Source organism: Ursus maritimus, unplaced genomic scaffold, assembly GCF_017311325.1.
Source record: "Ursus maritimus isolate PB19 unplaced genomic scaffold, ASM1731132v1 scaffold_4, whole genome shotgun sequence".
NCBI classification, from domain to species: domain Eukaryota; kingdom Metazoa; phylum Chordata; class Mammalia; order Carnivora; family Ursidae; genus Ursus; species Ursus maritimus.
Window position 1 is genome coordinate 57,642,604 of NW_024426552.1, and position 72,089 is coordinate 57,714,692.

A 72,089-nucleotide genomic window follows, 5' to 3' on the forward strand; every position below is an offset into this window, starting at 1 on the left:
TTACTTTGTTTCTTCAGACAATACTTTTTTCTTGCCTTCTAGTATACTTTGTATTTTTTTGTTGTTGTTGTTGTTGTTGAAATCCAGAAATGATGTATCAGATAATAAGAACTCAGGTAAATTGACCTTTAGTGTGAGGCTTTATGTGAATCTGGCTAGGAGTTGGGCTGTGTTTAATGTTTGTTATAGCTGTAGGTGTTGAAAACTTCAAATTCTTTCGGTGTCCTTGTTTTTTCCCACTGTTGTTTTGAGTTTCCTTAAGAACTCCTTCTTAGATAGAGCCTGTGACTTGCAGCTCTTTCAGTTATAATCCAGTTCTTACATTGGGGCCCTGTTGAAATGGCAGTAAGGTGTGAGGGAGGGGAAACATTCTAATCTTATCACTAAATCTCAGTTTTTTTAGTGGGGCTGTGTCCCTGAGGTGACTTTCAGAATGTTTTTTGGTTTTTTTACTCCCTGCCTCCCTGCCTCCCTGCCTCCCTGCTCCCTGCGGGGTTGGTGAGACAGAAAGGCTAGAGAAGGATTTGGGTAATGACCCTTCCCACGAGGTGATGTAAGACTCCGGTAAAAAGTCTTTCCTCTGTAATATAGGCCTTTGCTATGAAGAACACTCTGGGCATATTTCAAAATGGTTGTACTTACCTTCTGCTGCAAGAGACATGAAGAGATTTTTCTTGGTTCTTCATCATGAGAAGCTGGTGTGGGTTCTCCCAATACCACGGCCCCTTGGAGTCTCCTATTCTCACACTAGTTCATACTCAGCCTCCAGCAATCTGTTAAAATGACCGTTTAAGAGTTCCTCCCGGGGCGCCTGGGTGGCACAGCGGTTAAGCGTCTGCCTTCGGCTCAGGGTGTGATCCCGGCGTTACGGGATCGAGCCCCACATCAGGCTTCTCTGCTATGAGCCTACTTCTTCCTCTCCCACTCCTCCTGCTTGTGTTCCCTCTCTCGCTGGCTGTCTCTATCTCTGTCGAATAAATAAATAAAATCTTTAAAAAAAAAAAAAAAGAGTTCCTCTCAGCTTATGGCTCCAGAAGCTTCTGCCCCAGGTGAGCTGGTTTCAGAAAAGCTGTGCTTTTCTGGATTTGCTTATATTGCCAGGTTTCTATGTAGTGTTGTCCAGAGGCCTCAATTCTCTAATGGGTCCAAGAAAAGTTGTTGGTTTTCAGTTTGTTTAGATTTTTTCTTGTTGTAAGTATGGGAGTAATGTCTACCAGCTTTTTACATGTTGGAGCTAAAATTATAAGTCCTTACACATTTATTTTAATATGTTTGGGATCATTCTTTGTCCTGGCTTGTATACTGATACAAAAAAATCCTTGAACTTTCATTTATCATAAGAATGTTCCCATGTTATGAAAATCGCATATAAATATTATTTAAAGTATTTTCTAAATCCCTACATCTGCTCTGGATCAATGCTGTCCAATAGAACTTTCTGTGTTAATGGAAATGTTCTAATATGTGCTGTTTCTAGAGTGACCGCTAGCCACATGTGGTTACCAAGCACTGAAAATGTGTCTAGTGCAACTGAGGATCTGGAGTTTTAATTTTACTTAATTTAAATTTAAATAGCCATATATGGCCAGTGGCTACTGGATTGAATAGCACAATTCTTGACACACTAGCTTTCCTTCAGAGCTTCTTTTTTTTTTTTTTAAGGTTTTATTTATTCGACAGAGATAGAGACAGCCAGCGAGAGAGGGAACACAAGCAGGGGGAGTGGGAGAGGAAGAAGCAGGCACATAGCGGAGGAGCCTGATGTGGGGCTCGATCCCACAACGCCGGGACCACGCCCTGAGCCAAAGGCAGACGCTTAACCTCTGCGCCACCCAGGCGCCCCCAGAGCTTCTTTTAAAGCTTGAACTCACAAGTGTTTTTTTCCCTTCTGGGACCCTCACGTATGTTCTTTGGTTTGCGTGGAACAAGCTTCCCCAGACTCATTTCATGGAAAAGTTATTTCTATCCTAGAAGCTTCTCTATGTATTGCTTCCTCAGAAAGGCCTTCCCTGGCCCTTCAATCTATAGAAGGTTAGTTTCCCTTAGTATTCTTGCTCATAAAAGCCTCCTTGCCTCTTCCATAATATTTACCCAACCGATAATTATACACTCATATGTATGCATCTTTATGTAATGTCTGTTTCTCCCACCAAGTTATCTGCTCCATGAAGACAGACATCACACTTGTATCGTTCATCATTAGGTCTCTGGGGCCCAGCACAACTCTTGGCACATATTAGAATTTCAGCAATCAAAGGCGAAACAGTGAGTGGGTTCTGTTCGTGCAACTTCCAAGGCAACACAACAAAAACCAACTATTTATTTGGTCTCCTTATTTTTTGTTTTCTTTGACAGGAATTAGAACACACATTCTGATCTCAACTGCCATAATATTGCTTATGGTTAGACAAAATTAAACAAATAATTTAAGAACTTTAGAATTTCTCCTATGTTATCCCAGGGTGGAACCTGGTAAAGGTTTGAAGGAGATGGTGATAGGTGTGAGTGGAGAGGTAGGTGGGATGGAGTTAGCAGTCACGCTTTCGCTTTCTTCTTCATTGAAAGGATTTACTCCTCCCAATATTCCAGCTTTGTTCTAGAATTGTCACTGAATTCTTTCTTTCTTACTAACATATCTCATGACTGGTCTTTCTTGTTTCTAAACCATCATTTAATTTATTTTCTCTTGATAAAGCTATTTTCCTCCTTCCTTTCTATTTCTACTCTATTAGAACAACTTCCTTTATCTCACAGGAACTTGGCTCCTTCACTTCACCTCCCTTTGCAAATCCTGAGCAAGCCTTGCCCTTCTCTCCATTCCCCTCTCTCTATATCAGTCTTCTAGACAGCTTTGTCTTTATAATATTTTCAAAAGTGAAATAAATCATCTAGGAGGATCGTCACTTTGTTATCTCATGAAACACTCCTACTTCTTCAGCCTTTTCTCAATCCCCATATATGTGGGGACAGGGCAATTCTTGATTTAAAAAACTCAGTACTCCTTGTTATGATGAACACCGGGAGTTGTATGTAAGTGATGAACCACTGAATTCTCCTCCTGAAACCAATATTGCACTGTATGTTCACTAACTAGAATTTAAGCAAAAATTTGAAAAAAGAGAAAAAAAAGCCTCTGTGCTCTCTATGCTCAATGTTCCTTGCTCAAAATCCTCCCTCAAGACAGTTCATTTCTACTCAGTTTCACACTCAAAAATCTCATCCTTGACATTTTCAGACAACATACCTATGATTAAGCACAAGTCACAGATATTCGTTTATAGCTAGATCACACTTCCCGATCTAAATGTTCTCACACGTGATTTCCCCCTTCCCCCAACGACCCATAAAGTAGACAGGACAGAGATCATTGCCCTCATTTTACACCTCAAGAAGCTGACGCATAGAAAGATTTACTCTTTAGAGTTTGTCAGCAGAAGAAGGTGGACTTTGATTGAAGTTTATAGAAGCAGGTCAGTGAGGAAATGGAAATCCCCAGTTGTCAGGGGTTACAGAGATAGCCACTTCCTTCTAGAAGGGCTTTCTTCCCTTGGCTCCACTCATGAACTTCTCCGGAGGCAATGGCAGGTGAGTTTGCCTGGTACCAACAAAAGCTTGCTCCAGTATATGAAACGGAAAGTATTAAAGCCCAGGGGGCTTACGAGCATCCTGGAAGGAAGTAGGAAAACAACCAGAGGGGAAAAGGACAAGAGGACAGTGGGAGGGGGAAGGAGAATAAGTGACAGAGGAGGAGAAAGGTGCTAAATAATTTGCTCCTAATTGGTCCTTATGAAAATTTGATATATGAAAATTCCTACTTGAAAACGAGATAAATAAAGAGGTAATTATTTGCATTACAAATTAACTCTTCACTTCAAAAGAGTATTTACCACAGGTGTGATTCTGTGATGTGAGAATTTAGAAAGGAATATGACTTGGGGGAGGGAGGAGATTTAAACAATAAAATGCTGATTATATAATATAATAGGAAGTAATCCACAGAAAAAGGGGGAGACATCTAAAGAAAGAGGTGGTTGTACAGGGAGCTCTCTGCAGAGCTCAGGTTTTTTAAAAGGTACATGAACAAAAGACAGAGAGAGGGGATTATAGATAAGCTTGAACACAAAAGGCTATCATGCACCTTCAAGAACAAAATAAAGGAGGCTAAAGTCAGGAATAAACCAAGCTTTACAAAAAGTGCTAAAGACTGCCATAGGATGTAAAAGCTTTGCTTAGAGTCGAGAGAACAAACGTGGGGCAACTTGCTCTTTGAGTAAGTGAGGTGGTGCAGTGTTAACAGAAGTTAGGTAGTTCTTATGTTTTTCTATTATTTATTTTGCTTCTGTCTTTTCCAAGGTGCAAAAAAGAGAGGAAATTGGATTTTTCTTAGAGAGATAGCGTGGAAGGAGTGTATTGATATTAGCCCACCTGGGCAAGGAATGGAGATTCGCAGGGTCTGGGCATCAAGGACAGGAGAAGATGTGGGGCCCCAAGGCCAGATTTGGGAGAAAGGTGGTGAGAAGGCATAGGAGAGGGATAAAGCCAGGAGAACGGTGATCTGCCCCTTCCCTCTTCCACAGTCTGCTCAGATCTTGAGTAAATTCCACTAAAACTTAATTGCTTAGTGTAAGTCAATTTGTTATGGAAATAGAAGATGAAACTCAGCTTGGCTCCCAAGGGGACCTGGGGAAAATGAAAACCAACTTTCAGATACTGGGGCCAGAGGAAAGGGACGGCGGGATATACCACCTTCGATTTTGAAAGGAAGGTGCAGTGAGAATTGAAGTCCCACATGGGTGAGAAAGTAAGAAAACAGGGAACCTCTCTGAATGGATTTAAGTTTCTAGCGCTGGAGGAATTAAATGCCAGGAAATTGAAGTCACGTGCAGCACAGAGGGATTCTCAGAGCCTTTATCAGTAATCTATTGGTGATTACAGCTAATGGAAGAAGTGCCTTAAGGCTGAAGGCTTTTCACAAAGGGGAACAGGTTAGATTCTACCAACTGTGGATGGGTAAGCCCTGACATCCACTCCACTGCAGGTGATTAATGTAAATTTAAGCCAATTGTGGTATTCCATTCCCTTTGCCAGGATGGATTTTAGAGCGCAACAGTGACTTACTCCTTGTTCATGATTCATAAGCAGAAGTCTGCAAGGGGTAACAGGCAAAGAAATGACGCGAAGAGGAGGGGAGTGGGTCTGCTGCTGGTGGACATCGTTGGGTGGGATAGGACTCCTGGAACCACCCCATCATGACCTCGCACTATTGGAGGTGGGGGTGAGGAGCCAGCTTGAGCTCAAAGCCAATACAAGATTCCCCCAGGATCTGAAAGTGGACTATTCCTAAGAAGTCTTTTATAAGCCGACGTGGAGTAATTACCATTAATTTATATAAAAACATTTTGAGCGTTCCCTAACCCCCAAAATAATCTCCCGGGGGGCCCTTTCTGATACCTTAGGACACATCTTGCTAACAGATGCACGAAAGAGATCAAGATAAAACACAGACGCTCACAGGCACCATTCAAAGCTCTGCCGGCTGGATGCTGAGATGCGGTGCAGAGTTCCTGGGGAAGGGGCTTGGCGGGGCCATTCCGGCGGCCCTGAGGGCGTGCAGCCTCTGTAATGGCTGGCTGCAATGCTGTTTCCACTTTTCACCTTTTTTTGTATAAGAGAAAATCTTCTTTGGGTTTTTTTGATTAGCAAAAATATGTACTAACGTAGGTCTTTGTGAAAGCAAAGTGGTGTAACTTGAAGTTTCAAAAAGAGGGGGATACCTGCACTCTGAGGTGAGCAGAGAGGTGAGCTAGAAAGAGCCTAGATCCATGACAACATTGATAAGCCTCTGAATCTGCCAACCTGAAGCTCATACTATTTATAGTGTTCTTCGTAAGTGATAATAGTAAACTTTCTCCTTAAGGCAATTTGTGATAGAGTTTTCTGCCATCTGCGGCAAAGAAATCCCAACTGGTACAATGGTATATATTGAATTCAAGAAAACATTTTACAGATATTTTCACAGCATCCTTGACAGAAAACTAACTTGGGGCTAGACAACAACGGCAGGTGTATTTGTGGATGGCCGTAAGAGTGGTGATAACCTGTGCATATCCTACAAATATTGTTTGAGTCTGAGCATTTGAGCCTCGATGTTTTATCAATAACTTGACCACATTCCCTCTGATATCTTCTTCCATTTGGAGATAATTCAAATTTCAAATCCAGTCTAAGGCAGATGATAGAGTTACAATTCCAAGTGACTTTGCAAGCTGGAATGCTAGGATACAACCAACAAGTTGAATAGATGACAAATACAAGATCCAGCACAGGCTCTAAAAACCTAGGACACATCTTAGGACACAGGAGTTCAAGATGAGGGAGACTTGGTTTAGTAGAACTTTAATGGAAGACATCTAGGAACTTTAGGTGAGTACGGATCGTGGATGTTATTGTCTGCTGTCTAGATTTCTCTTTTAAAACTAAGGCAACAATTCCCGCAGCTGTGGATGTATTGGTGGCTAATGGCCAGTGGCTCTCAGCTGAGTGTCTTTCCGGGCACAGTCCTCAGCTGAGGAGAGCCATGCTCCACAGTCCCCAAGTTGGGCCTCCTCCTTGGAGATAGCTCCTTTTCATACTTGATCAATATGGGTGTATAAAGGCCTGGTCCATGTACTTAAGTGTGGGAGAAGTCTGAAGGGCCGTCTCAGATCCAGAGAACTCTGTATGTGATCTGCTAAAGTCCTTGTTACAATTGAATCGGAGTGACTTGGTTCATATGACCTGGGGAACTCTATGATATAGGAAATATCACTGATACGAAAAATGCCCTATAGATTTTATGGTAAGCCTCAACAGGAAAACCCAAATAGACCTCTAGGATTCAGAAGTGAGGCCAGCTACCTGTAGCAGGGAACTATATACCTTTTGAAAAATAGCTCCTGGGACCCTACTGGTTCTTGACAGAATCAGAGAAACTGACCATGTGATACCAAGCGTTCATGCAGCCAGAACTGCCCACCATAAGTTCTCAGATCCCCAGCAACAATCAAAAGGAAAGAAAGTCGTACGTCTGGGGTCAGGTATGAGCAGAGCCAGAGAGCGATAACAAGCTGCATGGTAGGTGGCCCGGACTTCCATGTCATTCACCACTCTTCACTAATGCTTCATGCTTAGCTCATACTTACGGCTACCTGGGGTGAGGGGAAAAGCTGCATTCGGTTTATGAGTAGGTAAGCTCAGTATGTGGTTGAAACCAAAAGTAGCCTATTGCTGTCCTTCACAGGTGCAGCTCTACTCAGGGATGTCTCTGAAAGATGGGGATGAGGGGGATTCTTTCTAATGGACAAAGCCTGTCAAGAGAGATATTTGAAGTAAGAATGTATACCACTTGTGGGCAGTAGTGAATGACTTGTCCAGTTAACTCTACACAACCTAGGAAACGGAATGTCTTAGCTAGTTGATACCAGCCAACTTCTATCGGTGCTGACATAGTAGGGACATTAAGGGAGAAATGGAGTCACCATCCTAGCAAGGTTAATTGACCTGGATCATCAAGAGAAGGTAGTTCTGCTCTTACATAACAGAGACAGAAAAGAATACTCTCTTGCCCAATTTTGATGGTAAGGGACAAATACAACAAAAATGGCCTGAGAAATGGTGACAAGGATGGAGGCTATGTGTGGCCCAAAAATATGGGCTCCTGCTTGCTAAGGCTGATCTAATTACTACTACTGTTGAATATCCAGCCTCCTAGCAACAGACACTTGCACTGGGCTCCCAGTATGGCTCCCGCTCTTGAAAGATCAACCAGCTTCTTAATGGCAAGTTAATTACAACGGGTGCTTCCATATTGTGATTCATCTTGATAAGAATTGACTGGAACTGGCTAATATTCCAATATGGACTTGCCCTTCCTACTCATACAATCTCAGCCAGACAGTGCTTATGTAACATTTGATCCACTGGAATAGAATCCTGCCAGCCATTGCATCAGACCAAGGTAATTGCTTATGTCAATGGAGGTATGGCCATGAGCACATGACCATGAGCTCTACTGCTTCTATTACATGTTACACCTCCCAGAAGCTGCTAGCCTGATGGAATGTGCATCAGCTTTTTGGATGCACAATGGAGGCATCAACTTGGAGATGATACTCTGATGATGCAGCACCAGCCTTTAGACACAGGATACACTCTAAATCAAAGACCATTAATGGTGCTTACGCCATCAGTAGAGCACATGGATCTAGGAAACAAGAAATGGAAGTAGAAGTGCCCCTGCTTAACATTATTTTCCCTGACCCACTTGAGGAATTTTGAACTTCTTGTCTCTGTGCTTTTGGACTCTGCAGATTTAGAGGTCCTTGCTTTTTTTATTTTTTAAATAACTTCATTGAGGCATATTTTACATAGCATATAATTCACCAACTTGAAGTATGTAATTCAACGATTTTTAGCTAAGTTTACCAAGTTGTGCAACCAGTTTTTAAAATGTTTGTATTATCCCAATAATATCCTCATGCCCATTCACTGTTAATCCCCATTCCCACACTCTGCCCTAGGCAACCACTAATCTACTCTCTGTATAAATTTGCCTTTTCTGGACATTTCACATAAATGGCATAATGCAATATATAGTCTCTGGTAGCTTGCTTCTTTCACTTAGTAAAAGTTTCTGAGATTTATCTATGTCATAGTATGTATCATTAATTTGTTACTTTTCATTGTTGAATAGTTTGTTATATGAATACACCACATTTTGTCTATCTGTTCACCAACTGATGGACGTTTGGGCTGCTTCCAACTTTTGGCTATTGTGAATAATGCTATAAAGAATATTAACGTACAAGTCTTTGGGTGGATATTTGTTTTCACTTCTTTTGGGTAGATGCCCAGGATCAGAATCACTGGATGATATGGTAAATCTATTTTTAACTTTCCAAGAGACTGTCAAACCATTTTCCAAAGTGACTGCACCATTTTGCGTTCTTACCAGCAATGTGTGAGGATTCCCATTTCTCTACCCACTTTCTAACATTTGTTATTCTCTGTCTTAAAAAAGAATTTTTTTTAGCCATTCTTGGATTACTAATGATGTTGATCATGTTTTTTATGTGTTTATAAGTGATTTTTATATCTTCTTTACTAAAATGTCCATTAAAATATTTTGCCTTTTTTCGGATTGGGTGATTGGGTTGTTTTGTTATTATTGAATTGTAAATGTTATTTGTATATTCTGTTCTATCTTTTCTTTTTTAAAGATTTTTTATTTATTCATTTGACAGAGAGAGAGACAGCCAGAGAGAGAGGGAACACAAGCAGGGGGAGTGGGAGAGGAAGAAGCAGGCTCCCCGCAGAGCAGGGACCCCAATGTAGTACTCGATCCCAGGGCTCCAGGATCGCGCCCTGAGCCGAAGGGAGACACTTAATGACTGAGCCACCCAGGCGCCCCCCCCCTTTCTTAAGTAAGCTCTATGCCCCAGCATGGGGCTTGAATTCATGACTCTGAGATCAAGAATTGCATGTTCTACCGATTGAGCCAGCTAGGCACCCCCTATATATTCTGGATGCAGTCTTTTATCAGATATGTGTTTTGCAAATATTTTACAAGCTAGTCTTTTGTTTCTAAATGGTGTCTTTTGACATGCAAAATTTTGAGTTTTCATAAGGTCCAATTTATCTTTTCTTTCTTTTTTTATGGTGCTTGTAGTGTCATATCTAAGAAATCTTTGCCTATGTTAAGGTCTCAAAGATTTTCACTTAAGTTTTCTTTTAAAAGTTTTATTGTTTAGCTCTTGTATTTAATTCTATGTTCCATTTTGAGTTAATTTTGGGGTATGGCATGAGGTGGGGTCTAAATTTGTGTTTCTGCATACGAATATTTAATTGTCCTAGCATCATTTATTTAAAAAGCTTTCCTTTCCTCGATTGATTGCCTTTGTTGAAAATCAATTGACTATAGATACAAGGATTTGTTTCTAGACTTTCAGTTCTGTTCCATTGATCTATATATCTATCCTATGCCAATACCATACTCTTGATAACTGTAGCTTTATAGTAAGTTTTGAAATTGGGAAGTAAACGTTCTCCAACTTTGTTCTTCTTTTAAAAACTTATTTTGGCTATTCTGGATTGTTTTCATTTCCATATAAATTTCACAATCTGCCTGTAAGTTTCTGGATGAGGGAGGATCTGTTGGAATTTTGAAAAGGATTTCATTACATATACAGATCAATTTCAAGAGATTTACCATCTTAACAATATTGAGTCTTCCGATTAGAAAACATGGAACCTCTAGGTCCTATTCTTTTTTATTTCTTTTTAAAGTTAAAAAAAATATTAAGGCAAAATTCATATAACATAAAATTAACCATTTTAAAGTGAGCAATTCAGTGGCATTTAGTATCTCTATTATGAGACCACTACCTCTATCTAGTTCCAAACATTTTCATCACCCCCAAAGAAATCATACACCTATTAAGCAGTTACTTTCCATACCCTCCTCTCCTATCTTTGAAAACTACCAATTTACTTTTATCTCTATGGATTTAACTATTCTGGGCATTTCATGTAAATGACATCATACAATCTGTGACATTTTGTGTCTGGCTCCTTACACTTAGCATAATGTTTTTGAGGTTCATCCACATTGTAGCATGTATCAGTACTCCATTCCTTTTTAGGGCCAAATAATATTCCACTGTATGGATATACCACAATTTGTTTATGCATTCATGTGCTGATGGCCTTTTGGATTCTTTCCAAACTTTGGGCTATTATGAATACTGCTGCTATGAACATTTCTATGCAAGTGGTTTTGTTTTTGTTTTTGAATCCTTGTTTCCAATTATTTGGGATATACACCTAGGGGTGGAATTGTTGGATCATGAAGTAATGCTAGGTTTAACTTTTTGAGATAAAGATCCTTGTTCTTCAAGGAGGAATATATGTAGTAGGGCGTGAAAACCCCATTAAGCTCTAAGTTATGACTTTCACCTAGTCATTTGGAACTCCTCGTGCCAGGAGACCAACAGATAAGTGATGGAGCCTCCTGGCGAGGATAATTGAATCCTGATAATCAGGAGAAGTTAAGGATGTTGTTACACAATGGGGACGGGGAAGAATACATTTGGTGCCCAGATGATCCACTGAAGTGTCTCTTTTTTATTCCTTTTTTAATTTTACCAGTACATGGATAAGTATAACAGCCAAGGCCTGAGAAGGGCACCATATCCCTCAGGGTCACTTCATCAGATTTGCCCCTTGACCAGGAGAGTGCTAATCAGTAGTGAAAGGAATCTAGAATAGATGACAGAAGAAGGCAATGAAGAGAATTATTTTGGCATTGAGACCAGTTGCTTTGACAGAGATTATAATCCATCCCACTCAACTTCCACAGGAAGAGAGACCAACAAGATTCCTGATGAAGCTGTTTCTAGAATTTATTATAGTAGGACAGTGGAGCCAAATGGCATATGTGGTGTGCACCCAGATCCTCCCTTCAGAATTGAGGAATTTGTTCCCTCCAGTTGCCAGGAGAGTTGACAGTGAAAACTTTCAACTGCACAGAGCTTCCTTGCCTAAGGCAAGACACCTTCCCAGGGGTAGTCCACCTCCATTTACTGGCTAGGGCCATAAAAGGCCCCGCCCCCTGAGAAATCCCAGTGAGATTGTCTGAGTTCCTTGTGTGACTACATCACATTTCAACTCCTCCCTCTGCTGAATCCTATTTCCTTCACACAGAGGGGCCGATTCCTAAGGTTTATCCCATTAAAATTACCCATTCAGTGTGCAAATCTCCTTCTTAGGGTTTCAATATGAGCCCTAAGAGTCTGTGTAATTTGTTGGGTCATTAAAAATTGAATATTCCAATCACGCAGAAATAAGTCCATGGTACTCTGAACTGGTTAAACAAACAACGTTTAGAAGATTATATTCTATCTGGGGCCTCATATTTTAAGAGAAACACTAACAACATGGCTACATCCAGAAGAAATCAACAAAGATGGAGAGTGTAAGAAAATGTTACTTGGCGTAAAGAAAGAGGAATTGAGACTTTGGCAAACTGTCTTAATCCCAGAAAGGCTGTCATTGGGGAGATGGAATGGAAGTTTCTGTGCTGGAGGAGAGAATAGGGGCGCAAAGGTAGATTTTATAAGAAGGCAGATTTTGGCTGAAAGGAGGGAGGGATTTTCTAAAGGATAACCTGTCACAAGTCTTGGGAAGATGTAATCCAGTTTTTTCATACAGCTGGATGATGATCATGGGTCAGGGATGTTAGAATCTCTGCAATGACATGGAGACTGGGCTAAAGTCCCTTCCAGCTTTCAAATCCCATGATTTCAGGTTGTGATAAATTGCAAGCTTTTCAAGGGTCTTTAATATGCAGGATATGGAATCTGCTCAAAGCATAATGCAAGTCTCCATTACGTAAGTTTTTCTTAAAGACAAAACACCATCCTTCACCTTTGCCCGTCTGGAGTGATGCTACTTGAAGTAGGGGAACTACATGATAATTCCTCAGCTCCAATGAGTTTGCTGTTGAGTTCCATTTTATTTTATTTTATTTTATTTTATTTTATTTTATTTTTTTAAGACAGAAACAACTAAGAATGGTCTTTGAACAGTTCTGACTTTATTAATAAGCATGCTTGTAGGTTTTTAGGGCTCAGAAGATAATTTATGTCCTTCTAGAATTATTTTTAGGTTGTCTTATCATAGCTTAAGAATTCAGACTTATCACTTTTACTGATGAGAAAGTTGAGGGCCAGGAAGTTTGCACACTTAACTCAAACCACTAAAAAGACTATATGCCAAGTCTGGAATCTGACCTCTTACATTCTGAATGACAGAAGTTTTGTGCATTTTCCCATGTCATCCAATTTCCAAGTCCTCTTGCCTTCCAGATTGCTTTCACCATACTTTATGGACTGATTTGTGTCCCCCAAAAGTTACGTTGAAGTCCTAACCCCCAGAATCTGTAAATGTAAACCTATTTTGAAATAGAGTCTTTGCAGTTGTAATCAAATTAAGATGAGGTCACGGTAGATCAGGGCAGGTTTTAATCTGATGATTTATAAGAAGAGGGAAACTTGGACACACACACACAATGGGGGAATACCATGTGCAGATGGAGGAGAGATTGGCGTTATGCCACCCCACTTAGGGACACCAAAGATTGCTGGCAACCACCAGAAGCTAGGAAAGAGGCAAAGAAAGATCTTCCCCTACAGCCTTCAGAGAGAGCATGGCCTTGCCAACACCTTGATTTTGGACTTGGAACTTCCAAAACTAGGAGAGAAGTCTCTAATGTGTTAAGCACACAGTTTGTGGCCGTTTGATACCACAACCCTAGGAAATGAATTCACTATATCCTGTGCCCTTCTCTCAGGAGCAAGAGGAAAGGTGTTAGGCTCAGACATCATGAGGAACAAAGACAGAAAGTCTTGAGGAGTACGTGCATTCTGCTCCCCATTCCCTGGCCAGGAGAGGAACAGAGACCCCCAGGTCCCTGGGGAACAGGTCACCCTTAGCAAGCACACATCTGCCATCAGCCTGGCCTCGGATCATGTTATATTTGGGCACGTGGCTGGGGGAGCAGGGAAGGGGTGTGCTGTTAGGGACTAGCCATTTGCCTAACAACTTCACTACAAATTCAGCCAAGCATCCTGGGCACATGTAGGGAATAAAAGACAAGAGAAAAATCAGATTTCATGTGGGAGGCTGAACAGATTGTGCCTGATAACATGAGACAATTAGAGAATCAGCAAAGAGAAAGAAAGATGGGCTGTGAACCAGATAGGAATAAAAATAGCTGCTTAGGGGGATGATGATGATGATGATGGTGATGATATCAATGATAACAATCTCGCACATTTGCTAGAACTTTATAGTTGGCAAAGCACTTCTAATTCATGACGTCGTCTCATTTTTGTCTAGTGAGGAAGGCCACTGGGGTGTGTGGGTTAAGAGGTCCTGGGACTTGTGCTTGCCACCGACTCCCAGGTTCTGCCTCTGTCAGTGTGTGCGACAGAAGGGAGCTGACACTGGCATCACCCTCCACTGAGTCTCCGTGTCAGGAGGTAGTCATGGAAACCCACTCCCTTCCTAAGCTGATGAGGAGAGAATTAGGTAGAAAGGAGGAATCAAGTTAATTGCCTGTCATCCCCTCTCTGCTCTTTGTGTGTTGATTCAAATTAAGCTTTTTCAGTTTTCTGATGTCAGCAGATACCAAAGGATGAGAGCATAGGCCTGGGAGTCAGGACCTGCAGGAAAGAGCCAGTTCCGAGCAAATCCCTGAGCCTTTCTGCTTCTCTGTTTAGCTCTGACCCAAGCATTCAGGAAAACAAATCTCTTTGACTGACTCCCCCCACCCCTCGATTTCTGACCTAAACTCTCTGCACTGCCTTCATTTTAACCGTTTCTGACTCTACATCCATTCAGCCAGCCATTCCTCCTCTGGCAGAGAAAAGAGCAAAGAATTCAAATTGAATTCTGCATTTATTGAAATTCACTGTAGCTCAGAGGGAACTAATTAAATAAGTCAGTTAAGTAAGTCGTCTGTGATATGTGTTGCCCACATGGAGGGAAGCGGAGGAAAGATCTAGAGGTTTTCTGCAAGTGGTATCACCTCTAGGTCAGTTGTTACGTGAGCAGAGCTGGAGGAGGTCTCCAAAGATGAGGCCCTTTCCTTTGCTGTCCTATGGTCTCTTGTCTACAGCCAGATAGAATTATTTGAGATTCCTTGCACGCTCCTCCCTTGTTCACATCTTCAGCTCTTCAAAGGTTTTCTCTGTCCGGAGCATCCTTCCTACTTTTTAATTATGTCTTAACCCTGACAATACTTGTCTGGGAAGCCCTCTCAGGGCTGAATGTAGGACTTCCAAAAACCATGAATTCCCTTTACTATAGACAAAAAGCAGGTCATCAGTGTACACACAAATTCAACCTCCCACTGTACCACAAGCTTTGGGGGCAGGGACCCTGTCTCCCTCGATGATGTTTCTCAGCACTAAGTACCATGCCTGGCGCATAGAAGGTGGTAAATCAATATTTATTGAATAAGTGGTTGATTCAGTAAATTGTCGATGAAAGGAGTTTTAGAGGATGGTGTTCTGGAAGAAGGAAATATTTACTCATGATCTAGAGTTGAATGTTGGTTGTAATCTCTCTGGATTTCCATACTACTTGCATTTCACTCAAATAGTATGGTCAGCTCTGAGGCTTCTTTAGGCCCCAGAACAGGTTTGCCCCAAGAACTCTGCCCTGCTTCATTCCTGCCAATGTTTCTCCTGGAAGTTTTGGCCATGCTGGCTCTGAAAGTAGCAAGCTCTGAGGTTAAGTGCTGATTCATGGTGGGAATTACGGAGGTAGAGATGACAGAATGAAGAATCCCAGGATGAAAAGGCTGAAGATAGTGTTTGGAATTCCTCTAGAAAGTTCTTTCTGGATCAGAAGAAAATTCTGGGAAGGGGATGTTGTCTCAGATTAGGGATAAGAGGCTCCTGTCTAGGGAAAAGATCCCTCTCAGTTTAATGGTGAAGGTGACTGGATGACTTTCTCCTCGTATCTATCTGGAGTTTATAGTTTTTATAGAAGAGGTCAGTATATTGGCACGCTTGTCTGTCGAGCGCCGATGGGGACAATAGTAATGGACTTCAGTTTCCTTTTATGTAAATGAAGGAGAGAGTAGAACCAAATACTCTCTAAATTCTGTTGCATGATTCTATACAAACAGATTATGAATTTGCTGTGTGATTCTTCTAGAAGTTGAACATGGCAGAAGAATGAGAGCAGGGCCTTGGGCTGTCTGCTTTAGAAAGTTTAGCGGCAGAGGCAGGTCAAGTAGGCTGAGGCTCTTCCAGGAACCTTGGCTCTGTTTTTTTCTCCCCATCTTTTTCTCCCACCGCTTCCCCTCTCTGGTGGAAGGCAGTGTGTCATGGACGGTTAGTTGCACGGGCTTGTGAATCAGATAGACGTACACTCGAATTTCTGCTCTGCCACTTACTGACTGGGTGTGACCTGGGCCAAATTTCTTGACCTCCCTTAGCCTGTTTCCTCATCTTGAAAACTGAGTTTATCTTCTTAAGGTTATGCTAAGGTTTTAATGATTTGATGTAAAGGAAGGATACACAATATTTGCTATCCTTCCTCCTCATAAATATATTAATACTGGCGCTGTCTATGTTTTTATTTTTAGAACTCTCATTTTGACATGGAATTTTATTAATTTTAACCCACTGTCCTACTGGTTTTCTGTTTATTTTGCATGGAAAAACCTAGGAATCATGTACTTTTACTTCTTCAGATATGTAACAGTCTCAGTCCCCAGTTCTGCTTGCCCTATAAACCTCTTGAGCTAGATGGCATTAGGTACAAGAACTAGTAGGCACACAGGATTTTTCCACTAGAATTACAATATAAATACTGTTCTAGGCAATAAAATTTTTAAAATGCTGGCATTTAAAGCATTCAGGAGTAGCAGGTAACGAAATTGCTGGGCGTATATATTTCCTTCTTACACACTAAAGGGTTAGAGGAGTAAAGATGGGGCAAAGCAGCCTTGGATTCTTCATAAAGTTCTTGTGCACTTTAAATTTTATCAGCATCGCAGTGGGCTTCTGTCACACCTATGCACTAACAGCTCTTAACAGTAAATTTATTGAAGTTCAGGATGATAACACTTCATAAATTATCCATAAATTATATCTGGATTCTCTAGTCAATGAGAAATAGCTTCTGTAGGTAAAAAGGGAAGGGGTGAGAATATTCAAGTTCCTTCTAAATGCAATTTTGAATGACATCAGCACATTATTTTTATTTTGTCTTTCATTTCAGTTGTTGGAGTGGTCCTGTTCGGGTTCTGCGCTAGGCCTTTATGAAGACTGTCCATGCGATGTCTTTGGACAGCAGCTCTGCCTGGTGCCCTCAGTTCTGAGGTCCTCTGGCAGTCTAGGGGAGTCTCTCCCACCCTTACAAGTAAAGGAACAAACACAGGAGCGGGTGGTGGGCTCCTTGAGGGCAGGAGCTATCTTCTTCATTGTCATCAGTCTAGAGACTGGGAGGTGACTGGCACTTTGTAGACACCAAAGACTTAATGGGTTTAGGGTCTGAAAGTATTGGGTCTCTGTGAAGCAGGAGATGAAGGTTCCTGGGTAGGAAAACCTTGCCACGTTATGAAAAGCGTGTCTAAGGCATGTTATGAACCATACGGTTTAAAGTGATACTACAGTGGGAGCCGCCATTCCTTTTTCCCTTAACATTCTCATCCTGAATTACTCTGGAGTTGAGTCTCCGAGAACATGGGAATGGAGCCAGAGTGCCTTCTTAGTGAGAGCTACAACACAGGGGTAGCAAGGTTTGAAAGGAAGCCCAGGTCCCAATGTGGGACCATGTCTCCCTCAGGGTGAGGAATTTCCCTCACCAATTGCAGCCAGATTCAACAGAGAGGTAGAAGCATGGGCCGTGCCTTTACAATTCAGCAGAGCGTGAACAAAAGGAATGACCAAAAGGGCCCACAACAGTACAAGGTCAGCCTGATAGTTTAATTAGAAGCTTGAAGGAAGAGAGACTGGCTATTCTGCAAGACAGTTTACCGGCTGAGATTCCAAGGACCCCGGCGAGTTGACAGTTATGAGATCTGTTCATTTTTCCTTCACTGTGATGAATCATGCCTCTGATGACAACTTTGCGTGTGTGTGTGTAGAGTCATGTTTTATCAGCTTCTTTCTGAATTATTGCTTGTCACTCGGGGACCTCCCAACCACTTGAAGACTGCCAGGATGAAGTCAGATTTTAGCTGGGGGGCTGGGTAGAGCATTCTGTTTAGGAAGAAGCAGTTGGTTACACCTGCTCCTCGGGGAGGTCCTGGCTCCAGGAGTCTTCTTCCTACCCCACGCCAGAGAACACAGCACAGTCGTTCTGAGCAGGCCCTGGCCAGTGGCTCAATGGCCTGGCAGCTAAGGGTGGGCACAGGGAGTATGCTTCCCTCTCCTTCAGCAAGACAGGATCTTGAGGAAGGCTTTACGGAACTCGACATTGAAGGTGGTATAGATCACGGGGTTGAGGGCGCTGTTCACGTAGCCCAGCCACGTGGTGGCGCTGTAAAGCTCTGGGGACACGTGGCAGGCTCCACAGTGGGTATTGAGAACGTGGGTCAAAAAGAAGGGCAGCCAGCAGACAATGAAGGCTCCTGGGTTGCAAAGGAAGAGAGAAACTGGATAAAGGGTTTGCTTACTCCTTTTGTTGTAACATGAAAATGACTCACTGTTGTTTGCTTTGTGCCAGCCGCCATGCTGGAATTTTACAGACCCATTTAATTTTTACACCAACCCTACGAAGTAGGTGTGATTAGCCACTTTTTTTTCCTTTTTCTTTTTGGATGAGAAAATTACATGCTTACATCTTTGATTCATCTCAGGCCTTTGTTCCTAAATCGATTTTCTAGTTTGATATTTAGGTAGCTCTTTACTAGTCTTTTCTACTTCTCAATTCAATTCAAATATTTACTTAATGTCTAGCTGTGCAAGACATGATCCTAGGCACCATTGGGAAGAAGACCTTAAAGACATGACTGACAGTTCCTCCTGTTGAGATTACATCCAGGTGTTCTCATAAAGTCCCTGAGATACAAGAGCGCGAGGTTTGCCAGTGGCAGTGAACAGGAGGAATTGCCTTCACTAACTCTATATGCTCTCTATGACTTATCAATTTTTTTCTTTATTTAAATAAATTTTCTCTTTTTCTACTATAAAACTAACCCTGACTTTGTACATTATGGAAAACTTGGGAAATGCAAGAAAGTAGAAAGAAGAAAAATAACCACCCACCACTCAAAGACAATCACTTTTGACATCTTGGTGAATTAATTTTCATGTTTTTCTTTCTCTGTATTTGAAATAATCTAGATGTTATCACACCATATGACAGCAGTTTTTTGCATCCTTATTTTTTCACTTAATATTTTTGAATAAGTAAGCCTTTATTACATATCCAATATGTGCCAGACACTTTTATTTAATTATTATCTTATTTATTATTTGATTTATCCATTATACTTTCACGTGATAGACAACAAACACAATGGATAAACGCAATTCACTTAGGTCACTTGTCCAATTTTATATTTCATAATTTCAGCCCAGGTCTTTTGAATTTTCACCAGAGTTAACATGGATATGCAAACCCTTCTCAACTGAATCGCAAACATTTATAAATATCACAGTTATTGGATTTCCATTTCTGCCAGCTGCACCAAACTCAACCTAACCCAACCAAATTCAACCCAACTCAACCCAACTCAACCCAACTCAACATGACCCAAACTCACCAAGCACAATGGCCAGCATCTGGGTTGCCTTCTTCTCCCGAAGTGGCACTCCACGAGGCTGCAAGGGCCCCAGCTTTAGAGATGTTGACAACCTGCCATTACTGAGTTTTCGAACCTCTAAGCTGAGCTTGGGTGCCATGGTGGGGCTGAGGGAGTTCCGAGTCCTCCCTTCCCTTTTCAACTCTCCTCCAGCTTCTTGGAAGCCTGGTCGCCCCAATGCAGTATCTTGGCAGATGCTATAGTAGCGTTTCAGCTCCACGTGTGCCTGGCTAGGGGAGAGTGGCTGCACGTGGGACAAGAGGGGGTCCTGACATTTCTGGGGATACTGTTTATCTTCCGAATGCTCCTGAAAAGGAAAGAGCATGCAAAGAAGTTTGAGGAAATCATCATTTTGTGAAATCTACTGAGGGCACATCTGAGAGTAAGGGGATCAGGAAAAGTTAAGGTACGTGAAATCTGCTTCTGTCTTCAAAACTAAAAAACACCTACCAGATATAGAACAGTTGAGAATCACAGTAATCCCTTCAGGAGGGTAGTATACGATTATAGCCTGGCCTTTTAGACTTAGAATGAGCTGGATATAGAGAGGAACACGTGAGATGATTCTACTAAGATATAAATCACAAAATCTGGAATGTGGGAAACTCTGTAAGACAAATGACTCAGTTTTTTCCAACAAATAGATTGCGACAACAACAACAATCCCATTTACCAGCTGCAAAGTATGGGTCTTATTTGAATTTTGATTCATATAACCAACTATGAAAAACTTACAAGACAATTGGGATAATGTGAACATTGATTGGATATGTAATGATATTAGGGAGTTATTTATTTGCTTAGGGTGATGTATTGTGATTATACAATTTATGAAGAGTCTTCCTTAGAGAGCGTCACAGAAATATTTTTGCTGAAATGTTATGATGTTTGGGATTTGCTTCATACGAATCCAGTAGGCATGGATGAGGGTAGGTGGGAGTGCAGATGAAATGAAATAAGATTGGCCACAAGTTAATCGCTGAAGCTGGCTCACGGCTACTGAAGGATTTGTTATATTTGTCTTTCTACTTTTTTATTTTTGAAATTTTCCATAATAAAAAGTAAAAGAAAGAAAGGAAAGGAAAGGAAAGGAAAGGAAAGGAAAGGAAAGGAAAGGAAAGGAAAGGAAAGGAAAGGAAAAGAAAGGAAAGGAAAAGAAAACCCAGGATTTCCATCTCAACTTTCCTACTTATTAGATGGATCCTTGGACAAGTTAATTAAATATCTTTGAGCCTCATTTGTAAAACAGAAGTTGGGAAAAGAAGAAGTTGGGAAAAATAGGTTTAGGATGAGTAGACCCTGTGAGTATGTGGACGTTTCTGGTATTTGGTGGGGATGTGTGGGTGCTCAACACCTGAACTTCTCTCCATGTTTGAAGAATCAGACACTGTGTCAATCCTGAGTAGCGGGCAGGACCCCTTAGCTCCTATTACTGAAGTCATAAAAGCCATATATTCACTCTCTGCACATCCCCACCAGTCATCTAGAGCTCTGGCACATAAACCAAGCCTAGCCCATTGGAGATTTGCACCTAAGACCTTGAATTGGAGCTGGTGAAGCTTGGACACGTCAGAATTTGTCTAGCAGTGATGGTAGGTCTTCCAACCAGATTCTTCCTTAGGCATGAACAACTTCATCTGAAGTTATTCTCCAGCCTTCTGACTGAGTCTGAGCTACTTGGTACCCTTCCAGTAAATTCCTTTGTCTATATGTTAGTGTCAACAACCAAGAATGCTCACTACTCTCTCCTTAGTTCCAGGAATCACAGTGCTAGTGCACCCTGCACACTCAGAAACACTGTTGAATGAATCAAAGCAATGGGCCTTTTAAAACGATATGACATTTTTAAAATACCATATGCTCTACAGAGGTATTCATTGGGATTCTAGTATAATATAATTTAAAAAATTTTTTTCATTTTGATGGGGTTTTTAAATAATTAATACAAGCATATTGTGTTTTACATGAATGGCCATTTATAACCAAGATTATGATTGTGCTGGCATCTAGTAATCTTCTAAAAGTGTTGATATTTAACTTCAAATGCATTCTTTCGGAAACTAAGGGACTGGAGACAAATTCTTGACTGTCCTTATGAAATCTCAGGTTTAAGAACATTGATCTAGTATAACTTGTCTCTATTTTACAGATGTGGAAATTCAATCCTAAAGAAGAAAATTGATCCTTCCCAGACTATACATTTGTGAGTGTATTTTTCAGCTCTCTGCAAACCTTCATCACTACCTCCATGACTGGCATGAAGAAACACTGGATTCTTTTGGGTCTGGCTGGCAGAGCCCTCCAGTCCCAGATGGTAGGACAGAACCTATTTCTCCAAACTCCTGGCTATGCCAGTCTCTTGCTTCTCTATTCTCTCTTTAGTAGTCTCCACTTTTTTCCTTTTGGCCTCTGCTATAGGCAACTCGAAAATTCTTGCCTATTAAAAAAATTATTTACAGTAAGAATCTCGAACTGCTATAGTGGGCCTGTGTAAAAAGTGGTTAATTAGCTATACAGAGATTGGAAAAAGCTCAGACCTTCATGAGTTCTTAAAATGTTATTCCTAACATTTTCTTGGAGTTCAGGGAGAAGAATATTGATCTTCTAACACTTCCATTCTGCACTCAGCTTGCTTGGGGATGCAGGGCTGGCTTGAATTGAAAGGACAAGGATAAGGGTGACCATGACTTTTTTTTTGGTTTTCCTTCATATATAGTGGGAAATAGAGCACTTGAAAGTCTCACATTAGCCTCTATTCTCTGCTTTTCTTGGCTCTCCCATGTGTGTTCCATTGACACCCTGTTCCCTCTAGGCAAGTGATTCTGGATGGCACCCTCACACCATGTCTAAGAGTCACTGGCTCCAGTCGTTGGGATCTAGCTCAATAGTGATATGCTTTCTGCATATCATTTGGTGATTCCTATTCTGAAGCTCAAATCAGGATCTCACATTTGTTATATACAATAGATACAAGTAAGGGATTGGGGCCATTGCATTTTGGGGTAGAAGTGGAAGCAAGTCAAGTCAGAGTGTTGAGAAAAGTTATCTTATTTTTTTCCTATAATCAAAGATGGCTTACTTACCATTTGCCCCGTGGCATCTGAAGGAAATCTGTCCCTTATTGAAAACTGCCGAATGGGGTGCAGCCTCAGACAGGAAGACTAGGGTGGGTTGAAGGAGAAACAGTGGTAGGTTAAGGTCTACATGGAGGAACCATACAGATGCCAATGTTTTGAATATCCTCAATGTTTGTTCATAACCTCAGTTTCAGGTCCTTACCTCCTGTTTCATGGGAACCAATATTCTAGTTCTACCCAAACCGTGGGACTTCAACTTTGAGAGACTGACTCTCACTCAGGTCATTATAAATTAATCTAGCCATCCAAACTAGACCTGCCTTCAAGATCAAATTCAGTTCTTACTCTGTCCGTGAAGCCCTTTCCTGAGCATATTGACCTCTTCTCTCATAACCTCTATGGCACTTCTATTTCGGTGCTTAATTGTCTTCATCTTATTTCACAAACATCCTGGGGCTGTGAGTTAACTTTGGGTAGAGGGCTGCTTTATCTGCCTGTCTAGATTCTCAATGCCATGAAGGCAGAGGCTGTATAATACTCCTGCTGTCCCTTCCCTAGCAGATTGCAAGCATGTGCCAGACACAGACTTTCCAGCCCAAGCAAAGGGAAGATTGGTGCTGAGGCAGCTCTCCTTCTCAGAGCCTCGAAAGGCCCAAGAACATGCATCATCAGCATTCCATTTCATAAGCTGGTCAGCACTTTGACACAGGGGCAGACCTAGTAAGGAAAAGAGCTTTCCATGGACCCCAGTGATTCTTGGAATAAGTGGTCTCCTAAAAAGCTAATCCTGGGGACCTATCAGCAGTGCATGGTACAGCTGCCACCCTAAAACTGCAAATCCGGTGTGATATTTGTACCGTCGGCCCTTTGGGGGCAATGAAAAACTTTGCTGGAAAGCAGAAGAAGTCCAGAAACTATCCTATCATCTTGCCAAGCAACGTGAGCTCTAGGGAAGACTCACGATGCACCTTTTGGATTTGATTTCCTACTCTGAAGCATAGCCACTATGAGCAGATTAGAAGGTGCGTGTGAGATGTGTGTGTCCAGTGTGGCAGCATGAGCGAAAGCAGGTGCTCTGGACACAAGGTTGGGAAGCTCCAGGGTTGGGCACTGTTTTCCCTCTGCCCCGCCGAGGTGCTTACTTGTTGAGGGAAGCCGGGTCTGACACTGATGCACTGACTGTTCTGTCGAGTGAGGATCCGTTTCCGTCTCCTCTGTCTCAACACCACGTAGATCCTGGCATAGACGAGGACAGTCACGCCAAAGGGCAGGTAGAAGGACACCACTGAAGAGTAGATGACAAAGTCAGGGTTGGAGATGGAGCAGACAGTGGGGTCTCCTGTGAATGAGAGAAAAAGAGAAAGCCAAGCAGGACACATCAGTGGGGAGCACACAATATGGCCCCACACCATGTGTGGTGTCTCCACCATTTAATCCACATGGAGCTTCAGGAAGCAAGAGTTCTGGGTCCCCCTCCCCCCTCCTTGTGTCTCAGTCCACATGCTGTCTCATTGGTGGAGGCTTCTACCAGCTCCTCAGTCAGAAGTGACTCTTGCGTCCCCTGTGCCCCTCCACCCTTGCTTGCCTCCTCAGTGTTGCTAGCACACACGGCTGATTGTTAAGTTGTGGGGATGCAGGATATTATGTTGTCAGTGTCAGTACCCTGAGGGGAGGAGGTCCACTTCATCCTTGTGTTGCTCACAGTTCCCTTAAAAAGAAAATTATGCAGTGATTACATGCCAGACGCTGCTCTACACTGGGCTGCAAACACGTCTGCCCTTGAAGGGCTCAGTCTAGACAGACAGGCTATCTTCCTGAATGCTGCGTTAAGTGGCACAGAGGAATGTGGCCTGGAAGCTGGAGAAGCATCAGACTTAACAGGCCAGAGGCTCCTGGGAGCGAGGCAGCCCCCACAAAAGGGCCTGCTGGTGTGGAGGCATTAAAGGGTTGTTGAAGGCAAAGAGAGGAAGGCTTCTTTGTTGAGAATGCCGGGTCTCCAGTTTGAATCTGAGGTGCAGGGCTGGTGGTGGTGGCTGAATGCAGGCAATTCTGTTTTTTAGGGAATCTCAGGACTGGACAGGGTAGGATGGGGAGAGGGCTGTTAAGGATACTGCCACTGTGGACAATGTGAAATGAGGAGAACCTTTGTCCCTGCTTTATGACCTGAAATGCACCTGTCGCTACACTTTAGAGTCCCTGTGGTTTTGCCTTTTTTGCTAGCAGATGTTGAAACTCCTTTCTTCCCAGAATAGGGCCTGTAACCTGCCTCATCTAGAAGAGAAAAGGGAAGAAAGCTGATATCTTCCAGATGGTGTGCCAAGGACTTCATACACATCATCTTACCTAATCATTGTGGCAACGTTATGCGGCACGGGAGCCATTACTGACTCTATTCTCAAGTGAGCAGACTAAGGCTCAGAGAGGTTCAGTAAGTGGCCCAGCATCCCATAGCTTGAAAGAGGCAGAGCCTGGATATGTTTCTCCAGTTACTGTGACCTTACAACCAATGTTCTTTCTGTGATTTTGACTCGCCTCCCTCTACCACTTTGACTAACCCCCCTCTACCACTGGGAATGGCAAATTTACACTTTGCCCAGCGCTGTCAGCAACGGCTGTTGGCACACCCAACCAATCTTCATAAAGGGCAGGGGATTCTCAACAACCCCAAATCTGGCCTCAGGAGATACAGCCACAGGTGTGAGCTAGCGGGGAGAGGGCGGCAGCCAGCCATATGGGCCCCTCACTGGAGGTAGACAGAGGCCAGGCCTGGGGTGTGAGACCCAGGTCTGCCATTTACTACCTGTGAACCTGGGCACATTCAAGCCTCAGCTTCATTATCTGAAAAGAAGGATAAAAATAAGGTCTCGTGTAGTGGTTGTGAGACTAACTGAGGATAAGCGGTAGCTATTATTATCACTATTTATTCTTTACTATTATTATTTATTATATACCTCCTCTGAGCTGTTTGAACTTAAAAGGCACGGTATCATTTGGAATGGAAACCTGTAGAGAGTTACAAAGAACAGTACCTCTGGGGGAGGGAGAGGAGCAACAGCTAATAGTTAAAAAGAAAAAAAAGCGTACTCCGTTCTCAGCAAGGCATTATAATGACACGAGGGTCTTTAGGAGCTGCTCCCAAAGTTTTTGATTGTCTTGGGAGGAGGGTAAAATTCAGGTAAAATTAATGTCTTCTCACCAAGTCTGCGTCAGCCTCCTTTAGGAGATGGCTTATAAAACTTCGAGCAGTGGTCACCAGGTGGGCATTCTCTGGTGTTCTGGGGGAGATGGGGTTGGAGGTAGGTTAGGGTGGCAGCTGCTGCTCTTTCTGCATCTATAAGGAGTCATGCAGGCAGTGATCGGCCCTCTTCCTGAAATCAGCTCCCCTGTTGTCAGCATCTGACCACGATTTAGACGCCTCCTGTGAGGAGCTGTCTGAGCACGTTTTGCTGGTGAGAAGGGGGCCAGGACGGTGGCAGGGAGAGATACCCGCTGTTCATCTGGTTACCTCTGCTGGTGTGCGAGGTACACCCCCGTCTTCCTCCAGATACACCTTCTGCCCTTCTCTCCTCTCCTCTGGGTCCTGGGAAGCTGACCTCTAGATCTTATATATTAACTCTGACTTTTTTTTTCAAGTTTTTATTTAAATTCCAGTTAGTTAAGGTCCAGTGTAATATTAGCTTCAGGTGTAGAGTTTAGTGACTCATCACTGACATACGACACTGACATACGACACCCAGTGCTCATCCCGACAAGGGCGCTCCTTCATACCCAAGGGTATTAACTCCTACTCTTAAAAAGCCAGGAGCAGAAGTGGGTATAATATGCTTCTACTCATGTAAAAAGTAGCTACACCCACACATGCACACATACTTGTTTCAAGCATTATCTCTAAGATTATCAGTGTTTGCTTCCAGGGACGGTCACGGGGCAGCTCGCGATCTATGGTAGAAGGGAGACCTGCATTTATGTGTGTCTAGATAACCCCTTATACCTTATGTTTTACGGGCAAGTCTTTATTTTTCCTTTAAAATATGGAAAGTGTACACCCAAGAAAGAGCGAAGAGAGAACACAGAGCTATTCCAGAATTGCTGGCCACGAAGGCCCTCCGTGTACCATCACTGAGCCTGTGCAGTCATCCCTGCCTTCCTCTCTTATCCGAGTAAACTGCTGCCCATTCTTAGATTGAGCTCTGTGGCCTCTCCCACAATTTCTCCAGGCCGCGAAGTCCTGCGAGGACTGTCAGCGGGTAAAGTGGCACTGGAGGCTGGTGGCCAGTGAGTGAGGCCCTGTCCTGGATCCCACTGGGCTTGGTCTGGGTATGTGTCCTATTGGTGGGGCAGGAGTTCCAGAAGCTTCTTTCTGCTGTGTCCCAGATGAGGTGGTGAGGGTAGTGAGCGCCCCCCCCCGCCAGGAGATGAGCTGCCTTGTCTTGACTATTTAACCAGAACAGTCCTGTGCTATTAGTACAGTAGTTACTGGGTGAATACATGAAGGACGAATACTTGAGGGAAGTGGACAAATGAGCATTTTACATAAGCACATAAGCAGTCACTGGCTGGAAGATAATGGGGGAAACCAGGGGTTTATGCCTCATTCTCTGATATCGAGGATGTTTACCCCAACTAATTTCAACACTTAAGGAAGAAAAGATGATAAGAAGAACTCATCCACTTATTCATTCAACAAAAGTTTATGGAGTACTTAGTCTGTTCCAGGCACCATGCTGGGTGACAAAAACACTAAATAGCTCCGTAAAGGGTTGGAAGAGGCTTTTGTGGGCTAGCCTGGGAACTTGAGTCCCACAGTGATATGAAGGGTAAGGCCAAAAGCAGGTTGACTTGACAGGTTCATGAACTAAAACTCATGGAAGGATTTATCTTCCCCTTGTTTGCGAAGACAGGAGAGCCTGATGCATCCGGATTTAGGATGAGCCTGTTATTCTTTTAACGATGTGTTTCTCGACCAGGCTTCCACCAGCTCCGGTGTTCTGAAAGCCAGGTGAGGGATTCTGTTGCTCACATCTAGATAGTACTCCTCCATTTCCTTGTTTCAAAGGAAAACTTAGACTATTAGTCTTGTATCTGTGAAATGAAAGGATTGGGCTGCCCATTCAGGGATTCTTGAGTTTCCTCTAGTACCAATACTCCATGCTGTCAATGAGGGGGTATTTAGCTAGACTGCTGGGCCCCAGCTGGCAGCTGGGGCAACACTGATCAGCCAGGTCCCCCAACCTTGGAACTCTCTGTGACCCAAGGTCCTGCCTTATGTGCATATCCAGAAATGCATGTTGCCCTTTTCTCGGACAATAAGAACAATGCCGAGATGAAGGAAACTGAAGTTCAACTTTTTTTCTGCCTTATGTTGTCTGGCAGCCCACAATCCCACATGGCAGCTCATTTCATTAAAAAGAACTCTGCCAGAAAGTTCCCCTGTGTGGCACTGCTTAGTGAAAATCCATCCACTTCCGCTATCAGGTGTCACTGGTGGTATCCTGCCCTTTTCTCCTCTGTTTTTCTCAGGGTGAGTACAAACAAATGGCTGAGTGAAGTCATTTATATTGGGCTTTCGAATGAACTTGGGAGCTTCCTTATAGATGGAAGAGGTGCTAGAGGAACCCACATCCATCAAGATAATGAAGCTGTACTGTGAAGGTCAGACCGAGGCAGAGAAGGACGACTGGGCTTCCTTGCCTCGAGTTCTGCTCACTAATTCCCTGAACTGTGTCCTAGGATGAGGGGACTGATCTCTATAACCACCAGCAGAACTACTGCTGCTCAGATTTTCTTTGGAGTGGGTGCATAGTTCAATTTTGATGCACAGAAGCCTTTTCTAACACACGGCGATAACAACAATAGCAGTAGCTGATATTCACGGGCCTTTATAATGGACCTGAGACTTGGATGCTAAGACTATAGTCTTATTAATAAACTTAAAAGTAAGAGAGAGAGGGGCACCTGGCTGGCTCAGTCAGAAGAACATGATCTTGGGGTGGTGAGTTCGAGCCCCACGTTGGATGTAGAGATTACTGCAGTCAATCAATCAATCAATCAATCAATGACTTAAAAAAAGTTGCAACAGAATAAATCATGTACATCTTTAAAGTAAGAGACAGACTGAAAGAGATGAGAGAGCAACCAGAGTGTACACGCTGAGCCACGGGCAGTTTTTGCCTTCTCAATTCTATATTTGAAAATGTTTTTGGAGAGACAGTTTTCTGAGTTTTGTTTCTGGAATAATAATGATCTCACTGGTGGCAACAACACTGCAATTAGCTCATCATTCATCTGCACTTTGATGTTGACATTAACTGGGAACTCTGTCTAATGTCAGATTTTGAGACTGTTTTTAACTGTTACTAGGGTGTGTGTGTGCTTGTGTCTGTGAGAATGAGTAGAACAGCCCCCACCAACCTCCCAGAATGAATATGAAGAGCCACGAGGCAGACTGAATGTTGGTGGGGGTTTGCTGCCGGCCACGGGCCAGCAGTGCCTTGGTCTCCCGGGGTAGTGAGTTCCCATACTGCAGATTCCAACTTAGAATAATGTATTTTTGTATAGAAACTAAGATTTAGGGGCGCCTGGGTGGCGTAGTCGTTAAGCGTCTGCCTTCGGCTCAGGACGTGATCCCGGCATTCTGGGATCGAGCCCCACACCGGGCTCCTCCGCTGGGAGCCTGCTTCTTCCTCTCTCACTCCCCCTGCTTGTGTTCCCTCTCTCGCTGGCTGTCTCTCTCTCTGTCAAATAAATAAATAAAATCTTAAAAAAAAAAAAAAGAGAAACTAAGATTTAGAACATGGCTTAGTTAACAGACGGACCCAAAGAGCATATTTAACACTCATCAAAAATAGTATTTTAACGCCAGGCAGCCTCTTAGAGTTGTGTTAGGGAATGTTGCTTTGGGGGGAGTATGTGTGTGTCCATGACCATGTTTGTGTATATAAAGTATCGTTCAGTGAAAACAACAAAGTAACTAAGGGTAATGAGTAATGCAAACATGCTAGTAATATCATATTTTAGGAACACCCTGAGTTAACTAGGCAAATATTCGTTGGATGACTCAGCTACTTAACCCTCAATGTAGCAGACAAAGAAACCCGACCTTGAGCGTGTGGTGTGTGTTTGGCGGGTCTACATATGTTATTCCAATTTAATCCTCACTTAATCATAAAAAAGCTCTATGAAGCAAGTACAGTGGAATTATATCATATGTAGTGTCAGATTCTAAAGTCGGTAATTAAAGTGAACATTACCTAGAGCTGAAATTTGCTTGGAAAAATCTCCTGAAGCACATACAAAGATACACATGGTTTTATTACAGCCCCAAAGAGTAGTAAGTAAAGATGTAGGATACATACATTATTATGTCACGTATCATAAAGAGTTCAAACACAACATGCAGCTTCAGAAATGAAGTTGACGGGCTTATGTGTAGGTGGGGCCATATAAAAAAATAAATGCTGGAAAGTTTCCAACTAAATATATAGACCCAGTCTATATATTTAAATTTGCTCAAGTGTATGCTTCAGTGTATTATTATCCTAAATTTGTCAATAAGAAAACTTAGAAAAGTCAAGTAGCTTGTTCAAGGCGCACGGCTGGTAAGTCGCAGAGCTGAAGTTTGAAGGTAGGTTTTTTTCACTCCAGAGCCTCTATCTGTCTTCCTAAATGTGTTTTGACTTTTATATCATTGGCCAGCAAAGGACTCTTTGATGACTATTCATAAGTTAGGATTTGCCTGTTTTTATATGCAGTATGCTATGTATAATATCTGCATACATATAAATACACAGCTATGTGACTTGTACACATACACCAGCAACTAATGAACTTGGAAGATAGTAGGAATTAAACAAATCCAGGTGAACACTAGAACATGACTCATTTAGTTCTCAGCAAATGCTCAGTGTTTATTGTCAATACCTGTAACTTTATTATATGTGCTAGTAGTTTTCATTCAATGCCTGAAATGTATATGGAACAGCCCAAGAAGGCAGTGATCCATACGAGGTGTAAATCTGGATCAGTGTCTTATGTCTAAAAACCAAACATCTCAGATATTCACATTGTTAATGAATCCATATGTCCATCCATCCATCCAACCATCCGTCCATCTGTCCATCCATCCATCCATCCGTCCAATAGACGATGCACCATGTGCCAACCATCACGGCCAGAATTTTTGTATATTAAGATATAAGAAATATACTCTCCAATAACTTAGGGATCTATACTAGCTCCCAAATGCCAGAAATGGTTTTTGTTTAGTATAAAATCAGAAATATAGATCCCATTTGAGGGCTTTTATAGTATTATTTGCACTGTAAGTCCATTATGAACTGTCATCTTTTCATTAGCAAATCTCACCTGAATTATTAAGTTAGCTTAATTTTTTAACTGGCACATCGCTTCCCATGAATACAATGACATTTCTTTCAAAATAAAGGTAGGCCAGACTTTTCACTAACTGGGAAGAACTTCATGCACCAGTAATTGATGAGGTTCCGCTTTGACCTTGAATCAAAACCCAAAGCTTTGCAGTCTATGGCATCCTTATTTGATTCTGAAGTATGCTGATCAGGGTCAGAAATTTCCAGTCTAAGCACCACTCAGAGCCACTCATGCGTGCCGTGAATCACATGGGTGTCGTCAGAGGGCCATCATCGTTACCTGTGGTGTTGAAGCCGAAGAGGAGAGGGCAGGACACGGCAAAGGCCAGTACCCAGACGGCTGTGATCATGAGGGCCACGCGCCGACAGGAGCTCTGTCCTGTGCCATGCTGGTAGTGAACTGGCATGACCACCGCGGTGTACCTGCGAAAGGAAGGGGAGACGGATGGGTATGAAGCGAAGGGATGGGGGAATGGTTCCAATAGTGGACAGAGGTTCCTAGAGAACTAATCTAGGTGATACATGTGGCAGGAAAAAAGAGTTTGGTTGGAGAAAGAGAGAAAAGGTATTTGAGTGAAAATGTAGAAAGGTTGAGCTGAGAGAGATGAAGAACTCCCTGAGCAGGGAAAGGGTGAAAAAACAAAATTAGTAAAGCCACAACCTGGGCCGCTGGCGGGCTTCTCAGCCAGTGGTGGTTGAGGCCCAGCGTGCCTGAAACTTGTACTCGCATACCCGAACCCCCAAGAGTCTGGGTGCTGGCCTGTGTGCCTTTACTCTCTCCCACAGTTTTTCAGATAATGATAGAACTGTGCCCAAAGAGGATGTTTACCCCTGCTTGTATCCTAATATAAATTCTAACCCTCCTGGTGACAACTATTCCAAGTGGTGGAGATTTTATTTTATTTTATTTTATTTTATTTTATTTTATTTACTTATTTTTTTAAGATTTTATTTATTTATGTGACGGAGAGACAGCCAGCGAGAGAGGGAACACAGCAGGGGAGTGGGAGAGGAAGAAGCAGGCTCCCAGCGGAGGAGCCCAACATGGGACTCGGTCCTGGAGCGCCACGATCATGCCCTGAGCCGAAGGTCAAGTGGCAGAGATTTTAAAAATAGAGATGAGTAATATCTAGTGAAGGCTTATTTCCAAATCCAGTTTTCATGCTCTCTTCGTCCATTCAGGCTTCTGTATCAAAAACAGCAGAGACTTGGTGGCTTAAACACAAACGTTTACTTCTCACAGTTTAGAAGCTGCGAGGTCCAAGACCAAGGCCCTGGCAGATTCGGTGTCTCGTGAGGGTCTGCTTCCTCGATCATAGATGGCTACTTTCTCACGGTGCCCTCACGGGGCAGAAGGGGTGAAGGAACTCCCCAGGGTCTCCTTTCTAAGGGCACTGATCTCATTCACGAGCGCTTCACCCTCATGCCCTCGTCATCACCCGAAGGTCCCACCTCCTAATACCATCACTTTGGAGGGTAGGATTTCAACATACGAATTGGGGGAGCCACAAACATTTTGTCTATAGCACATGCTCTTGCACGGTCAACGCACAGTTGTGTTATGGGACATTGTCTTTTCTGTGGCAACTCCTCTCACGCATTGCCAGCCACCGAGCAGAAAGATAGCCGGTCCTGTACATTTACTTATGATGTCTTCCCCATTTACCCATGCATCTCTTTCCTACCGGCTGCTCTCCGTGATGGCCACGGCCTCCTGGCTGGTCCCGGATGCCAGGCTCCAAAAGTAGGTATCATCATGTCCTTTCCATCCTGGACCCCCCAGCTGGAAACTGCTTGAGAAAGGCAGATTCTAAGATGGCCTCCAAGTTGCTTGCCCTGTACTATCCCCCACACTGAATGGAGGCTGAACTTGAGAATACCACGTGATGGTACTGCTGTGATTAGATTACTAATCAATAGACTGAATTAATCAAAAGGGGGATTATCCTGGGTGGGCCTGGTTTAACCAGGAACTGGGCAAGTTCAATAATGAGGCAACTGCATGCCTCATGGCCGCAGAGACATAGCTCCCGTACGATTTGTTACTTGATAAATCATGTTGTAGCCTTGGTATTCCTCAGAGGTCCTTCACCACACAAGTAGTAAGAAGCTGTTGATTGCTTGCCTCGTGCATCCCGAAAGCCTTCCACCTAAGAGGACAATTCGAATCCTAGCCAAGCTCAAGGAATCTAGTGTGTATAGCTGTGTCTACACAGGCTCAAGCTTTCTTTGTCTTCTCCGTGTCCGGGGAAGCTAGAGGCCAGATTCAGAGCAGGCTCCTCCTCAGCTCCTCTTGTGTCCCTCAAGGCTTGGCGCTGAGGAAGGGAAGCACAGACCCTGGGCTGGAGCGGGTGGGGCACACACGACTGCCTAAAGCATCACCTCTTGTGCATCTGGCCCTCAAGTTCATATGTTAGCATTCGTATTCCCACAAGGGCAGCTTCAGAATCAGCTCTGAGCGCCGAGATGGAGGCCGACTCTGCAAGACTTGGCCTTGGTACCATGACGTGTGACGTGGCTTCTTTCTCAAGAGCGAGAAATAGAGATCTTTAATAAGGTCAGATTAAGATCCCATCACCCACCCCAACGGAGGCCCGTGAGACCTCAGTTCCCCTCTTCTGATGCACGTATGTTATAAATCCTCTCTTGAGTCGCTAACTTGGTGATCAAGGAGCAGGCGAGTAGCACCTGGTGTTCCTCTAGGCTTGTCACTCTCCTCAGGACTTCGGACTCTGCTGGGGCAGTGGGCTGGGGCTTTGAGTCAAGGATGTCTGGCCCCTCCCAGTGATACCTGAGGCGCCTTGGAAGAGAGGCTGAGCCTGGAACCCACAGGGCTATGGCGACCAAACAGCTGTTGGGAGATGGGGAGGAAAGGTATGACCCACTTCCTTCTCTCCAGACCTAGCGTTGTGCCCCAGCCTTCGATTTACATAATGTCCTTTGGTGAGAAAGAGCCTGACCGCCCCATACATTCCGCCGCGTGCTGCTGAAAGCTGAGAACTGGCTCTCCAGGGGAAAACAGTCCTGATTGGTACCATTTGTCGATTTTCATGGTATAAATACTCCCACCATTGCCCATTTCAAGCTACAAGCACGCCGCTGAGCCCGTCGTTCTAGGTCCGCTTTACTGTTCATCACCTCCTCCCACGCTCCTGTTAACTCAGTACGTGTAAGCACCGCGGGCTGCACTTGACAGAGCAGGAATTGGAGACAGAGCGAGGTTACGTGATGAACCCAAGGTCCCGCAGCTGGTGGTGGAAGAGCCAGGTCTCCCACCTCCAAGGCCAGTGTCTGTCCTGTGTGCCCCACGCCCTCTCCGGGGCACTGTGAAGTCTCTGAGGCCTTGTGGAGACAAGGGCTTCCTCAGGACAGCTGGCATTCAAGGGTGGTGTCTATTTGAGAGCACTTTGGATTCCCAGAATGTTCCCCAATTAGTTCGATTCTATTAATTACGGGGGGGGGGCGTCGTCCTGTGAAAATACAGATTTCCAGGCCACGCCTCTGGCTATTCTAATTAGATACTTCCTGAGTGGACCCCAGAAATGTGCGTCTTACAATCCCGCAAATTTGAGAAAGTCTGCATTTAGGAAAATTTTGTCAGAAATTCTTGTTAACGTGGGTAAAAAGTGGAAGATGAAACTACATTTACGTTTGATTTTTTTCGTATTGTTTGATTACTGTTACGTTTGATTTTTTTCGTATTGTTTTCTGAACAAGATTAAACTCTTGGAATAAACGAGGCCCCCGAATTCGCCCACCCGCCTGCCCGCCCGCAGGGTTCTACCGCCGGGGAGCCAGCGGCGGGGGTCGGAGACGTAGGTGCCGTTCCCGAACTAGCCAGCGGAGGGCACCCTAATGCAGCGAGAGCTGCCAGCGCGGCCGGGTGAGAAGTTCACCGCTCACCTGCTGGTTCCCCGGGCCCCGTGGGGAGGCAGGGAGGGAAGGCTCGGTCCGGCGGAGTCCCGGAGGCCTGCGGGGACCCTGACTCCTCACCCCGGCAGGCTGCTCCGCCTCTGGTCTCCTCCCGAATGTTCGGCCGCAGGTGACCGGCCGCAGCCAGGGCAGGGCTGGGCGTGGACGCGCGCCGGAGGCTAGCCTGGGGCGTCTGCGGCCGGCCGCTGCGCTCACCGCGCTGTTCCACTCTGCGCGCACCCCTCTCTCTCCCTCGTCTCCTCTCCTGGGAGCTCCTAGTTCGCCGGGTTCCGTCTGGCGTGGCCAGAACACCGGCAGCGTGCAAGGTAGCTAAGTCCGTGGCGGTTGGAAACAGACTGATTAGCGTCTGAATCCCAGTTCTTCCCTTTAGCTGCAATGGCCCTGGGCCAGAGTTTGGCCACCCGGAGACTCAATTTCCTTATCTGTACTTTGGGGGTAATGATGCAGCCGGATAGGGCTGTTATGAACGTTAAATAAGATTATCTCTGTGAAGTCTTTTAGCACGACGCCTGGTACCTATTAAGCATTCCAAAAAACGGTGTTATTACTATTGTCATATTATTGTGCTAGCCCGAGGGATCTGTGATTATCCCTATCAGTGTCTGCATGGGTATCTGCCCCTTGTTGCTGGGAACATGAAGAGGAAGATTAAATGTATTTATTTACCAAACAAACAAGTATATAACACTTTCTATAGGCCAGGCAGCTGTTTGAAGTGCTTTACAAATATTAACTCATTTCATCCTTGTAATAACTCAGTTGCTATGATCTCCACTAAACAGTTAAGGGAACCGAGGCCCAGAGTGGTTCACTGACTTGCCAGAAGTCACATTGCTATTAGGTGGTAGAGCCGGGTTTTATAGCCAGGCTGTGGGGGGTTCAGAGCTAGGGGCCCAGGCTGTGGGAGGCGCCCTTGCGTCAGGTCACACGCCATAGAAGAAAGAGGGTGATGGGATTCTTACTCCTGTACCTACCAGTGGTGTGATCTGGGCAAGCTACACGGTCCAGCCTCAGACTCTTCACTGGAAAATGAGCACAAAACCCCTATCTTGCTGGGGTGCTGTAAGGGTTAGCAAGAATTAAAAGTTCTTAGCTTGGTCATGGTACGTGCTACAGAAATGGTAGCTATTTGATGGTTGCTGCTTTTAGACTCATGCAAGTTCAGATTAGCTCGCAGGAGCCATGGCACTGAAGACATAGGAAATACGCCTTTTTTACTCCAAGGAAACAGCACCAAGAGTGGTGGGCTGCTGGCATGGCCAGGGGCTCGTTCTTGGTGCCCCATCCCTACTTCCACCATGGGGGAGTCAGGGGACTCCGGTTCCAGTCCCAGACCTGTGTCAGAGGCTGTGGGAGCCCCTACAGCATGTGACATTTCTGCACAAATGAGTTAAGCTCTGATGCCCCTTCTGACCCCCAGTTCTGTGACTGGGGGGTTGCAGGCTTGTCTCTCTACTGAGCGTCTCAGGATCCTGGCGGGATGTGACCTCCACCTGAAGCCCTGTCCTAGGCTGGGAGGTGTGTGTGTGGGACTGATGTGGGTGCCCCCGCGGGAAGCTGGCGGTGGGGGAGGAAAGAGCCTGGCCTGGGCGGGAGGGCCTGAGTCTAACTCCCTGCCTGGGTTTAATGAGCCCCAGAGCCCTGTGAGGGCTGCTTTTCACCACCTTTTATTTGGTCAGACAGGGGGCTCAATAAATCTTTAGTTCTGTGGACTCCCCTAGTGGAATTGTTGGAGGAGAAAGCTTTTTGCAAATGACTGGAAAGCCCTTTGCAAATATAAAGTGCTTATTTAGATGCAAACTAAAAATCCAAGGTGCCTGTGACTCATCTGGTACCTATTGTGCTGCTGCAAAGACGGGAGGCTTGCCTGTGTGATGGGTGCCATTTGAGAGCCACTTAAAGAACTCCCTGGTGAATGAATTTGGTTGCATTATTCCCGGGCCCCTAGCGGAGGACTCTAATTCTCACCGCTCAGAACGTGTCCTCCTCCTCTGACACTTTCTCAGCCCTCTCCGTGAGCTCGTTCTGACCCAGGATGCTGTGGGAGGGGGCTGGCCCCCTGGGGAGGCAAGGAGCCAAAGGGGTGGGGGTGGGGGGAGTAGGGGCTTGTGCTTTTTAAAGAAGAAAAGGCAGCATTAATTCAGGCATCCCGGGCTATGCCTAAGAATCTAATGACAATAGTATTACTTGCTTTTTTTCAAAACGTCCTTTCCTAGCTCTTACTACCCTGTTACTACATAGCAAGGCTTCACGGCCAAGAAATGCTTGAATCCATTTGGTCAAGTTTGTCAGACTGGCGAGTAGCATTGTGTGCAGACCAAAGGTCTGTGTGAATGATTGCATTTTTAATGAGTTGACCAGCGATTTGGCATCCCATGAACAGAATTTAATGCTGTGCACTGCTCACTGCCCTGAAGGATGGTGGAGACAGCTTTTCCAAGGCCGATTTTCATTCCTGGAACAGAGAAGAGGCTACATCTGAGGTTTGGTGAGGATGGGTTCATGTCGATGTACAAGCCAAGAAGAAAGCATCCTTCTCGACGGGGGTCTAAAGCTTGGCATGTTCCTCAGATTTCAGGTAGTGAGGGCAATGCATTCTGGGGCTTTTCCTCTATGGGACAGAAGCCAATTCAAGGTTTATTCTTGTTGGTTGTGGAATTGTATGTCAAGCGTGGCTGTGCCCGGTCCAGGGTGCTCTTGTGCAGTTGGAAAGAGGCACCCTCTCCTGGCCAACTCAAGGTTCGCAAAGCTACGCTGGCTGAATCCAGTTCTCAAACGCTTGTGCGGGCACGACCTCACCTGCCAGCTCCACGCGTGTGAATGTGTGTGGGTGGAGTGTGTGGGCACCATCTCAAGCGGGTAGAGTAGGGCTGGGAGCCAGGAGGCAAGGAGGGGGCTGCCCCAGAACCTCTCCTAGTAGCTCTTTATACAGTTCTTGGCTCCCTGCTCCAAGGCTGATCTCACCCACTCGCTCATGTTCTTGCTGAATGTACATAGTTGTACTAGAAACACTGGCTTCCTTCAGGCAAGGACCACTCAGTTCGGGTGATACGCTCTGTTCAACGTCTGTAACAGGCACAGCAGGGAGTCGCACAGGTGAAAAGGAGCTAGGACTACTGTACGGGTCTGGGGTGGTCAAGGTGGTGATGAGCAAACCAGAGGCAGTCTGTTTCTTACGTCACTTATATATTTAGGTACTAAGTGTCCAGAAATCACACAAAAGACTTACATGTTCTGAGCAGAGTTCTATTCTCAGAGAGCTAAATATATTATAAAATCCCTAACTATCCCTTCATTTTAAAACAGCTTTATCAAGATATAATTCGCATATCGTACAACTCATTTACTTAAAGTGTACAATTCAGTGTTTTGGGGAGTATTTATAGAATTATGTGACTATCTCCCTTTATTTTTAAACACGTTCTTTAACGGTATAAGTCCCAGTCTTATGGACACGTTCTTTAATTCTCCTTCTCAGTAATAAAAGTCAAAAGACTATCCAGTTGACTGGCTGGTCTGCAGTGGGGGTTAGTCTGCACTAGAAGGTGGGGTTGCAAGTCCATTCTTTGGTTATTGTTCAAGATTCCCATCTCAGCACACAAAAGGGAATTTAGGCTGTTGATAGAGAGGGCACAGCCCTGGGTTGTGCAAACGTCAAACACTGGGAAAGGAGGACCTACTTTAGGACTTCTAGCTAGAGGCAGGCTGGACATGCCTTGAGGTAGTTACAGAGAAAGCACTGTGAGAGTTGAGGGGTGACTGAACCAAGTTGTAGAAAATTTTACAAGGGCTTCGAGGGGCAGGGGGCAGGTGTGGTAGACCTTGAGGCAAGGGAGGAATATGGGGCAACCCAGAAAGAGATGAGATTGAGAAGATGGATGGAGGCCAAAATGCAGAAAACTTTGACTCCTAGGCTGTGAAGGTCATTCTGACATTTATCCTGCAGGCCAAGGAGACACTGATTCTGAGAGTGGCGTGTAGGACCCAGTTAGGAGGCTGTGGCAGAAGTCTGGTGACAGGTCCTAGGGACCTAAAATAAGCAGGCACAGTAAGAAAGGAAAGATGGGGCAAATCTGGGGGGGAAATGGCAAAAAATGGAGTCTATAAGCCTTGACTACTTCAATGTGGGAGATGAGGAAGAGGAAGGGGACAAAACCTGAGATTATAAGGCAGTGATGTTCCCCATAAGGGATGAGCAAGTCAAGATGGGTTGGTGCTTTGATGGTTTGGCTTTTAATGTTTTGAGGAGCCAATGAGCTATCTAGGTGGTAATATGGTCTGAAACTCAGGGGAGATCTTAAGGGTGTAGCTGGAGATTTGAGGGGGCATAGCGCAAAACCCAAGATTATGAACTTAGAGTCAGAGAGACATGAATTCCAATGCTGGCACTGCTCCATACAAGGCCTGTGACTTTAGGCCAATTCCTTAGTTCCCCTGAGAGCTGGACATGAAGATAACAGTAGCGGCTGAGTTGTGAAGATGGAACGAGCGAGCGCGTGTCAAAGCCTCAGCACAGCGGATAAGTTCTCAGTGATTGCAGACCTTGTTTGGGCTCCCCTGTTCGAGCTAAGGAGAGGGTGGATGGCACTGCTAGGGGGAAGGGCGGAGGAGAGAGAAGAGGTGGACAGTGGAGGGGAGGGAGGCAGGAGGGGACTCAGAGAAGGGAAGGTGGAAGGCTCTTGAGTAGCAAGAGAGGCCTCGGGCTGGAGAGCAAACTCCTTTCCCCAGGGCTCTCTGTGGGCTGGGAAATGTCCAGGGGAGCCATGGGCGAGTCCAAGGCCCAGGCAGGGGAAAGGGGGAAAGAGGTGAGGAAACAAAACAAGAGGGGAAATGAGAAACAGAGGCGCCCATGGCCAGGGCAGCCCGCTCTTCGGGGTGGAACGTCTGCGGATCTGAGTCACAATCACAGAGATCCACTCCAGCAACCGAAAAGCAATTCTAAAGAGACATCATTGTTTACTTGTTTGCCTTAAACTCTATGAAGGCAATAAATAAATAAAGAGATCACAGCCATACTTCCTAAAATTGCCCTTTTCCCCATTCACTTCTCTCCTCTCTCCCTTCCTTGCAAATCCTCCCAAGCTTTTCTCTCTCCTCTCCCTCTTCCTCTTTTCCCTCCTTTCTTCCCCCACATTACCAAAAACAACAAAATAACAGGAAGATTTCCTCCCAACTCTTGTCAGCTCCCCTTCTGTCCTTGTCCATTGGGCCCCCTTTGCTCCCAGTGAGGAATCACAAAAGCCCCGAAAGGATGGTGAAAAGACAAAACCAGAATCCTCTCTAGCGGCCTGGGAGGAAGGAAAGGCTAGGAAACTTATGGGATGATTGCTTATCTTCTGCCGTAGGGGTTTCTTCTCTACTGCAGACCATAGTTAAAAAAAAAGAGAGAGACAGAGAAGAAGATGTCCTCGTGGTTAAGTTCCACTTGGCCGAGACCCCCGTGCCCTCAAATGCAAAGCCTGGGCGCCCGGTATAGCAGGAACAGCTTCCCCACGCTGGTTTCCCACACCACCTGGCTGCCTAGACCTGCCGGCAGGGAAACCCAGCCCTACCTGTCGATGCTGATGGCACAGAGGTTCAGGATGCTGGCGGTACACATCATGACATCCAGGGTGACAAAAACATCGCAGCAAACGCGGCTAAAGTTCCAGACTCCACCCGTCACCTGGGCGGCAGAGACAGGCTGTCAGTGTTTCCCACCCGCGACCCAGTCAGCTCTGCTGTCCTCCCGGGGCTCCCCTGCACATGGGGACGTACCCTCCCTGTGGTTGGCACTGTTGTCGCCAAGGGCAGGCAGACACTGGGGGACTGCTGGGCTGCTCAAGATGGTCACCCAAGAAAGGACAAATTTGCGGAATTTCCATTAGAGCTGAAATTCGTCCAGCGTTCTCAAAGTTTCTCAAATGCGTCCACAGTGGGGTGCTCATTAAAGATACACCTTTCTGAACGCTTCCCTGGGCCTACTGAGTCAGAATCTCTGAATCTGGAGGGGATGAATTTTCATTTGTAAATACCCCCTCCAGGCCCCCTGCCCCCATGCCCGTACGCCAGGGCCTGAGAATTACAGATCTAGCTCCAACTCAGGGGGCAGCTAGAGCGCCTCGCGGTTAAGTGATAGGCCCACAGACATTCAGCTGGTAGTGGAAGGGCCCGGCTGAGGGACAGTTGTGTGCCCTGTACCAAAACCGTCTTTCTGAAGCCCTCCGCACAGTGAAGAGCTCACTTATACCCAGGGAATAGCAGAGGACACGTTTTTCATGAAACTTACCTCTAAAATGAAAATCTATCTGGCTTCTGGTTTTAAACTGGGAAGCATTCTGGAACGGTATCTGTAAGAACCTATGTGAAATGAGTCTGTGCCAGCCTGCCTGCCTTGGGCACCCTGGTTTCAGTCACCAGGAGGTGGGGGGAAAGGTGGGTGCAGGGGATTGGAAAGGGGCGCAGGTGCTGTCTACCACTCACAGCACCAAGGAGGACTGTCCCGACCTCACGCATTTACATGTGGGTTCCAAGCTCTGAAGCTTCCTTCCGCTAATGCTTACCGAGCCTCAGGAATTGAAGTAATTTAATTTAGATTCTAGCACATTTCTATTTTATTTTAAAATTTTTTACATAACCTAATCAAACCAGAGAGATGTGTCGGGGAGATTGTCACTTTCAGAGTGTCCATAGACTCCATCCTTGGGCCCCGAGGCTATAGGGCATTTGCCAGCTTTCTGTGTGTGGGGCCCATGGTTTCAAGGAGAGACCGAGAAGCTCGGTGCCCCTGCGGCAGCTGGGTGCGCGTGATATCCCTGCTGGGCAGGCCCAATGGCTGCTTAAGAGGAAGGGGAGTGAAAAACAGGTACAGTAGCCTCTAACGTAGCTTCTCAAGGGAAAAACAGATGTGGTCCAAATGGGCGATCGCGTAGAGATGGTGGTGTGGCTCCGGTTTGTTTCTGTCCCCCAAGATTCTTGCTACCTGGCCGGGTCCCTTTCCTACTCATTCCTGACTTACTCCACTGAAGAAAGGTTTGGAAAGCCTCTCTTCCCTAATCACTTCTTTCCCCTTCGATTTGTTTCTTTTCGGCATCCGATTTTATCCCTGTGTTTGGTCATCTCCAGGCTCTATTTTGAGAAACCCTGACCAAAGATATTTTGTCTAAAAGCAACAATGCAAAGTTCAAACTAGTGAAGAAGTCATTGTTTTTGTCCATTAGGTTGTGGATTTAATTTCTTTTAGTTCAACCATTTGGCTTTATAGAAATAAGGCCTAATATGAATTTATAGGAATTCTGGGGATGAGAAACTCATAAAAAGGGAGCTGTACTGTCATAAAAGCACACTGATTTAAGGAAACCAGGACGGTTTTCTCGGTACAGAGGATAGTTGTATGCTGCAAAACCCTCTTGCAGAAGCTTTGAATTTTGTATATTAAATCCCATTTTGTTTGTTTGTTTATTTATTTTAAAGATTTTATTTATTTATTTGTGTGTGAGAGAGAGAGCACCAGCAGAAGGAGCGGCAGGCAGAGGGAGAAGCAGACTCCCTGCTGAGCAGGGAGCCCGACACTGGACTCGGTCCCAGGACCCTGGGATCATGACCTGAGCCGAAGGCAGCTGCTTAACTGACTGAGCCACCCGGGCGCCCCTTAAATCTCATTTTAACATATGTCTGCTATGCAATATGCATCTTAAATTGGGTAAAACCCACTTTTTGTTTTGTAAAACTGTGAATGCCTGTGTCTGTGAGCTGGGGTGAAAATGTAGGGGAGAGAGGATAGTTACAACAACAGCAAACTCCAGTGCTTGCTGGCTGTTTATTTGCTCATTCATTCATTCATTCATTCATTCATAAAGTAAGTAGTTGTGAAGACCCTAATAGTTCATAGAAGGAGGATTTGTTATGTGTTTTAAGAGGTTTTAAGAATGTACTTTGGGCCCTGTCCTTGAAGAACTTATATGATAACTGAGGAGCAAGGCATTCTTAAATAAAACAGCCAGAGATCATCATGAGATCCTAACATTGTTAATTCAATCTAACGTTTATTGAGAACTTGCTTTACATGGGTCACTGGCCCACATGACCCATTTCGGGAATTTCTACAGCTTTGAAACTTCAGATTCTGAAAACTGAATTTGTTTTTTACTGTCCGTGCTCTTAAAGCTCTTTGGGGACAAATTATACACTTATTTGATAGGAACGTAGAGGACTGTTACTTAATTCTACAGGAGCAGGGACTTTGACGTGCTTGCAGCTGCATTCCCGGCTCCTAGAGCTGGGCCCAGCACGCAAATACATTCTGGAAGAGTGAATGGTCTCTGATGTACTCTGTATTAATACTGATAGCTAACATTTATTGAATGCTTACTAAGTCTTGATGTTCTGCAAAGCACTTCACATACCTGGCCTCTATTGTTGCTTATAATCCTATGAGAGGTGGCTACTGTTTTCACAGCAGAGAAAGGGACAAAAACTGGGAAGGGTCAGCACCCCACCCAGGGTGGCCCAGCCAGCAGAGGCAGACAGCGCATAGGAATGTAGGTCACCGCCTGCCCTGCTCTAGGGGTGCATCAAGTCGGGAGGGGCAGGTGTTGGAAAAGGATGGGAATGGACGGACACAAGGGGAAGGGAGGAAACCATGTGCTCATCAAGGATTTTTGTGTGACAAACGGCATCACTTCTCTTCCAGGAAATAAAGCACGCTCTCTCTGATCGCCTCTATCACAGGGTTCCAAAAATAGTGCAAAAGACTGGGGTGGCTGCTGGCCTCGGGGTCTAGTGAAAGCACATATCCAGCAGTTTTTTGGTACCCTGGTTCTTAAGCCCCTCACGACCAAAGCCCTTCAAGCTGTCCCCCTGGCTTCTCATGTGCCCCCCCCCCCTTTCTGGCTGTCCTCTTCTCCTGTCTGTAATTCTGCCATCAAAATCCCCATTCTCCTTGATCTCAGCTAAGTGTCAAAAACAAAACAGTCTGGTCAGCGGATTGGAGTAACTCCCACTGCGGGGTGTCACTTAGCCTTCCCTGGCCCTTACTCCTTAAAATAAGTCTCTAACTGGTGGGATGTATAATGAAAATACTTATTTTATTTTTTTACTGGAGTCCACATCAAGTCAATATGAGTAAGCAATCAATACAGCTGCAAAGGGCCATGCCCAGGCCTAACTAACTCTCACAGTTGTCTCATAGTAACCCGATGAGATAAATATTATTTCTAATTTATCAGTAAAGAAATGGAGACCGAGAATGGTTGTGTGATTTGCCCAAGGACACAGAGCTAGTAAAAGACGCTGGAATTTCAAACCCTTAATATTAACGATTACTCTATTTTGCCTCTCACAGGTTAGCACCTTGCCGTACCCCTCCTGGGAGGCATACAAGTCCACTCCATTCTACCATCGTAGGAGGGAGGGCAGCTGGCACTGGCCCGTCCATCCACCACACAGCCCGTACTTATTGAGGGCCTGACACTTTGCTTGGGCGAGTATACTGAAATGAGTGAAACCCGTTTTTGTCCCCAGGGCCTCAGCATACAGTGAGCACATTAGAGGGACGCATATGTGAGTGGGTGTGGGTGAACTGAGGGCCCAGGAGAGAGACACCAAGAAATAACTATGATACGATGGGAAAAGGGCTGATGGTAAGGTAAGGACAAAGTGTGGGGGAGCATAAAAGGGAAAGGGAGTTTTGAAATTAGAGCAAAACCAAAAAAAGCAAAACCAAAATCTGATGGATTTAAGGCTCTTTAGAGACATGATTCTACCTTTCTCCTAAATTCTAATGAATAACTCACTATAGGATTCTGCAGCAGCCAGGTGGTGTTACTCTCACTTGCTAATGAATGTAACTAACTCCCGTTGGCAATGCAGAAGGTGGGAGTAAGCAAGAAAGTGTCTTCAGGTACTGAAGTTGGCTATTGATTTCCAACAGACACAGCCTAAGGCAGCATTTCCCAAATTTACTGATTATAAGGCAGCATTTCCCAAATCACCTGAGGCTCTCGTCAAACAAAATGATTCTCAGGCCCCACTCAGAATAATAAGTCCCTGCAGTGATTCTCTACTGCCTGGGAGGTTTGGGAAATGCTGGTCCGGGGAAATGGGGGTCGAGGTAGGGGGCACGACATTGTCTTCAGAAATGGTCAGGGCTCCTTGACCATTCTGTGTCCCATGGATCCCATGGGACATGGGATAAAATACATGTTCCATGTATTTTAATATACATGCTTCTGTAATAACACATTCAATAACAAAGCCTGGTGGCAGGTCCAATATTCCTGTAATTTCTAAGTACTTGTGAGCGTAAATGGTATTTCAAGGTGTCCACAACAACTGTAATGCTATTTGAAAACATAAAAATCTAAGATTTCTATTGGGGACACTAAGGATTTCTTCTGTTGTGGGTTGATGCCTACATTCATAATTGAAGAAAATGCTAAGTTTTCGTCTAGTGAAAATAAAGAAGTAATTTTATTTACATCCAAGTTGATGGACTCCCCTAAGAATTCCTGCTCTAAGGGATGGATTTTTAGTTGTTTGGGGAGATATCCAAGGTGCAAGAATGGAATTACTTCTCTAGCCTCTGCATTCCATTTTTGTTTGCCACCATTTGGAATCTTTTTAGGGTGCAGGGGTATTGCTGTGAGACAAGACAGGGGATCCAATTATCTGAATCCCAATTTCTTCATCTGTGAAATGGGGGGCAGTTTACAGATTAGTGGTTCCCGAATGTCAGTTTGTAGCAGGTGGCCAGCTGCCTGCACAAATTACCCAAGGTAGGAGTGAAGCTGGTGCAGGGGGGCTGGTACAGTTACTGCAGACATCCAGGGCCACCCCTGGAAGTTCTGGTTTGGTAGATCTGGGGTAGACCCAATAATCTGTGTTTTGAACAAGCAGCTCTCTATAAAAAAGATTTAGCTCAGAACTGCTCAAAGTTTAGATGCCTGAGAGTCATGGAAGAACCCATTGAGAATGCAGACTCTCCTTTATTTTTATAATCAACGTCATTACAAGGGTCAAAGATTCCTCTGTTTCAAAACAGTCATGCTCTTTCCCATCATCACTATGTGACCTTGATCACTGTCTGTGGTGGGTTTCCCTGCCTGACCCATGTCCCTCCCCCACTCTTTTTTGCTTGGTGTATATTACTCAATTCTCATGTCTCTTTTTCCTGTCCACACTGGGACCCAAGCAGTCTGAGTTAGTATTCTAAAGGTTCCTCTGGCTGCTTATGTTGCCTTTCTACCCTGATATAAGTGCATTAAACTTCACAAAAGGTGCTTAACCGAGTGGAACAAAATGGGATGTTTGTGCTTGGAGAGGGAGCTCCACATGGACTGCAGCTTCTAAAGCAGGAAATTAAAAACTTGAGAGGGAATCAGAGATAGAACTATTTGTTATGGCACAGAAAAGAGTTTTCAAGAAAATGCTGCAAACTGAATGAAAGAGACAGCCAGGCCAGAGCCCTCTGAAATATAACCTACTCTGAGATCACCTGCATGATTTTTATCCTCAACTTCTCTGCTAGGGTTGAAGACAAAGAAAACTGAAGAAGATCGTTGACTAGCCCCTGTTTGTCCCCCTGCCCAAGCCCAGGCTCCTCTGTGCCTTAATGATGAGGCCGGTGCCGTGCAAGCCACTGTGGGGTGTACGTGCTGGCTGTCCTCTGCCTTCGTTCCAATAGTCCTTGGATTCCCCTGGGAGTGCATGAAATTCCTAAGCAGAACTTTGATGTGTGCCATGGAAGGACATCATCTCTGCTCAACCGATGCTTCTTTCCAGTGACTGGTTCAGAGAAAATCATGTGCCTGGAGCCAGTCCAATCAAAGTACACCTTAACACTTCTACTGGAAATTCTGGGGCACAGATTTTTCCTCTTGGTGTGAATGGTGTGGTTACACATGTGAGGCCTATAGCCTACCCTATGCTGTGGATAAGGCCAATACATAGAAGAGAGCTGAGAGAACTGGAGAGAAAAGGAGCTGGAGCTCTGTTCAAACTGTGCCTGCAGCCCACCCTACTATAGGACTTTTAAAGTTCCTGGTGTGGAAGGAAAAGTGCATTCTGTTTATTGCTTAAGTCAATTGGAATTAAGTTTTCTTTTACTTACTACTAAAAGTGTCTTCACCGAGATATTTATAGTTCACACTTTTTAGTTATCAAAGCACTTTCTCAATTGATGACAGTTGAGCTTAACATCAAGCCTATGAGATAGGAACAGTATACTTGTCACCCCCATTTTAGTCACTTGATTCCAGGTCTTCTGACTCCCAGTTCTGAGTCTTTCTCATTGCATAACCCTGTGAAGGAATGAGCTTCATCCCGGTGAATTCCAGAAGCACAATGTTCTGTGACATTTTATTTGCCTATCTCACAACAATTCCTTATACTGCATCTTCTTTTTAAATAAAACCCACATCTTCACTTTCTTTTCTATCCTCCCCTGTATCCTTCCCTTATGATCCAATTTTGGCTAATTACACTTAAATAAAGTCCCTTAGGAGATGCTTTGAGGCACTCCAGGGAAAGGGCTGTTTTCTCTCTTTCTCTGCTGTCCCCACCCATCCTATTTTGGAATACGGGCAAGATGCTGAGGGCCATGGCAGCCATCCTGTGAGCAGCAGTAGGAAATAAGCCAGTTTGCCAAGGATGGAAGAGATTGGTCCTTGATGACACCATGGGGCAGCTGAATCAACACCAATAATCCCCTTCCTCCAGAATTCTGGTCGTGTGAGAAAAGTAACTCCTATTTGTTTAAGCCACAGTGAGTAAAGTTTTCCAATATTTACAGCACACATACTGGTGCCTGGCAAAATTAGGCAATTTTCCTTTGAAGGAAGGTATTTAGCCAGTATGAGCCAATATTTCCTTCAAAGAAGATAGATGTATTCAAATCAAAGCACAGGAAGCTGTGAATTTGGCCACCACACGGTGTTCTTCTCATTTCTGTGCTGTCCTCTTGGGGGCCCTTAAGCCTACAGCAGTCTCTATGCTATGGTCAACACTGCATCCTTTCCTCTTTCCAAGGGAGCCCTTACGTATAATTATGTAATTACTAGACCAGTTACTCAAACTGTCCCACCATTAGGACAAGTTAGTGAGAATAATGCTTTGCTCTTCTCTCTGAGACACATGGACTTACATATTCACAGTCCCTTTAAGGGCTCAAAGTACTCTTTTCTCTCATTGAAATATCCTGTCTGCTTCTGAGGTCCACAGAAAGCAGGCAGGTATTTAAGATGAAGAAAAGTATATACTGAGGTGGGTTAGGGAGACCCGGTCCTTTCGATTATAACCTTCTAATATCTTAACTGGTTTTCTCTTAATTATGGCTGCTTTGAGTCATGTTCTTTTATTGAGACCCTTAGTGGACTGTTGGCAAAAGTGGTACAGAAATATTAAGTTGCATTGACTAGAGCTTTAAAGCAAGTAGGGAAGACCAAAAAGAAGTCCCAAAGCCCATTTCCCAGTGGGGAGATGTCTCCCGAATCTTCTTTATATGATTGTAGACTTATTTGACCATGCTCTTGATTACTGAACACTTGCACCAAATAACCTGTTGGACATAATGCCTATTGATTTTTATGAGGGGGAAACCAAGAGCTTCACCAGAGCTCATCTCATAGGGGAGACCTCATAGATGCGACCTGCAGAAAGTCCAGTAAGCCTTTGGCAAGATGTCATGCTGGCTCTCTGTGGGCTCAGTTGCTCTTCTATGCTCAGCAGAAGGGGGTCATCATCAATTTTGGCAGTGTGGCTAGCAGGGGATGCCATGGATGTCTAGTGTGGAAAAATCACAATGTCAATATCCTACACCAGTATCTACAGAGATTTTCCAATATGGTCTATCCAGAGTCCTGGAAACAACCCCAAATGGACAGTTGAAGAGGGATCTTGAGTGGCTTTGTTACAGATACCAGCAGACTGGTTTTATCTCAGAGGCAATTAAATGAAAATGTTTATTAGAGTGAAGGTTCTCATCCTATATTTCTTTCTGACATTCAGCCTTCTGAAAGACTTAAGAATCCTTGTAATGTGTAGGGGTGGACAGAAACACTTTGAGGTGCGGGATGGGTGGTGTTATGAATCATTAACTAATTCATACGGGTTTGTAGCACTTTAAATCTGCCTTACTCTTGAGCAGAAATATCACATGTGTCTAACTCCTTTTCAGTCTCATTATTATTGAATGTAAAAAAAATAAACAGTTCATTGAAACAATAGACGTGACTGCAGATGGTATAAGCAGGTATGCCCATCTAATGCATACATTTCAGAAAAGATCATTTAATCATTCATATAGCAAATATTTATTTAGCACATATTATGTGCCAGGTAGTGTGTTTGGACTACAGGGAAAAAAAAAAAAAAGAACAAAGACATAGCTTCTGACTTCAAGGTTGTCTCAGTCAGTTTGGGTTGACAGAAAAGTCAAGATAATTACAAGATCTTTTGCCATAAGGATTATCCTAACTGGGAAAAATTAATGCTTGGTTTTTTTTCTCCAACTCTTCGCTTAGCCTTTACATCTATCCCAATCAGCCTAGATGTTTCTCTGCTTTTCCTTTCCTTTTCTATTTTCTTGATTTCTTTCCTTTATGTTTCCCCTTTGAGAGCATAAGTCTAATTTTAGTTCCCAGTTATTCTTTAATAGGGGTATCAGCCTAGGCAGTCTATGTTTGAGGTTTTTGCTCTCCTGTGATATGTCATACTTAATTAACTGTCACCTTCACTATTAATATTAACTGAGATATTAATTTGATGAATTTTAATTTCTCTTAATCATAGCATCATTTGGATCCTTCACTGGATACCTCTTGAAAATGATACATGATATACAATGCAGGAGAGACGTATTAATAGTACATTAGAGTGTTTTTAAAAAAACTCTTTAGTAATTGCATGTTTTCCTGGGAAGAATATCTGTTTCTTGAACAGGTGTAGGCACCCTGATTCCTTTGTTAGCAAATGGATGTTTTGTCTTGATCACCTCCTGACTCTGTTTTGCACTTTCAAATGAAAATACTTTCAAATTTAAGAAATGTTTCTCTCCAGAAGAATTCTCCAGGGCCTGCTGCATTATCTGACTGGCGAGGGCTCTCTACTATTAATGGAGGCATCAAAAATATAAATGTGAAACTTTGGTCTGTTTGGTAGCAGAGTCTGTAGAGAGCTGGTACCCAGGAGAAAAGAGCTGAGTCCGAGGGTAACTAAACTATCAAAAGAAGTCTGATCTATTTGCAGACTGTTTTTTTTTCTCTTTTCCTCTTATTCATTAAAGAAAAATTTTTTTTTTTGGTTTTTCTGTGATTCCTTCTGCATCGCCCTCCACCCTCACTGTTGTCCTGCATCCTTCTAGCACATTCCCACACCTCTAGATACATTGAAACACCGATGAAGATGCCCACGGACTGCCTCCCTCCACCCCCCACATCTTTGAGACACGATTGGCACAGAGATGATACCTGATGCATTTTTAGGATGAGTTGCATCACTCAAGCCCAGTCATCTGGATGCTGGAGACCCAGGAACACAATCATTCCTGGCTCCTTGGTTCTGATGTGGGTGAGTGATGTCAGATAATGGCTGCTCTCAGGGCTTCAGTTCCCTCAGGAAAGGGAGAATGGCAGGAGCTCTCCTTCCTTCCTAGTCCCAGATCGTGGCAGGGAGCATTTTGAGCTCAGAAGGCCAGGAACTCAGGGAAGACAAAGACAAGTACGGTCACACAGGTAGCCTGCAGCTGGGGCTCACTCACCTCCAGGTACACCACCCAGGGCATCACCAAGGTGGCCACCAGCAGGTCTGCCACAGCCAGGCTCACCACCAGGTAGTTGGTGGTGGTCTGCAAAGCCCGTTCCTTCAGCACTGCCACACACACCAGACCATTGCCGAAGACGATGGCCAGGATGAGCGCACAGTAGGAGAGTGCGTAGTAGGCGTGTGGGTGGGCCCGGCTGGCGCCTGTGGAGTTCTCCGCCCCACAGGTGGAGTTGATCTGGCCACTCAGCGGGCTCAGAGGCGCCATAGCCCAGAGGGAGAAGAGTGACCCCAGTGGGTTTCCTGGGAGGAAATAGAAAACAATGTTGGTAAAACTGGACTCTTCCGAGCTTGGCTGCTTGGGTACATTTTTATGTATTGCTTCAACAAGTATGTATTGAGCATTTCCTATATGCTTGGTACTGTTCTAAGCACTGGAAATACAGCAATGAGCAAAAGGGATACACATTCCTGCTCTCGTGTTGGAGCCCACTGGGGGAAGAGAATACAGTAAGAAATAAGATAAATAAAGGATGTAGTATGTTTGATAATGATATGCATTTTGGAGAACAATAAATCAGAGAAGGGGTAAGGAGATGGGGAGGATTATGTGTGTGTGCATAGGGTATCTGAGGGCAATTTTTATTCCGGGTAATCAGGAGGCATTTGTGGAGAAGGTGATAACTGAGTCAAAACCTGGAGGACATGAGGAAGTCAACCATGCAGATATCTGCAGGAAGAGTGGTCCAAGCAGGAGGGATAGCAGGTACAAAGGCAGGACAGGCTGCTGTGCGGAAGGCAGCAGGGAGACCAGAGTTGTTGGACCCAAGTGAGGCAGGTACAGAGTGGAAGGGTGTGATATCGAGAGGCGGTGCAGGACCATTGAAAGAGCAGTGCTTGGACTCTGAGTGAGATGGAGAGCTGTTGCAGGATTAGAATCCCAGGTCTGCCACTTCCTACTGGTGGGCCTTGGGCATGTTACTGCATCTCTCTGAGCTCCATTTTCTTTCTCTGTAAAGTGGAGCAAACAATGGAATCCACCCCATAGGGTTTTTATGAAGATTAATTGATCTATTAAATATGTAGGACATTGAAAGCTATGATACCTAGAAAACTATATAAGTGTGAGCTCTTTTTCTCTTACTGGTCTGTTTCTCCTAGTTTCCCATCCCCCTTTCCTTGTTTTCTCTCTATCCTCCTCTGTTGCCCCCATTTGCCTTTTCTCCTGCCCTCCTCTGTCTCTTCCTTTAGTTTCCCATCTCTCTCTTGTATCTTGCATGGGGCATGTTGGGTGTGGGATGCTGGCTTGTGGAAGAAAAACTCAAGAGTAATCAAGTATAGAGACAATGCAGTGGTTTTTATACTTAGGAAAAATCCATGTGTGGAATTTTATTTGAAACCTCCTAATTTTAAAAGGTAGGTTACCAATTGAAAAAATGTGTAAGCCCTATGAAGTCTCTTCTCCCCCCACCCCCAGAATTCCACATCCATGGGCCAATGACCCATGACCGTAAATTTTCAACCTCTGATGTGGTCCAAAGCCCTCACTTTTCAAACAGGGAAATTGAGACCCAGAGAGATGAGTAACACGTCTTAAGTCATAAAGCTTATCAGTGGCAGAACTAGCGTGCAGGCTTTCTGATTCTTCCAAAACTCCGTTTTGGCATCTGAAAGCCATACAACTGTCATGTCATCATTCCACTGGGATGAACTAGTTCTCAAACTGTGGGGACTTTGGACTTAGGGTAGGAAAGGCATCAGAACCCATCAGCTGCCCCTGTGACACCAGCCTGTTGGGGCAGCCCTAAAGAAGGGACTCTGGACTCTCATAGCCAGGTTTGTGTGTGTCCAGGGGGGAGGTGGGGTGGGGAAGGAAGGAGAAAAAAATCACCATGTTCTGTAGAAAAATATGGAAATGCCTATGCATTAAAGCATTGTGTGCTGGAAGAGGGACTTCTGTCCTGGGATCTGTGCTTTAAAGGGTCCCACTCTGGACCCCCTCTGTTATATCCTTCCCACGGGATGAGGTCATACCCTCCCACAGCGCCAAGGAACAGGTCCACCAAGAATCCACACTCTCATTCTCAATCACACTCTGGGCACGAAGATCACAGAATTCTCTGCCCAAACTGCATTGAGGCTGTTTCCAAAGCATAGGCCCTATTCTGGATCTATCACCCTGAGGGTAGACCGTGTCATGTATATCTGGGGTCCCTGAGCTCTAGAGGTAGCTCTTTGGGGGAGCTCAGTTGAGTAGCTTGGGTACAGCCTGAAGTGGGGAGAGAAGAGGATGGAGTCCCTGGGGCAGGATTTGGGGTGGAAGGCAGCTTCTCCTACCCTCTCACAATTTATTTTGAACTCATAAGGACCTAGGAATCCTAAATTCAAACCTGGCCTTCCAGATGGTTATGGATGTATATTTTTCAAGGCAGGAGTATTAAACATTTTATTCACTGGTTCGTTGGTTATAACTAAAATACTTAGACATGGAGTATATGGGCCTCCATGGGAACACTTGCTCCCGGCCCTGGCAGGGGTAGAGGCTGGCTTGGTGGCCAGACTTTGCTCTCAGTCCTGGTATCTGCAGCTCTCCGCTGATGAGGGAATTGGCCTAATCATGTATGTCATTTTTGTGCCTCATTTTGAAATGTTTCATCCTGGAATGTGCAAGTGTTAAAATGAACAAATGATTGTAAGGGGCCGACTTGGAATGAATTCAGAGAATTGTTTTAAAGAAAATTGTTCTTTATCTTGGCACACTGTTTGTACTCAATATATTTTAAAACATAATAATAGTTTTTGATAATAATTATAATTTTCTCATTATTTGGAAAGGGCAGCTGCTACCCTGGAGATAGCAAAGCTGCTGCCAAGAGCTTTTTGAAAAATACAATGCTTTCTGATTGTTCACAGATATTTCTACCTTTGAGGCCAGCTCAGACCCAGAACACCTTTCCTTCTGCAACTAGACCAGTTGGGAAAACAGTGGCCAGAAATCAGTCTTTCATGGAGTCTGTAGTTGGCTAATGATGTCTTAGCCTCATCTCACCTGTCAGGTAAGATCGAAGCAGAAAACCTTGGGATATTTGTTACCTCTTGGACTTTTTACTCTGTTGAGGTTTGACAGCTACTTAAAAATAGTACAGCTGAGTGTCAATGGCTAATTAAACAAAAGGAAACCCTCAACTCTGAAAATCGATTGTGAGCCTGATGTTGGAATCATAACTGCATGGATTTCCAATTTATTATTATTATTGCATTGTACCGTATCTGGTCTTAGGTTCTGTGTAGTAGTAGGTGGGTGTAGGCAGTTCCTGAAGAATTGGTGTGGGGGATGGAAGCAGAAGGTGAGTGAGAGGCTAGATTCCTCCCCACCTCTCAGCTAATTGTTTCAACTCTATCCCTGCTTAGAGCTTTCTTTCGTCTTCTTTTTTTCCTCCTTTAAACCAGCATTGCTTATATAACATAGAGCTGGGTTAGGATTTTTCCTTTATTTTTCCCTCTAATAAATATATTACCAGACAGCAAACTAGTTTTAGGTAGGAAGAAGCAGGAAGTGTGAAGAATTTGTTAACTTAATAATCACTCTTTAAGTAATTCATTCTGATAGCCTGGTCTCCTCGCCAGCAAAATGTGGATATCATACCCACTCCATAGGGTTATTGTGAACATCAAATAATATTATATATGTAAAATCTTGGCACTACTGACAACTGGGCCTGGATAATTCTTTTGTGGGGGGTCATTGTCTTGTGCATTACAGGGTGTTTACTAGCATCCCTGACTTGTACATACTAGTACCAGCAGCACTCCCCTTCCCCAGGTTGTGACAACCAAAAATGTTTCCAGACATGGTCAAATATGCCTTGGGGGACAAAATTGTTCTCTCAGTTGAGAATCATGGCTCTAGCATAAGGTCTGGCACAAGCACTTGAAGTACTGTGGCTTTTATTGTTAAAGGAGAAGTGGGAATAAGTGAAGGGGTCAAGTAAGCCACAGTTGCAGACTGGCTAATGGACTTGGAAATTAGAAGATTACTGGTGACCTCAGCAAAGAGTGTTAGTAGTTAAGGATGGATAAGCGGTGAGAATGTGGAGAAGGCGAGGAGTAGAAGATTATGGCTGGTCTTACTCTTTTAAGATTCATTATACATAACACTACTCACAAATTTTAATGAGCCTTTGAACTTCTTTCAAAGTATTGATTTATCTTGGTCTTTATAGTTTATTCTAGCATCTCTGATAGTGAGTGCATAATTTATTTTAAAAAGCACAGGGACAGACAGTAGTCAGCTCCCCATCATCTATGACATACATACTGCTTCACTGATATTCAGTCCCTCAGTGCTGAGCTACATTCTGTCTGGAACGTTTGTGGGGTGCCTTGTTGGTACTCGGTTCCCTACTAGGCATGTTAGGAAGATACTCATTAAGGTTTACCAGGTTTTAATTATTTGTTCCCTTTTTGTAAGAATATTGAATTAGGCAAAAAACAAACACAATAAAAACAAAAACACTTGAGTTCTCAATCTCCTTCTGAAGACAGTCGTCACCATCTCTTCTGTTTACTACTGTGTGCCAGACACTAGTGCTTTACATATATCATTTCATTCTAGTATTGATAGCAGCCCTGAAGGTGGATATTGATATCCTCTTTTTATAGATTAAAAAAACTGAGTCAAAGAGAGGTTCCATAAATTTCTCAAGATTATATAATATGTAAGGGGCTGTATTGAGCCTAGCTTTGATCTTGGGTCTTCTTAAATATCAAACACAACTTATTTAATGTGTCTGTACTGGGGGTGGACATTGATGTATGGAGTCGTTTCCAATTAGAAGTGGTTTTTCCTAAACCCAGAACAGAACACCGTAATAGCAGGGTTCTGTGACTAAATCTTCACTTGCATCATAGATCCCTGTGTTTTGCCATCAGTTACATCCTGACCTCTAGTCTGCAAAACTTTTCTGGTTCTGGGCTTCAATTCAGACTTGCTATATTGTCTGAAAAAGTGAATAATTATGGCTGAAATTTATAACTATTATTATATTTAAACCTCACGACAACCTGATAAAGGAAGTAGGTCCTATTATTAAACCCATTTTGCAGATGAAGAAAGTAAGTAATAGAAAGGTTCATTATCTTGCTGGGGTCATACAGCAATAAATGATGGAGTTGATTCAACCCAAGATCTATCTGTTTCTAGACCTTATGTTCTTAACTACTTCACTGTTGGGGTGAGGGAGACAAACTTGAAATGGAGACTCATTTTAAAACCTTGCTTTTTCAGAGCACGTGACCAAGCTCAGTGAAGTCAATGCAGGTGCACACTGCACAGAGAAACAGTGGGAGTTACATTGTCATTATTATTAGAGGTAGTCTTTAGCATTTCTATGGCACTTTATTCTTGAAAATTGCTGTCTAGTGTACTTTCCTAATGAAGATTCACAACTGCATTAAAATACATAGCATATTTATATAGTTGGCATATTTACATTTTTGGCAAATGTACAGAGAAAAACCATAGCTGGCCAATGAGATCCAGTAGCTAAGGTTATATACATTTTTTCCTTTAATTAAACCTGCCCCGTAAAGCAGAGAATCCCCACTTTCCATAACAAGTTTGAATCACCAAGCATTTTATCATTTTAATCAGAGATAAAATGGGAACTCAATGGATCAATCAATAAGCAAATATTAATCAGTGGAAAACTTCAGTGCATTAGATATTGAATTTAATATTGAGTAAGATCTGTTTGGTATTTGCTTTAATTCATATTCCATAAAAAGCAGATTTCTGTATAGATGCTTTAATATCAGGCATTCATTCGGATACTGTCAGTGTTTTCCTTGCTTGACACTCCTGCTCACTGCTAGCCATGCAGACCTTTGAAAATGTTCAACTAAAAATAAACAAGTGTCTGAGCAAGGATCTTTTTCATATCATATTTGCTTCTCTTTGGCTACAAGAGATCCAATGGTGTGTTAAGCAGCGATTCTTCACTCATACCCAAGGACAGACATCTCACTGACCTTTTAGTATCAGTAAGCAAAGGGCTTCCCCTATAAAGTGCAAACAGGCATGCAGAATGAGTTTAGAATCCAAGTTCCACTTTGCTATTGCTGCTTTATTATTTGTGCGTGCATTTTGATAGTATTCGATTAAACTAAATGCACGGACTGGAACAAATGCCTAATTGCAATGACTTCCGTTGACCCAATAAGCTACAAGAAGTAATGAAAGTCCAACAGTTAAAAAACAACAATATCCTCAAAATCATATGCTGTCATTAAAGAAAACATACACAATCATCATCTCAAGTACTGCATATCTCTGTTGGGAATAATTGGATTCTGACTTGGAAACAGCCTGACTTTAAATAGACCATTGAAAACAGTGCCTCTCCAAACCCTCAGCCCTGGATTACCAGGATGCTAAATTGGGGAGTTTAAAATAACGGACCCTTACAATTAAGTAAGACCCTTAAGGGGAATACAATCAACTTCCATACAAATCCCAGGGATAGTAACAGCTTTTTATTTTCCATCTTTTAATTCTGCCTTGATATAGCTTCTAGAGCCCATGAGGATCTAATTTTGGGGGAAAAAGAGAAAGAGAACAGGTTTCTATTGTCAAAAAATGAGGAAAAAATGAAAACAGTTTCCTTAGGGTTTCAGGTTTTTAAATAAGAGAGGGTACAGAGTTTTAATGCATATTCTTAGAGAACCACAGAACCCCAAGCTGGTTAAATAACCTTCCAGGAAAATGCTGTGTATTAAATTAGAAACAAAAAGAAAAATTACTTACCCTGAAAATTTCTTCTGGTTTCTGGAGACTGTGGAGTTTAGCACCTCAGCTCCTGCAGTCACTTACTGACAGCAGACATGCCCAAGCAAAGCAAACTTTGCCTTTCCAAGGACACAGAAACTGTGGAAATGAACAGAAAGAAAATCACCCATTTTTGCCTCTAAGGTGAAATCACTTGTGGGCTGCTCTTACAGCTTTCCTATTAGACCTTACTGCATGCTTCATAGCTGCTTTCAAATTCATAACGTTTTCTCTAAAGGATTTGGGAGGGACCCTAAACTGATCGGTGCTTGGGTCAGCCCTTCAGAGGCTCTGTCCTTGGTGCTGAAAGCGAGGTGTAGCAGGCAGAAGCAGGATCCGTTTTCTATCTCGCTCTCCTCTTTTCCCTCTGAGCATCTATCTGCTGCGTGCTATGCTTTTTTAGTACATGTGTGTTTTCCCCTCAGTGCTCTTTTTCATCCCAGTTATTCCACTGTCTTTCCTTCTATGCTTTAATTTCTCTTGAAATTACCTTCCTCAGCTTAATTGCCAGGGCAGCTTTTGGTGGGTGTAAAGATGATTGGTACAGAAGAAGCAACAGATCAACACATTGATACCACAAGTGGTTAATATAAATCAGTATAATTTAAAACACAATTGACAGAATAATTGAACTTGGAGGTGTAAGCCTGTCTGGGAAAAGAAGGTTAAAGGAAATATATTACAGTGGCAGCAAAACTGAGGCATGGACTATAACTGGTGATAAAAAGATGAGATAAGCGTAATACTGTGAGAAATGTTAAATATTTGTTTAACAGCACTCCTTGCCTTCAGAGAACTCTACAAAAACATTTGCCAGTTCATTCTCACTGCTCTTCTGAGGTATATGTGAGTAAGTTTTCTTAACTCAACTTTAGAACTAGCTGAAGTGGGTTGCAATTAAGGGCCATGTCAGTAAGTCTCTGAAGCAGCATTAGAACTTAATCTTACTATGGTCACTTGTTCATATAACTAACATCTTACCATGGAATCTTAACTATTCCCTCTTCTCTTGTTTTTGAGCTCTTCTTCCTTCAGACAGGGTGGCAATCCTTTCACTCTCTCTCTGCCAATCATGAATGTGCTTGGCAGCTGCAGTGCAGACTGTCATGGGGAAGCTAGTCCTAGTTGGACTCTGATGGAGACCTCTGCTGGCTGAGAAAGAAGCAGCAGCAACAAGGTTTAAATATGGCTATTGCTAACAACCACATTAATTGAGCATATACTATTAATCAGTCACTTTGATGCACTCTCTTTTTTAATCCTTTCAACAATTCCAAAAAGTAGATATTATTTTTACATCCCCAATTTACATATAGGAAAACTGAGGCTTAGAGAGGATAAAATAATTTCTGAAAGTCGCACAGCTAACAAATAGTGGAGCCCGGATTTGGATCCAGACATCTTAATTCTGGAGCATGTTCTCTTAACCACCGTGCTGTAATTCTTCAAAAGGTGAAAATTTTAGATTTCCCAGGAGACTGACAATATGTCACAGAGAATAATAATTATAATGACAAAAATGATGATATCAATGATACAATATTTGTGTGGTGACTTACAATTTATAAAGCATTTTCTCATTCATGTTCTTGTCTGCATCTTACATAAATCCTTATGATGTCCATTTTTACAGAGGCTGTTATGGATTGAATTGTATCCCTCCACCCCCCATTCCCACCCCAAATTCATATATTAAAATCCTTAACTTCAGAACATGACTATATTTAGAGATAAAATCTTAAAAGAGGTGACTAAGTTAAAATGTTGTCCTTAATCCAATCTGACTAGTGTCCTTATAAGAAGTCAAAGAGATACCGGGGAGTCACACAAAGAGAAAAAGCCACAGCAAGAAGGCAGCCATCTGAAAGCCAAGGAAAGAGGCCTCAGGAGAAACCAAACCAGCTGACATGTTGAACTTGGACTTCTAGCCTCCAGAACTGTGAAAAAATTAATTTATGTTGTTTAAGCCAACCAATCTGTGGTATTTTGTTATGTCATCCCTAGGAAACTAATACAGAGGCTTAGAGAGAGTAGACCCCATATTGAAGGTTGCTTTTGATTTATAGGGTATACATACATTGTTATGTGGCATAATGGTATTGAAAGTGCCATAAAACTGGAACTCCCAGCTTGAATGTGAACCCTTAGTCTCTTCCTCTGTGGGTTAGGGGATCAAGAGAATATGTTCTGTCCAGGGTTGGCATGTCTGATACATAAAATCAGAGAGAGTGTGCGAGTAGATTGAAGCAGCAGTGTATTAAAAGTTCAAGGTCTTGGGTGCCTGGGTGGCTCAGTTAGTTAGGCATCTAATTTCTGCTCAGGTCATGATCTCGGGGTCCTGGGATTGAATCCCACGTCGGGCTCCCTGCTCAGCGGGTAGTCTGCTTGTCCCTCTGTCTCTTTCCCTCCAACCCTCCCCCCACTTGTGCTCACTCTTTCTCTCTCTTTCAAATAAATAAATAAAACTAATTTTTTTTTTAAAAAGACTTTAAGGTCTTAACTGCTCATTTTCAGTACCATGGTTCCACCTTTGAGTATCCTATGTTTATTTTCTTTAACATTTGAAGATATTATGTCTAATGATAATGCTGCTCTGATAATGCATGAATGTAGCAGGGAAGGCCACATTTCTAAACTTTTTGTGTTGGGATCCCATGGTGTATCCTCACAGGGCAGCTATAAATGTTGTTGACAAAATTTCCCTCAGCATTTTCGTAATGCCTTTTTTGGGCAAAGTTCAAAGGAAGATAACGAGGGACAACCGTTCTTATTCTAATTCTATATAGGAGCAATGGATAGAGGAGTTAACTGCCATGCCGAAAGTCACAGATCTAGGCAGTCACCTCAGGCTGGATCATGCTGCGGCTTGCTGGTAGACTCCCTGACTGACTGCCTTGGTGAATAGAAGGGGTTTGGTGTAGGAAATGAAAGGGGGTGGTGAGTGAGGCAGTCCTTTCTCTCAGGACATCCGTGTAGGTGAAGATCAGCAATTGCTCCTTTTAATCTGGCACTTTTCATTCATACAACATTGAACAAGTTTAATTATTTTAAGTAAATGGAACTCTTATTCATGATTGGCACTGAAGATTTTGAGATCTGCCTTCTGGGAAGAACTCCAGGACGCCTACAGAACAGACATGCTTGGGCAAAAATCAAGAAAAAAGCAGATCATTTTCCTCGTCTTCCTTCCAGGAACCCATCTCAATAGCATGACTGGAACTTTCTCACGTACCAGCCAACAGTGCTTCATGAGGGAAGGTTTTATCTTCTGAACCTGCAATGGGAGGTTTAGACTAAGAGTTAAGAGGCGGTGGGTTTCTGATATATAGGCGTGCTCAGTGGTTTTGTTTCAAAGGGAATTGGTGTGAAATTTGTGGTAGAAATATTCCCTTCTCATTTTTGCAGTGCTGTTCCAGGCTAACAATTGTTTGGTTTCATCATTGGAATCTTACTTTCAGCACCAAAGATCGAGTGCAACATGGCTTTTTTGCACCACTTTAAACTTGCACGGAGCTCACACTCAGCAAGATAGTGTGGAGACCAAATGTGGAGATGTGAGGAGCCAATTTAGAAGGCCTTGCATGAACAGAAGAACATTTTGTCTCCATGTCTCAACACAAGTAGCATTTCTCACTGTGAACTGGAAGATTTGATTATGATGATCTTAAACTGCGTGAGTACCTATCCAGCCCCTTGGTGTGTTTTTCACTGGAATCAGACCTCATGTTGTAGAGTGCAAATGTAAGTTGGCAAATGCAGTAAGTGGTCTAGACAGCATGGTTGCTTCTTCCTGATCCCAACCCTTATTCCTCTCTAATGACACTGTGGTCTTGCCATAAATGAGAACTGTCTGAGAAAGACTTAGGTCTTACGTTTGAATTCACTCTGCTGCTGCCATAAATTATTTGTAAGAGAAAAATAGCTCAATTCATTTATTACTGGCCAGTATGAGGCTCCAATCTTGATTCCTTTCAACCAGAGAATGGCAGTAAATAACATATTAGGCTTCCCAACCAATCAGATTGGTATCCACTCCACTCTTTTACAGATAGCAGAGTGAGGGTAGGGAAGAAAATGATAGTTTTTTTATATTCAGATCTACTGTTCTATGTGCTTGCATCCTACTTCCTTTTTTATATACACCCGTCTTCACTTTTCCAACTATTTTCTTCCTGTTTTTTTCTTCTGTATATCAGATAATCTTTTATTCTTCCAGCTTTTCCTCAATTTCTTCCAATGTATTCTATACTTCTTTTCTTCTTCCCCCAAAATACATATAAATGGGAATGGAGTTGGGCTAGAATTAGAAAATTTGTATCATGATTAACTTATCATTTGTTCAAAAAGGATTTGGGGTTGATGAGTATGGCAGATTATATTTCCCAAAGATGACCACAATTGTATCTCCCATCCCTCATGCTCTTCTGGAATTTTGTCACTTCACCATCAAAAGGTGCAGTCTCATGTCTCTCTTCTTGAACCTGGCAGGCCTTTGTAACTCCCTTAACTAATAAAGTATGGCAAAGGGACAATTTGTTATTTCTGAGGCCAGGCCATGAAAATGTCATACACTTCCATTTTATTTTCCTGAGACACTTGCTTTTGGAACTCAGTCATGATGCTATGAGAAAGCCCAAGCAGCCCATGGAGGGGCCTACATGGAGAGGAACCAAGATGGTTGTCCTACAGACCTGGCAGAGCTTCCAGCTGAAAGCCAGCTCCAATCTGCCACCCATAAGAGTGAGTCGTTTTGAAAGTGTCTCCTCCAATCTCCAACTGAACTGTCCCAGTTGAGGGCATGTGGAACAGAGACAAGCTGTCATGGCAAAACTCTGCCCAAGTTTCAGGTTCATGAGCAAAATAAATGTTTGATACGGTTTTAATAATTTTATTGTGTAGCAGTAGGTAATAGATACACCAAGACTCCATCTTTCCAGAACTTGTTGATTTAGTGTTCAGGAAACCACATCTCAAATTCTCTCAAATCCCATCACATTTTGAAACAATTACCATTTTGTTATTTAGTGTGTTTTGTTTGAATCTCAGATGCTGTTTCTCTTAGAAGTTTTATAAAACCTTGTTACTCACAGTGTGGACCATGGACCAGGACCAGCAACATCAGCTTCACTTTGGAAGCTGCTAGAAATGGAGAATCTTGGGCCCCACATCAGCCTTACTGAATCCAGAATCTTCATCTTAACAAGATGCCCAGGATATTCATTAAAGTTTGAGAAACACTGGTATAAAGAACAAGCTTGTAAAACAGGTGCAGGTATAGACACTAGACTATTTATTATTTGCTTTTATTGCTACCCTGGAAGTCAGGAGGCTGTAAGTATGGGAGGTGGGGGATGAAGGAGATGGAGGACAAATGTTACAGCAGAAGTAGAAATGGCTGGGAAAGTGAGGACTTGGCAGCCCAAAAGGGGCCTTGAGACTCTAGACTGTGTGAGCCATGTTTCAATTGTTTTACTCTTGGGGGTTTGGGACTTTATGGGGAAAAAGATGGAGGGATAGGAGGGGTACTTTACTTTTTTCATAATTGACAGCATTCTATTATAGAATAGACTGTGCTTTTCTTGAAAATAATATATACGTTTATTTTGTAAAAATAGTTTTAAAGCCCTTTAGGAATTTCCAGGAGGAAATGTTCTCTGAGATTGGAAATAGACTATTATTATTGTTGCCATAAGTTGGGGTTTGAGTGTTCACACACCATGCCTCTCTTGGATAAGTGACTTTCTAATGGTTTGATCCCTGCCCCAGAGTACAAAGGAGCCCCTTTATCTTCATATCTGATTTTTCAAGATACTCAGCATGTATAAAGTATATCTATAGTTCATTCTCTACAGGTTACATTTTCTAATCCTCAAAAGTTTAGTTCTCACCAGCAGACAGGACTTGTAGAACTTTGTATGTTAATGACAATAATCTTGCATTCAGTGGTAGCTTTTATTCCCTCCACAGCCCCTTAGCAAACTTGTCATTGAGGTCCAGATACTTACTGCACTGCTATGATTGAAATATGGTCACTTCCAGAGAAAAATGACAGACAATTAAAAATTGTCTGGCTTAAAAAAGGACAAATACAACCATCAAAACAAAGGTATTTGGTGTTGTTAGAGCTCTTGAGGGAGTTAAAAACTCAAATTTATTGGGATGGTATCCTTATTCCCGGAAATGGCTATTTCCTCTTCTTTCCTATGTTATTTTCTCTTACGAGAAGATTTTTCTCTTTTAAACTGGTTCCAACTCTTTTGTCATAAATATGCCATATCAAAGGGCTGCTGGTCATCAGGCTCTGATTATATTGGATACTTAGTAGAACCATAACTGGTAGCTTAGGGAAGTGGATTGTGCTTATATCCATCCTGACCACACCTCTGAAATGAGATGCTAGACAGTTTCAATGTAGTCATGCTGCCTATGCCTTAGGAATAGAAAAGGAAAGGAAAATATGCGAGTATATTCTCCTACTCATAAAGGTATCCAAGTGTGCTTTCCAATATACAAAGGGAAGAATCAAGTTTATTATTTTGGCTGAAACTTCGGCAAATAACAGAAAATCCCCCTCTCAACTGAACTAAATGATAAGAAGTTGTTTATCTCACAGAAGAAGTTCAGAGGTAGGTGACTTAACACCAATTCATCAGGAATCATTTCTTTCCTTCTCTTCTGCCAATCTTAGCATATAGGTGTTGTCATACTGGCTTGCCGCATGGTCACAAGATGGCTGCATGAGCTCTAGGTCTTCATATTCTTGCACAACTTCCAGAGGTAGAGAAAAAGACCTGCTTATAGATTGAAGACACATGGGTGGCTCAGTTCAGTTAAGCATCCAACTCTTGATTTCTGCTCAGGTCATGATCTCAGGGTTGTGAGATCCAGCCTGTGTCAGGTTCTGTGCTGGGCAAGGAGCCTGCTTGAGAGTCTCTCTCTCCCTCTGCCCCTCCCCACACTGCACTCACTCTCTTTCTCAAATCTCTCCATAAATAAGTAAATATTAACCAAAAAAAAGATGGAAGAAGCCCTGTCCCAGAAGTTCCTCAGCAAATTCTCTTTGTGTTTCATTTGTCAGGTGTACATCATATGCCCATGCTTGACCCAGTTACTAGCAAAGGGATGAGAACACTGCTATTGATAGATTTATCAGGTCATTCCTGAGTCACAGGGGAAAAGATGGGTACCTGAACAAAACATGATGTTTTGCTAGCGAACAAAAGGGTGGGATGTGGTGAATGGCTACCTTTGAAATTAGAATGGCCCCCTAGCACTGTCGTTAAAGAGAATCACCTAAAATGCTATAAAGAATATTATAGTAGCATTAAAATGATTTTAAAAAGAACAATCATGCCACTCTAATTAATTTCTTTATGCAAATTTCATTCTAGTCTTTGTCCATATGTTGTATACTTTTACATTGTTGAAATCTTAATTTTATAGTCTGTTTACCATGCAAATTATTGTGAATAATATTTGTACACATTTTGCATTATTGTTATCACCTTTAAAGGACTAAATTCTCTTTTATTGAGTTTATTTTAATCCAGCCTCTATCATTTGAATGTTTTATTATCATTAATACAACTTTCAGAAACCTTTAAAGGGAATATTTGTATTAAACGAACATGAAGCGTGGGGTTGTTATCAGCACATTAGAAAGAGCAAAGGCAAGTAGCTGAGACATCATCAGCCTTGGAGTCTGAAATGAGAGTTTTGTCCTAAGCCTGCTACATGTTGGCTGTGACTGGCTTATTAATTTTGTGGGCCTCAGTTTCCTTTCTTGGAAAAAATGAATTTGGAATAAATAACATCTAAGATCATTTCCAGCTCCAGTTGTCCATAATTTTATGAATTCTAAGATCCTCTGAAAAGCCTGAGTGCTTGCGCCTCAGGCTAGAATACTGACATAGTAGAGTCATCAAGATCGAACACTGGTGACCACCTTATGCCTGCAGAAAGCTTGAGTTCAGCCAGCTCATTTTTATGTAAAGTGGATGAAAGTACTTTTTGGTTAGAACGTGCACTATCCATTTAGACCGCAGTGTTCTCTGCTGTTGTTTTACATAAGGATGCTTCATAGTCTCATAGTCCTTCTCTTGCCCCTGAAGGACTTTGAGTTTGCAACCCCTGGAAGAAGGTGAGACTGGTGATTCAATGAGTCACCCACCTGCGCTCAGCACCTAGCTTTCCACGGAAGTTTTCCTTTGGAGTATTGTTGAAAGGCAGCCTTATTTGTTCGCAAGATCAAGTGATGGTTTCCATGTTATGCACATAAACACCTTGTCAGGCACCAGAGACAGGTTGGAGAGGATGATTGATGGGAGTGGGCTTGTGAAATCACACCTGCTGTCACAGCAGATGGGGAAAAAAGCCGGAGTAACCTGTAGAATTGCTGATCCTTTTTGAAAATTCACTCCTAAAAACATTATTTTAGTTCTTTTACATACTTTAGAAAGAGCCAGTATCACAAACCAGGCTCTAGGGGAGTGACTACTCTATGAGTTTTCAGGAGTATAATTTTAATAAAATAACAAGAAGCCTTCAACAACCAGGTGAACTGGTGTTTGAGCTCTGAGGTGGTGAGGCAACTCTTTTCTTTGCCAGGCAAAAAAAAAAAAAAAATATATCATTCAAACTGCAATTTCTGGCTGGCTGCCCACAGGGCATACAAGCCTATCCTCAGTGAATGTTATCCCCGTCCACCCATAGCAATGCCTTTGGAGCACAGAATGCATCTTAGAGAGAGAGAGAGAGAGAGAGAGAGAGATGAAATTGACTTTGTGCAGAGCAAACCAATGAATGGGCAATGGGAAACATAGCTATTTATGCTAACGGGGAATCCATGTGGACCCAAGGAAGTGCTCTGAGGTCACCGTTTTAACTTCATTACGGTTGGCTCTGTCCTGCACAACTTAGCATTATGTTATCCTAATTTTACCTGATAGGCATTAAAAAAATTTATCCAACAAACTAGTTGAGTCTCCACTATATTTACTACACTTTTTATGGAAGGTACAAAGAAGTGCATTTGGGTGGAGAGATTATGCACACGTGCTAAGCTAAGAAGCAAGGGATGAGCTGATCAGGACTAGGCAGCAGGCTGCAAGGGAGAGGCATCAAGGTGGGATGTGATTAAATCCAAAAGAATCTTACAGACAGAGCTGTATGTGAAGAAGGAAAGGCCCATCTTCTGAGTGGAATAAGACTTTCCAGAGAAGTTGGGAATTGATTTGAGTGTTACAGTGCCTAGGAGTAAGGTTTGAGCTAGGGTGCAGTAAGGGAGAAGAGTTTCACATACCAGACTCCAAAGTCTCAGGCAGTTCAATTATTCACTTCCTCAGTCATGCATGCAGATATTCATTCATTTGTTCAACAAATACTCATTGAGCATCAGTTCAATGCCAGGCCTGTTTTAGGATAGGGGATACAGTGGGTAATCATGACAGACAAATCCTGCTCTGATAAGGGAGATAGAGAATAAAACCAGCGAACAAAGGAAAGTTTCAGGTAGTGATTAGCATTATGCAGAGAGAGGTAGAACTGGGTGATGTGACAGTGATTGGGTGACTACAACAGAGTAGGTGCTTTCTTTGCTTCTCTGAAGAGATGATGGCTAACGACAGAAAGCAGCCAGCCGTGCAAAGGTCAGGGGGAAGAGCATTCCTGGCAGAGGGAACAGCTGGTGCAGAGGCCCTGAGATGGGAACATGTTTGGCACATTTGAGGAGGCCAGTGTCACTGGAGTGTAGTGGATGACAGGAGGGGTGGAACAAGGTGGGACTGGAGAGGGAATATGCCAGATGGTATAGGAGTTTGGATTTTATTCTAAGTGGGATGGAAGACATTTGAAGGCTTAAACAGAGAAATGACATATTTAATATGCAGATCCCTCTGGCTGCTATATATGAGAATGGGTCACAAGAGGAAGAAGAGAGGAAGCCAGTGAAGGGGCCAGTGTGGCAATTCAGAAGCACGTTGGAGTTGCTTGGACTCCAGTGGTGATATTGGAGATGGGGAGAAATGACTACATTTGGGTTGTTTTGGATATAGAGTCGACAGGACTTAACCGGATGTGGCCATGAGGGAAATGGATTTACCAAGATAGTGACAGAATTGGACTCACTTATTAAGAATGTTCTGGTTTCTCTGAAATGCTTGTGGAAGCTCTAGCACAGCATCGAGCTCTCCATACAGATGTAAGTATGTTGTGGAAATAAAAACCAAACAAATGAGAAAACCAAAGGTTATTTATTCAGAGTTCTCTAACAGCAAGGGAGTCAGCCACTGTCACTAGTTGTGGCAGAGACTCAAAAGCAGACAGCTTGATAGCGAAAGAAGGGAAGGCTTTAGGTGTGCCCTGATCGGAGGTTGTTGATCTGGAGAAGGTCTACATGGGCTGGAGCGGGGTGTCCTGTGTGAATGGTTAGGGGTGCATATTTGGCTTTCTGTGGTTTGTCCTAAGTTGGAAGTGGGGAAAATCATTAGGGAAGTTGAGAGGCCAGTACTAAAATAACTGGAATGAGAAGAGGAATAAAGAGGATACAAACAGTTAATCCTGCCCTGTAGGGTTGGAAACTGGCTGAGCTGACGGAGGAGGGGCTACTTCTCCATCCTGGAAGTCTCCTTCTCCCTACCTCTCAGGAGGGCTCCTGAGTCAACTGAGCCTACACTGGGCTTCTGTTTCTCAAGCTCTACCAACACAGAGCAGCCCTACTGTGTATGAGAGTCTCTTCTGGCTTGGCGGGGGAAGTGATGTGGGGGAGAGGGAGGAGAGGAACACTCCTTCCTTGTATCCTAATGAGTCATTCTCAAAAACTTGCACCTCCTGTTCTTGGGGTTTGTATGTATCTAATCCTTAGAGTCCTTTACACAAGACATAGAGGGATACAATATCAAAGTCTAGAAAAAAATCTTAAAATAAGCATCTTAAATTTCATTTATTCAGTCTTTCTGTGGATAAATGAATACACACACATAGTATGAATGTTTGAACAAGTTAGCTTTTTTGTTGAGTTCACTAAGTAGATACAACTTAGATTGTGTTTTTGCCCTATTCCTCTGCCACCATACTCTCAGTCAGTTCTAATTTAAAATATTCTATCCCATAAGTAAATTCATATCTGTCAGATAATGTATTCTGATTTTTGATTTGTAGAATATGGTCAAGGTGTCAATCGGCTTCCATCCCTGTTCACCTCAGTAACTGAGGTAGCACGCCCTAAATGACATCCCAAAATGACACAGTGTGACTTTTTGTCTTCTCCAAGTCCGTGTTTTAGACTCAGTTTCCTCATTGTATTTCCATCTAAATGGTGGTTTTCCTGTCAAGTTGTGTTTCAGAAGGCATGCCCTGGCAGGTTCCCCTAAATCCTGAATCCATTGTACTTTCTGCCCTCCACACCTTCGAAGACGTACCAGAAATGCCAGCATTTCTGATCTTACAAAACTATGGTGCATTGTCATCAGCTTTCCATGAGATGACCTTCGAGTGACTGACTACCTGCTTTTCTCTGTTCCTTTGAAGGAAAGCATGTTGTGTTGTTTCACAAAAGTCACTTCTAATCTTGCTTCCTTCCACCAAAAAGACTAATGTAGTCTTGGAACATAACATATTGCAAAGACATTTTTTTTCTTTTGAGCGTGTGTGTGTGTGTGTGTGTGTGTGTGTGTGTGTGTTTAAATGGGCTCCATGCCCAGTGTGGAGCCCAATGCAGGGCTTGAACTCATGACCCCGAGACAAAGACATGAGCTGAGATCAAGAGTCAGGTGCTCAACAGACTGAGTCATCCAGGTGCCCAGCTCCTGCTTTTTTTCTTTGGAAATCAGTCAAGTAAAACAAAGTCTCCTCTTGCTTTCAAGTCATTTGCCACTAATGTTCAGAGCAAATGATCTGCTTCTTCAAGGACGAACAACTTTCCTAAGATTTGGGGAAGCGTGTCTGCTCTCAATTCTTAGGAAATTCCCCCAGGCAGGTATCTCCAATCAGCTCTGATCTACTCATCAGTGATTTTTCTTCTCAAGGAACCACTTGAGGGCGAGCCAGAGGCTTGTCAAGTGCTTTAGGCCTTTTGGGGAGCATGGAGGAAGGGAAAGAGGGTGGGTGAAGAAGAGGGGCGATGGAGGGGTTTATGAATCTGCTTATAAATACCAGTAAAACCTTTTCTGGAAGAAGACTCCCTGAATTCTAAGAAGGAGAATGTTATTTTATGTAACTTACTTTTGTTTTATTTTTGTCTTGTTTTCAATAACAGGTAAACACTTTCCGAAATCTCTGTAAAATGAAGGCCAAGTACATACAGCCCTAGTCTAGTTAAGGGATGCCAAGCTAACATGTCCAAGGGTGATGATGTACCCTAGTAAAAACATGGACATCGAAATGAGGCAGTGTTAAATGTTTGCAATCACATAGTCAGTAAAATGTACATTATGGAAAGACTTCAATTATTTACAAGTTGGCTAAGCAAAGTAACTAAATTCCATACCAGTCTTTATTACTCATGTGGTAAAAGAAACTGGCAAAGAGAGACAATAAGACATAAAGTACTTTTAAAAGTTATTGGCCTTGTGGTTGAAAATCTAGATAGTTTTGCTTTCCAGTTTGAAGTTAATTCAAAGTGGGGACGGGTAGCTAGTATATTGCAATGTTGGTTATTGCAGTTAAGACTCAAAGAATTAAATAGAAAGCATTTCTATTTATACTATAAAATAGTTTAAAATAATAAAATGTCTTAGTTGCATATAAAATATCAATTTATCTAAGTAGAAGATCTGACTTGACCCTACTTATGGGACTAAGACTTTGTGGAGAATGGTTGATGGATCTTAAATTGAAAAAGATTTAGCTGTCTGATTAAAGTAAAGGAAATTCCACAAAACTTCAAAACTATGTGACCTTAGGCTGTATAAGGAAAAGTTTACAAAACCAGGGAGAGAATGTTCTCTTTGTGCTCCAGACTGTCCAGGTAACCTTTGAAGGGTGCAGCCAGAGCACATTTTGAGCAAAATGGTCCTGTTGGTGGGGCTATTCATGATGGAGGACTGACTCCCACAGTGTCTCTCATACTAACTACGCTTCGTGATTACCCCTAATTTTTTTAAAAATTGGAGTATAATTGACGAACTGCCCATATTTGAAGTATGCAATTTGTTCAGTTTTAACATAAATGTCGCACCCCTGCAAACATTACTATGAAAGATAGTGAACGAATTCATCACCCACAGAGTTTCCTTGTGCCCATTTGTAGTCCTGCCCAACTATCCCCTTCTGAATCCAACCTCCATTCCCAGGCAACCATGTCTATGTTTTCTATCACTACAAAGTATTTTGCATTGTTAAGAATTCTCTTTAAATAGAATCATACAGCATGCATTCTTTTTTGCCTTTCACTCGGCATGGTTATTTTGTACTCATTCGTGTTGTGTGTGTATGAATAATTCATTTCTTTTTAACACCATATAGTATCCCATTATTTATCCATTTCCAGTTTTTTATTATTACAAACAAAGCAGCTATGATCATACGCATACAAGTCTTTGTGTGGGTATGTACTTTATTTCTTACGGATAAATACCGAGGAAGAGTAGAATGGCTGGATTGTGTGGTAGGTGTAAAAGGGTACCATGGTGTCGTCCAGAGCGGCGGTACTATTTTACATTCCCACTGACAGTGTATGAAAGTTCTAGCTCTGCAACATCCTTCCTGATCCTTGTATGGCCACTCTTTTTATTTCAGTCATATCAGTTGATGTGAGGTGATAACTCATTGTGGTTTTAACTTGTGTTTTCTTAGTAAATAATGATGTTGAGCATATTTTCATGTACCTATTTACCATCTGTACGTCTTCATGTCAGCGAAGTGTCCCTTCAAATCTTTTCATTTTATACATTTTATTTTCTGATTTATTGAGTTTTGAAAGTTCTTTATACATTTTGGATACAAGTATTTTACCTGAGGTTTGCTTTGTAATATGTTTTTCCAGTCTGTGTCTGTTTTTCATTTTTTTAAATAGTGTCTTTTGAAGAGCAAAAGTTAAAAATTTTGATGAAGTCCAATTTATCAATATTCTCTTTTCAGTGGATTGTATTTTGGTGTCTTATATAAGAAATTTTGCCTAACCCAGGTCACAAAGATTTTCTTTTTTTTTTTTTTTTCTAGAAGTTTCATAATATTAGGTTGTATAGTTAGGTCTATGATACATTTTGAGTTAATTTTTGTTTATGGTACAAGACATGGATTGGAGTTCATATTTTTTCTACTACAGTTGTTGAAAAGCTATTTTTTTCTCCATTGAGTTGTTCTTGCCCCTTTGTCAAAAATGAGTCTCTCTCTCTCTCTCTCTGTGTGTGTGTGTGTGTGTGTTTCTGGATTGTCTGTAATTCCATTAATCTACTTGTTTATCTTGACACCAGGACCACACTGTCTTGATTACCGTAGCTGTATCAGGCTTGAGATCAGGTAGCATCAGACCTCTCTGACTGCTCTTAGTTTTCAAAGTTGTTTGGCTATACGAGGTACTTTGCATTTCCATACAAAGTTTAAAACCAGCTTTCACTTTTTACCAGACAAGTCTGCAGGGATTTTGATTGAAATTATACATACTCCATAGATCAATTTGGGGTCTTCTTTACAAATCAATATTGAAATTTTCAACACATGAATAAAGATATAGCTCCTCATTTATTTAGGTCTTGTTTATCACAACAATATTTCGTAGTTTTTAGTGTATAGATCTTTCATTTTTGTCAGATGTATCTCTAGGTATTTTA

At 43.1% G+C, this 72,089-nt stretch overlaps 1 protein-coding gene across 2 annotated transcripts; it reads right to left on the minus strand.

Moving 5' to 3' along the window:
- Positions 1 to 17,737: 17,737 nt before the first annotated feature.
- On the minus strand, positions 17,738 to 50,763 carry DRD3 (dopamine receptor D3). 2 transcript variants are annotated; one of them, XM_040621708.1, is made up of 7 exons: positions 50,494 to 50,763; positions 40,313 to 40,425; positions 31,108 to 31,250; positions 23,583 to 23,779; positions 19,472 to 19,607; positions 19,325 to 19,372; positions 17,738 to 18,187 (listed from the first exon to the last, which is right to left on the minus strand). In XM_040621708.1, exons 1-7 carry the CDS (start codon positions 50,761 to 50,763, stop codon positions 17,991 to 17,993), a joined length of 1,104 nt encoding a protein of 367 aa, XP_040477642.1. In that variant the 3' UTR covers positions 17,738 to 17,990. The 2 variants fall into 2 exon arrangements, with proteins under 2 accessions (XP_040477642.1, XP_008706454.1); XM_008708232.1 differs by having other exon boundaries at positions 19,325 to 19,607.
- Between the last annotated feature and the right edge of the window lie 21,326 nt (positions 50,764 to 72,089).

What these genes read in the sequence shown, in the direction of transcription:
- DRD3 (XM_008708232.1), bottom strand. Translation starts at nt 50,763, where the DNA reads ATGGCGCCTCTGAGCCCGCTGAGTGGCCAGATCAACTCCACCTGTGGG. An exon ending in CCTGGGTGGTGTACCTGGAG is followed by an intron (nt 40,426 to 50,493) that starts GTGAGTGAGCCC and finishes TCTGCCGCCCAG; the next exon opens with GTGACGGGTGGAGTCTGGAA. An exon ending in CTTCGGCTTCAACACCACAG is followed by an intron (nt 23,780 to 31,107) that starts GTAACGATGATG and finishes TCTCATTCACAG; the next exon opens with GAGACCCCACTGTCTGCTCC.